Source organism: Uranotaenia lowii, chromosome 3 (genome assembly GCF_029784155.1).
Source record: "Uranotaenia lowii strain MFRU-FL chromosome 3, ASM2978415v1, whole genome shotgun sequence".
NCBI classification, from domain to species: domain Eukaryota; kingdom Metazoa; phylum Arthropoda; class Insecta; order Diptera; family Culicidae; genus Uranotaenia; species Uranotaenia lowii.
Window position 1 is genome coordinate 196,764,379 of NC_073693.1, and position 63,023 is coordinate 196,827,401.

The following is a 63,023-nucleotide window of genomic DNA, read 5'->3' on the forward strand; positions in this document are numbered from 1 at the left end:
GCGTCGGACGATTTCGGGTCGAAAATTCTTCGGGCGGATGCGGGTCGGATCGATTTGATTTCCTTCTAATGGGGAGGACGGTTCCACTTCGAATAATAAAACGAATAATTTACTCAAACAACTTTAACTTCTAATAATAAGAGATACAAAATTGCGATGTGAATCGGATGGAAAATTTTCTCTAAACTGACCGTTAATTTTCACTCGTGTTGCCAGTATTTTTCAACGGTCATTTATGTCGACTTCTTCCGTGCTGGCAGATTGTCAGAAACGGAACATATTCCGGCCGGGAGTGGTGACTTGTTGTCCTCTATTGGTAGGAGCGATATCTTGGTGATAGCACGACGATATGTTGAACCTTCGCTGAAGACATCTACGGCGCGAACCAAATTATCATCGCCAGGGAACACTGCTGTGATGCGGCCAAGTTTCCATTCGAGGGGGGGTCGGTTGTTGTCATGGAGGATAACAATCATGCCAGGTTTGATGTTATCTTGTACGGATGTGTTCTTCTTACGCACCTGAAGAGATGACAAATAGTCCCTGGACCAAGCTCTCCAAAAGTGCTCACGCATAAGTTGAATATGTTGCCATCTATTTAATCGTCCTATTTTCTCATCGCAATAGGTAGGGCCTGATGGTGCCGTCAATGGTCGACCGATAAGAAAATGGGCTGGCGAAATTACCTCCGGATCAGCAGGATCGTTGGAAACCGCATACAAGGGTCTGGAGTTGAGGATGGCTTCGATCTTACACAACAGAGTGGCCATTTCTTCGAAGGACAACAAAGTGGTACCGATGATTCGCTTGAGATGATATTTGGTGCTCTTTACAGCGGCCTCCCAAAGGCCACCAAACTCGGGAGCATTTGGCGGGATGAAATGCCAAGCGATTTCTTTCGACTGGCAATACCTCTCGATTCTGTTGGCTTGTTGCTGCTCCTGGAACTGCTGGTACAATTGATGGAGTTCGTTGCTGGCACCTTTGCATTATCGGAATGCAATTCGGCAACCATTCCTCGGCGGCTGATGAACCTCTCTAGGGCAGCGATGAATGCATCGGTCGTCAAATCTGACACCAATTCCTGATGGATTGCTTTTGTGGCCATGCACACGAACACCGAGACGTAAGCCTTGACCACCTTCGGACGATATTTACCTTGCTTCACTTGGATTGGACCAGCATAATCGACACCGGTGATGTTGAACGGCGAGGAAAACACCACACGCTGCTTTGGCAATTTACCCATCAGTTGCTGGACGTTAGTTGGATTCACACGGAAACACTTGATGCATTGCCGTGTAACATTGCGAACGGTTGAACGGGCGTTAAGCAACCAGAAACGTTGTCTAAGCGCTGAGATGAGCCCGCTCGGACCGACATGGAGAAGCTCAAGGTGCAAAGCTCGGACCAGTAGCTTTGTGATCGGATTGTTGTTTGGTAGGATGAGCTGATGCTTTGATTCGTCGGGCAAGTTGGAATGTCTCAGTCGACCACCAACTCGAAGAAGACCGTCGGATAGGATGGGATTGAGAGCTGCTAATCGTTTACACGGGACACCTTTTTGGACTCGTTTGATTTCTTCGTCAAATTCCAAACGTTGAATGACACGAACGATGACCAACATGGAATTTCGAAGCTCGTCGATAGTCAAATGCGGATGCAACACACGTTCCTCTTTCGGCTTGCGGCGGTTGTTCAGATACCTCAACACCCAGGCGATAATTCGTTGCAGCCTTCGGAAACAGCTCACATCGGTGAAAACGTCCAACGGTTTTTGATTGGTTGCCAGAGTAGTCACCAAGTTGACTTTTAACTCCGGCAATTCATCATCGGGGATGTCTTCTGGGCGCTCTTCGATGAAAGTTGCTTCGGTCAGGAATTGTGGACCTTCCCACCACGTCGTATTTTGGCTCAGCGGGAACGGCAGTTGGCCTCTCGACACAATATCGGCTGGATTGAACTGCGATGGAACGTAATGCCACTGTTCTTGTTGGGTGTGAAGGTTGATTTCAGCAATTCGATTGCGCACAAAGATCTCAAGTCGGTCGGGGTGTTTTTTGATCCAAAGTCCAAAGTAGAACTTGGCGAAAATTTATGTCAATAAAGGAAACAATCTTTGTCACCAATTTGACTAGAAGTACTGCAGCACACAATTCTTTCCTTGGGATGGACAATTCGTAGAGGGGGGCGACTTTCGATTTGCTACGAACCTTACAGGAACCATCGGGGAAAATGCTTCGTATGTAGACACATGCACCATATGCTACCATAGAAGCGTCGGCGAAGCCATGCAGCTCATAAGCCACAACGTTGCTGAATGTCACTTGGCGGGGGATAACGATTTCGTTGAGGTGAGAAAGTGACTCTCGGAGCTCGTTCCAATTCTTGAGGCTTTCGTTGTCGAGATGATCGTCCCAATCCAACTTCTTTCGTCAAAGTTGTTGAACCAGGAGTTTGGCGATGACGATGGTTGGCGATATCAATCCCAATGGATCGAACAATTTGGCGATTTCGGAACACACAATTCGTTTCGTGGTGGGCTGCTTTTCGTTAACCGTCGGGGAAGTACATCGGGCAATTAAAAGCTGATCAGTACTAGGCACCCACAGAACGCCTAGGACCTTAATCGCTTCGTTGATGTCGAATTCGTCATATCGTTTGGTGGTTTCTTGCTCATTCACCGGGATGTGCTCGAGCAATTGTGTTGAGTTGGAGCACCATTTGTGGACAGGAAAACCACCCTTCAGTAGAATGGCCTTCAGCTGTCGTTGAATTTCAATGACGTCGTCGATGTTGTCGGAACCAGACATGATGTCGTCAACATAACAATCATGTCTCAGAATGTTAGCAGCTTTGGGAAACTTGTCTCCCTCGTCGTCGGCGAGTTGTATCAAGCACCTGGTTGCTTGAAACGGAGCTGATGCGGTCCCATAGGTGACGGTTGTCAACTCTAGAACCTGCAGGGGGTGTTTCGGGTTTTCTCTCCAGAAAATGCGTTGATAGCCAGTGTCGTCGGGATGCACTCGCACTTGTCGGTACATTTTGGCGATGTCAGCCGTAAAGACGTATCGATGTTTGCGGAACCTTAGCATTATGCTGAATAAATCGTTTTGAACCACTGGGCCGACGATGAGGACGTTGTTCAGGGAAAGACCAGACGGGGATGATTTGGCGCTTCCGTCGAACATCACTCTGCACTTTGTGGTGGTGCTGCTGGGGCGAAGTACAGCGTGATGTGGAAGATAATATTTTCCACGCTGGGGCGGGTCGTCGGCTTCGTTGATTGTTTGGCAGTGACCAAGCAGTTGATATTCACGAATGAATTCAACATACTGTGACCACAGTTCGGGATTTCGTTGCAAACGATTTTCCAGCATAAAAAATCTTTTCAATGCTAGATTTCGGCAGCTGTCCAGCTTGTCGGCATTTGGTTTCAGCGGCAATCGGACGGTGTACCTACCGGAAACATCACGAGTGTGGGTGGCAGCAAAATGTTCCTCACATTGCTGCTCTTCGGCTGTCATTTTCGGAGCGGTTGGTACTTCCTCAAGTTCCCAGAATCTGGTGATGGAATTTTCGATGGATTCCACCGAGGCTAGTTGGGCATATTGGATGGGCTCATAGTTGGATTTCGTTGTCAGGGTACCAGTCACAAGCCAACCAAGGTGTGACTCTCGGAGTTCAGGTAAATAGGGATCCAGTATGAGATGGCCGGTCTTGAGGATGTTGAAAAAGAGCGCTGCTCCAATCAGTAGATCGATTTTGTCGGGCTTGAAGAAGTTTGGATCTGCTAATTGGACACCATGGGGGAAATGCCACTCAGTGATGTCGATGTTGGTTGATGGGATCGGACCAGTCACCTTCGGGATGACTAGACATTCTAGCTCGGTGCGGAAATCACTACAGCGTGATTGGAGGTGAACCTTGATGAGGTGGCGGGCGACAGTTTTAATTTCGTTGATGCCACCAATTGGAACTTCGACCTTTCGTTTCTCGAGACGCAGCGTGTTGGCCAACTGATCGGTGATGAAATTTACCTGGGAACCACTGTCTAGGAGAACTCGGCAAGTTTGGGGTTGGTTGTCGTTATCCAGGACGTGAACGACAGCGGTGAGCAACAACACTGTTTTGGGAGAAGCAGTGTAATTGCATGGCATGGACGAAACGGTTGGTTGTTGTCAGGGACCGAAAACAGCACGAACACAGTAAGTGCAACACAATTTGATGACACAGCACTTCCGAAACGAAACTGTGCTGTGTCTGTGTCAATCTACTTTTGTTGCGTGTCGGCCGCAACACAGCACAGTATGCGACACAGTTGACGACACAGTGTGTTCGTGTGCCGGTCCCGATACGATTATCATTGTTGCTCCTGCAGGTAGCTTTTTTTCAATTCGTCGCCTACTTGCTTGCGGCCGAACTGGATAATTTCTTTTCTTTTGCTTTTGCTCAACACAATGTGAGTGAAGAGCTTCGCCATTGAAAATAAGGAGAAATGCTGTCCAGTCAAGTGCGACGGGTGAAAAAATAGCCTTGCTCGTAACAACACTGTGCTGCGTGTTGTGTTATCCTCGACACGACACAACTGGGAACTGTGTCGTGTTGATTTGATGCAACACAACACAATTAAAGTGCTGTGCCAAACCAAAGTGTCGCACACAAAAATTTATGTGTCAGCACTCCAGGATTTGTGTTGCACGTTATGTACTGTGTTGTGTTTGTGTTTTTTGTCGGTCTCTGGTTGTTGTGCGGCTTGAGAAGGGACATCGATTTGGGTGGTGGGTGTAGCCATCGGTTTCGGTTGTTGTTGTTGTTGTTGTTGATCTTCGTGGAGCTGAGTGTGGTGTCGCTTACCACACTTCTGGCAGTTCTTGGTTGATGGACAATCCTTCGAGCGATGACCCTTGGTTAGGCAGTTGTAGCACACTCCGGAAGCTCGAACCTTTTCCATTCTTTCGGCACTGGGTAGAATGGACAGCTTGTTGCATTGGAAATTCCGGTGCGGGCCATCACAAAACGCACATTGGATGGACGGTTTGTCGAACGCTGCGGTTGCTGCATACGACCGCTGATTGGGGACCTTCGGTTGAGTTTGTTTGGTTGTAGATGGTTTCGGAATTGGGATCGGGCAAACGGATTCGCATCGTTCCAACACTTGGCACTGGCCTTTCAGGAATGCTATCGTTGTTCGGTACTTCGGCAACTCTCCGGAATTGAGTGATTGTTCCCACACCTTTCGCGTCGATGGATCCAACGCTGACGTCAGCAAGAAAACGATCACCAATTCGGACACTCCGGTCAGTTCTTGCTGCAAATATTCCAGACACTCCACATGCTTGGTGCACTCGTCGAGAAGGTTCCTTAATTCCTTGTAGGATTCGGATGTCATCTTTTTCAGCGACAGCAAGCCACGGATGTGCGTCTCGACGATGATGCGATGATTTTCGAATCTCTCGGTGAGGATTCTCCATGCGTGTGCGTAGTTCCCATCGTTGATCGTTTTTGCGTCCAGAACGCCAGCGGCTGCTCCGATGAGCGCTTTGTCCAGGTGGTACAGCTTTATCGCATCGGAATCTCGCGACTGAGCCATCAAATCCTGAAACATCGCTTTAAATTTGGGCCAATTGGTGTACTCACCGTCGAATGTCGGGAATGGCGCTTTTAGCGGCTGTTGGTGCACGATGACTTGCGGATGTGGTGGAGGATGTTGATGATCGATGATTTGGGCTTCGATGCTGGCGGATGTCCAATCGTAAAACTGCTCGAAGCGGATGTAGTTTTCCTCTTGTGAGGTTAGGTCTTCGGCGGGTAACAGGGCGACTATTTGGCTGTGGAAATTTGAGAATTCACCGTATGCTGCTTCCAGTTTTCGGGTGTAAACTTTCAGCTGCGGTAAACCCAGGAGCATTCCCTTCACTGCGCTGTGGATTCGGGCTACCTTTTGGTACACTTGATTGCGTTGGCGGAACAATGAAGAAAGCTGCTTCATCGTTTCGGCGTCGACAGCAGCGACCGGCTGCTCGGAAGATTCAAGCGGTACCATCGGATTCGGGAACAGTGTTTGAGTTTGATCACGTGGGGACTCGGAACCGTCGCTTTGGAGGTTATGTTCGTTCGGATTCGGAAAACCTAGGAAGTCGTTCGTTTCGTCGGGATCTGTTCTGGCGGAACCTTTCGGGGGCGTTCTGTTGAGCGGCATCTTTCCTTCGGTTCAAATCCGGTTCGAAACAGGACCAATGTTCGGGCGGTGAACAAATTGCGGGTGGACTGTATAAGGTTGGATTAGCGTGGGCGTCGGACGATTTCGGGTCGAAAATTCTTCGGGCGGATGCGGGTCGGATCGATTTGATTTCCTTCTAATGGGGAGGACGGTTCCACTTCGAATAATAAAACGAATAATTTACTCAAACAACTTTAACTTCTAATAATAAGAGATACAAAATTGCGATGTGAATCGGATGGAAAATTTTCTCTAAACTGACCGTTAATTTTCACTCGTGTTGCCAGTATTTTTCAACGGTCATTTATGTCGACTTCTTCCGTGCTGGCAGATTGTCAGAAACGGAACAATATTCACCAACAAAATTCCACAGAACATAAGCATAAAAATAGAAAACAAAAGGATAAATTTAACAGAAAATCACAAATTTTTAGGAGTTTTACTCGACCACAAGCTGAACTTTAGAGCACATATCCAAGAAGTCAAAAATAGAATTAATCGTAAGGCAAATATTCTTAAAATGATAAGTAGAAAGAAGAGTGGTGCTCACCCAAAACAAATGATCAGAATAACAAAAGCAATAATCAAACCTATTATAGATTACGGGATAACTGTATACGCTGCAGCAGCTCGAACAACATTCAAAAAAATTGAACCACCTTACCTAGCGGCATCGATGCGGCACTTAAAGACAACTCCGAATCAGGTAGTTTTAGCCCAGACAGGGGAAATCCCATTGATATTAAGAGCAGAATGGTTAGCACTTAAAGAGGCAACCAAAACTTTATATTATCAAAATAGCCCAATCCTAGAAAACTTAAAAGAACTAATGTCCACAAACTCGCAACCTAAACACATAACATTTTTGGAAAAAATAGCTTCCGAAAACAACTATCTATTCACCCAGTTAAGTCCCAAAATCGAAGAAATAACGTGTAAAAAATCGAAATAAAAGACAAGATACCAGACGTCAATAAAAATGAAACATCACAGGCAAAACAAAAAATTATCGTCACAGAACTGGCAAATAGTCGATATAAAGATATTTACAAAATATATACAGACGGATCAATAATAAATAGTAACGTTGGGTACGGATACTACGACCCACAAGAAAAAATTTCTTACAGCGGACGACTGAAATCGGAATTCTCAATCATGAACGCGGAATTAATCGCAATACAACAAGCAGTTAAGTATATTGATACTAAGAACGTTAAAGAAGCAGTCATAATGACTGATTCTCAAAGTGCCTGCGCATTGTTAAAAAGAAAAGACACAAACAATTACATAGCGGCTACAATCAAAAATATAACACATAATAGTAACATTAACAAATTAATCATCCAATGGATCCCAGGCCACTCAGGCCACTTAGGGAATGAAAGAGCAGATTATGCTGCGAAGCTAGGAACCACACGTGGGAGCATCGAGCACTTTCATCTAACACAGGACGACCTTCTAATAACATTTAAAAATAATATTATGACCGAATGGCAATCCATTTATCAGACTATTTCTCAGGAAAAAGGTACCTTTCACTTTGAACACACCGGAACAGTAACTTTTAAACCCTGGTAGAATAACGTGGAACTTAGTACATTAGATACAATCATACTGAACAGGATTAAAACAGGACACACCGCTACAAAAGAAAGACTTTTTAAATGGAAATTAATAGATACAAACCTATGCGATACATGTGGAACTGAGGAAAACATCAACCATATACTATACGACTGCACCATTTTTGATCAATTGAGAACAAATTACAGTGTTTTAAATGACAACAAACCATTGATTGAAATCCTTAAAAACGAGGATATCTCTGAGTATGAGGAGCTTTCCGATTTTTTGAGAAAGACAAAGAAGAACATCTGAAAATACAATAAATCAAACACACGACTACACAACATTATACACAACTCGCTAAACTAAAAAAAAAAAGACCACTAACCCCACGAAATGGGAATGAACGGTCGATTCAAATAAACACGCGAACTGTTGACAAACAAAATAAAAACAGTATAATCCACAAGACTTGGCATTTCTGGACCGATAGGTCTGGCCAAAAAAGAGAGGAAAAGAAAGAAAGATTACTGGAACCTGGTGGGGTGCTCATCCACAGGACCTCATCAGGTTATACCAAACAACGATACTGTCGGTCATAGAATACGGAAGCTTTTGCTTTGGGTCCGCCGCGCAAACCCATTTGATTAAACTAGAACGAATACAGTATCGTTGTTTGCGTATTGCCATGGGTTGTATGCAGTCGACACATACGATGGGTCTCGAAGTACTGGCGGGAGTAATGCCGTTGAAAAACCGGTTCTTCGATTTATCGCTACGTTTCCTAATTCGAAGTGAAACTATGAATCCTTTGGTGATAGAAAATTTGGAAAGGCTTATGAATATTAATCCGCAAGTAAAATATGTCAATAATTATAATACTTTTAGGCAATTAGAAATAAATCCTTCTTTATTAAATTCGGACACGAGTCACTTTTACCCGATTAGCAGTTCCTTAATAAAATTCGATCTGTCCATTACCGCTGACATCCGTGGAATACCAGATCACGTCCGATCCAACATCATTCCTTCAATCTTTGCTTCAAAGGTTTAGCCGCAGCCCGTGGCGTAGAGGATAGCCTTCCAGTCTTCTAAGCCAACGGTCATGAGATCAAATCCCGGTCACGGCATACATTGTACACTTTCTGTGGGTTGGTGGTTTTAGCATTTGTAAGATGCTAGCCATCATATCCTCGAAAGATGTACGCTTAGAGTTAAGTGAAAGGAATCTCTTCGAGGAAATATTAAGTTTCATTGAGATCCTGTATGTGTTTGTGTTCTAAAGGTACGTGAAATTGATCCTTCAAAAATGTTCTTTACTGATGGTTCTAGAATCGACAACGCGACTGGCTTCGCAGTGTATAGGGGGAAGTCGTCTACTACCGGACACTTAAGGTTTTTAAGCAATAACTTCAAAAATAGATTTTTGTAAATTTTGGTTCCTCTACTGATTTGAAGAGTATCAATATAATGATCCCTTAACTATACTAGAAAAAAATTAATTTACAACATATTCATGTGGTAAGAGAAATCATTTCATGTTAGTTTTCACTCATTTCCAAAAGTGTTCTCTATGGCCGGACACTACGAATTACTTCACCAAAGTTGTCACCAATGGCACAAAAACGTAGCAAAATGACAGAAATCACTTGCACAGGTCTTGTATGTATGTGTTTGCCAATACTGAACGTTCTATGAGGCCAGTGATAAAAGTTTTTTTTCACAAACCAGAATGAAACATTTGTTTCGAAAAAACTAGAGAAAAATTGTCTATGACCGGACAGCAAAATCTTAAGTTTCTCAGAGGACCAAAATAGTTTCGTTATTGAATTCATATCTTCTGCTAACCATTTGAGGGTGCTATAGAGATGAAAAAGTGAAAGTTTTAAAGTGAAATCATCTATAAATTTTAATATTTTCTTGTCCGATCATAGACAACAACTTGGTGTCCGGTCATAGACAAATCGCATTTTTTTAAATTTTCCTAATATTTCGTTTGAACTTCCGTTTTATTATCTTATATCTACTGTAGTCGAAAGATAACCAATCAACGATGTCGTTCATGTGCAGTTCAAATTTTACAAGCCAAAAAAACTTACCACAATACAAATGCAAAGTTTAGGCGATCCTCTCCGCACTACTAGGCAAAAGCTTCAGATGTCTATCATTGGTTTACCTTTTCAGATTGGATTACCATATTTCTAACACCATATCAGGCTACAATTTACTTTATTTTCATGGCGTTAAAACATTATTAGGATATTGTGTTTTCGAAAAATCTATGTTGTCCGGCCATAGGCGATGTCCGGCCATAGACGACTTCCCCCTAATGAGGGCTTTGAAGCTTCGTTTAAGCTTCGAGAGCCATGCTCCGTTTACACTGCTGAGCTAGCCGCTATTTACTGCACCTTGGAACACATTCGCACTCTGCCCGCAGACCACTATTTCATCTATTCGGATAGTCTCAGCTCCGTTGAGGCAATTCGATCGATGAAACTGATGAAGCGCTCTTCCCATTTCTTGCTGGAAATTTCAGGGGTATTGAGCGCTTTGATCGAAAATTCGTATAGGATTACCTTAGCCTGGATCCCGTTGTCTTATACAAGGCAATGAGAAGGCGGACTCATTGGCTAAGGTGGGCGCGTTACAAGGTGAAATCTTTGAGAGGATAATAACTTACAATGAATATTTTTCAAAACCTCGCACTTTAGCGATTAACGGCAGTCTAGCTGGGAGAATGGCACAAAGGGACGTTGGCTCCATACGATTATCCCTAAGGTTCCGACGAAGGCATGGTTTAAGCATTTTAACATGAGTCGTGATTTCATTCGCGTGGTTTCTCGGCTCATGTCAAATCACTGCCGGCTTGACGCGCATTTGTTTCGTATACAACTAGCTACAAGCAATGTTTGTGTTTGTGGGGATGGCTACCACGACATTGATCATGTTGTGTGGACGTGTGAACGGTTTGATCGATCGAGGGCTTGGCTATTGGATACCCTTAGGGCCCGACGTAAACCACCTGGTGTTCCAATTCGAGACATCTTGGCAAAACTTGATCTTGAATATTTGTACCCTATCTACAAATATCTTAAAATGTCTGACTCGGTCGTTTAGTCCTCTTACCTTCACATCTTTCCCCCTGTATATGTACCCTATTAATCTTGGATTCGTTTAATTAATAGAGTAACCTCTCAAGCGATGGGTCCGACAAACTCTACCAGAAGGCTGGCCAGGAAGACGATCACCTGGAGTAGCTATCGGAACCTCAGCTACAGGAAGCCCAGCGTACCCAGATGGAAAATTTTTATAGTGAACCCTAGACGTTCGCCTTCCCTCTCCTAAATTAAATTATAATCTAACAGTTGAGTCGTCGCGACTATTACGGCTCCCCCTTCAACTAACATAGATAAGTTAAGTGATACACTCGGCAAAATGAAACTTTATAAGTAAAATGCCTTAATAAACAAACCTTTGATTAAAAAAAAAAAAAAGAATAATATCATTTTGGTATAACCAAAAATATTCGGAAAGCAATTGATGAAACATGTTAATGCTTAGAAATTATAGTTTAAAAATCATCAGTTAAACATACCTCAAATGTTCCGTTGTTGATGGATTTCGATGTACTTAAGTTTCCAGTAACTGTTGCCTTGATCCACATTTGCTTATTTTGTGCTTTATCTTTTTTCCCCTGTTTATTTAGTAAATAAATTTACTTTCCATAGTATCCCTTCGCTATTTTTTATTTTTTTCCAACAAATATGTTTTTATCACTTAATCCTTCATCAATTATGAAAGTTTCTGCAAATGAAACAACGGTTATTTCGTTGGAAGGAACCCTAAAATGGGTTCCGGGAGATGTTGAATCCCGGAATCTTAAGGCAGTCAGCCTCTCAAAAACCACTATGCAAATAATTTTGTTTCAAAATTTTACGCGTTGTGAAAATTGTTACTTCCGGATTGTGGTAACAATAAAGCTCAATTTCCGAATTTTTAACACACCTTTATTCGTTCGAAGTTCGGCGAGTTTTAAATTCCTACGGTACAAATTTAATTAGATTCCAATCTTATCTGGATTACCTTTTCTAGCTTACGTTTAGTGGCCTTTTCCTTTCTAGCTCCTGTCTAGATTCTTGTTGTAGCCTCCGCTAGTCACTTCACCTTCAATTATTTTCTAATAAATTAACAATTCTTAACTTTCTCATTACTTTCTCACCTCTGATAAGCTACAGCAATGTAGCATTCGTGTACTTCCAAGGGAACTGTGCCTCCACTATCCGATTGCGCAATTTGTCTAAGATTTGATATCTTCGGTTAAATATGTACATACTTCATTAAATTACACTGGCCTACCTTACTAAATTCAGAACAAACTCTTAGCATCAATCAAAACAATCCGCTATTGTACAGAGAACTTCCTAAGCTGCAATCCGCTTTGAAAACAATTGATATTTTGTTTACGTTCTACTATTCTCCCGCCTATTCGATAATTCTCACTTTTCACGCCTTCTCACGCCTAGCAGTATCTCGATGCGAGAACTGTCATCAAAACCGAAGTGTGTTCAATGCCGTCGGTACTGTAGGCTCGTTCAGTGACACTCCCCCCCAGTTTGTTGACTCCGTCTCTGAGCCTGCAAACTCTTCCTTAATTTGCTCATCTAGCGCCACAAGCTTATCAACTGATTTCGCGTACACGCCTTCACCCATCGTGATTGTTTCGGTGCACACCTGCCCTTCTCGAATAGCACGTCCATTTGGCCAGCAGTTCTTTGGAAGCTGGAAATTGACGATCGTCATATCGGGTTCGGTCAATAGCTTAAACCCGTCGGAACTGCTCAACAACCAGTGGTTTGGTTTGAGCGTAGGTACGGCATCGTTCTCGATCGGAACATTGGTGAGCGGCCATGAATTTGTGTTGACTTCGACCTCGACCAAGACATTCCTGAATTCTTCCATCTTCGGGCGATGTGGTACCTGTAACTCCGCTAAGATGCGCTTGATGGATTGCAGAGATTGTTTCCGGCTCCCCCCCATATGGGGAGCTGCCGGAGGACTGAAACACCAGGCGGTGGTCGCTGATACACATTCTTCAGCCATCTTGTGGTCATCGATGATAACCAAGTTGGTTTCCCTATTGCTGTAGCTGTATAAGTTTGAAGTTAAAGAGCCAGCTAATTTTTTGTAGACCCCACGGATAGGACATACCAGAGGACCCCCCTTACTCTTCTCAACTCTACCCCCTATAGCCACTTCCATTTTTTTCAAATAATCGGTACCGGCATGTGCGAACGGTCGGGCCAATGTGGCTGGTTGATAGATCGGTGCGACATTTATAGCGGAAGGCGGACAGGCGGTTGTCATCGATTCACCATTCGGCAATTGCACGACACGATCAAGCTCCTCTTCAGGGTCCCTCACTGTTTTGTGGTCGCAGGAGGCAATGTGATACGTGTAGTGTACCATACTTAGCGATTCTTCCGTCGACGCCCCGCCGTAGATCGTCCATCCTAAATCAGTCTTAACGGCGATCGGCTGACCAGGCTTGCCTTCTCGACTTTCCCTCACAAGCGTCATATTTGCATGTTGCACACCAATCAGTAGACGAGGCTGGACATTGTTGTACGACTCCAGGGGAATCCCTTGCAGATAGGAGTTTTCTGCCTGGAGTTGTTTCGCGTCGAGGGTCTGAGACGGTAATTGAAGTCCGCTCACTGTTCGAACGTCCGCTAGATGGATTCGCTCTCCCTTTAGGCTGGAAACTCCGAAGCTGACACTCTGGCTGTTATCTTCGATACGATGTGTGCCTCCAGTCCACTTGAGACTCAAAGGACGTGATTCTCCTGTCAGGTTCAATTCATCCGCAAGATCTTGGTCTATAAGTGTCACCGAAGACCCGTCATCCAAGAAGGCATAGCACTGGATCACAATCCCGTTCCCATATACCACGACCGGAACGTAACGGAAAAGACTTGTGCTGGACCTCGACCGATGAGTGTTGCATGACCGCTCTTCCCGTGGCGCGGGGACAGGCATCTGGATCACAGTCGACTCTGCGTTCAGCTCTTTGTGTAACAACGGGTGGTGTATGAAGGTGCATCCGTTGACTCCGCAGTTCTGGGATCGACATCCTCCTCTATGATGCTTTAGGCAATTTTGACACACGTTAGCTTCACGTATCGTCGCCCACCGTCCATCATACGACAGCTCCTGGAATCGCTTGCATTTTGCAAGAGTTGCGCAAGTTCCCATGCAGACAATGCACGCTGCGATATAAGGTTTTCTCACGCCAGTTGTCGATGTTCTGCTACATTCAGCGTGAGCATTCACGAAAGCGGCTCTCCTGCGCGGCTCCTGGGTCGGATGCAGTTCTTTGGTTTGACGCGGCCTCGAAACCAAGCAAGCATCTTCTCCGATGCTGTAGATCCATTCGCTGAAGGTCACCAAGTTGACCTTGCGAAGACTTCTGGTATGTCTCGCCCACTGTAGTTGCATTGGTCCGGGAAGTTTGCCAACTAGATCGTTCAGCAACGAAGAATCTCGCTTCAGCTCTTTCTGTCCACAAGCGTCGATGGTTACGGTTAGATTCTGCACCTCAAGAGCGAAGTCGACGATTTTGTTCATCGATTCAGAGTCGATAGCAGGTATGGAAAGAACCTGATCCTTCAGCGATTGAATTATGAATCGCGGCTGTCCAAATTTCAACTTTAACGCCTCGATAGCCCTATTCACTGTCCTTGGGTGTAAAAGGAAACTTCGTACAGCGGCAAACGCAGCTCCCTTCAAACAGCTTCTAAGTCGCAGCATATTCTCGTCTTCTGTGTATCCGCACATCCGAGTCGTGCTCTCGTACGTGGAGAAAAACATCGGCCATTCTTGGGGATTCCCTGAAAATATGGGCAGGTCCTTCGCGACGACGTGGCGGGCGGCGAGTTGATTGCGCGTCAGGCTACGGTTAGACCGGTTGCTGGTGGCATTCTTCCGTTTGCTTTCACCTTTCTTCGCTAGCGAAGAACGCCCTTTGAGGTTGAACGTGGGATCGTTGTTTCCTTCTTTTTCATCTTCAGTAGAGTCATCGCTGCTGTCCACTTCCGTTTCCTTTTCGGAGCCATCGCTGTAATCTTCTCCATCTACTTCCTCTTTTTCGTCATCGGAGCACTCTTCTTCTTCATCCGCACTAGAATCTTCTTCATCTTCTTGGAGCCTTCTGCCAGCGGCGCCTAACCAGTTTTGCACCTTGGTGTCTGCGTCCACTTCTCCTTCATCAGCTTCTTCTTCGTCCTCCAGATCAACCAACTCTTCGAGAATGCTAAAGTGTTTCTCCATCAACTTCTTTTTCTCTTCTAGCAATTCCTGCTCTTCTTCAAGTTTCTGTAATTGCAGCTCCAGATGTGCTTTCGCTGACCTTCTCGATCCTGCTGACGCCACTGATGCTGCTTTCGATGGTTTAGTGGTACTAACTGTTTTTCTCGGCTGAGGATCTTCCATCTGTTTCATCGTAGATGAAGCCTTGGCCTTCTTTCCGTCGCTGGTTTTCTCCGGTATCGACTTTTCGACCTTCCTTCCTTCTCTCCTGCCAGCCTTCGTAGCACCCGTCTTCTTCTTTTTCTTCGCCTGGCACTGTTCACAGTTCCACTTTCTATTCTCCACACTTTGGTCCACACCCACACAGCTAAAGTGGTTCCATCCATCACAATCGTCGCACTGAACCATCCGGCTACTATCGACCGACTTACAGGTCCGACAACTGTGACCGACATTCACGACCGTTTTCGCGGAGGAAGTATGGCTAATATCATTGGAAGTTATTTTGTTGGCTATAGGGTAATGTTTTTCGGAAGAGGGATTCTTTTTATTTTTGGTCGTACCTGGTTTCGGATTGCCGTTCTCCGAATTAGGGCCAAGAGCAACGGACTTGAGTTGAGAAGGGGTATCACTTTTCGCCTTAGGGGTACTACTAGCTAAGCTCTTACCTTTTTGGGCAGCGGTGGCTGCGGTGCTGGCTGAATCAGACATCTCCGTAAACGAATTTAAAATGTGAAAATTGTTACTTCCGGATTGTGGTAACAATAAAGCTCAATTTCCGAATTTTTAACACACCTTTATTCGTTCGAAGTTCGGCGAGTTTTAAATTCCTACGGTACAAATTTAATTAGATTCCAATCTTATCTGGATTACCTTTTCTAGCTTACGTTTAGTGGCCTTTTCCTTTCTAGCTCCTGTCTAGATTCTTGTTGTAGCCTCCGCTAGTCACTTCACCTTCAATTATTTTCTAATAAATTAACAATTCTTAACTTTCTCATTACTTTCTCACCTCTGATAAGCTACAGCAATGTAGCATTCGTGTACTTCCAAGGGAACTGTGCCTCCACTATCCGATTGCGCAATTTGTCTAAGATTTGATATCTTCGGTTAAATATGTACATACTTCATTAAATTACACTGGCCTACCTTACTAAATTCAGAACAAACTCTTAGCATCAATCAAAACAATCCGCTATTGTACAGAGAACTTCCTAAGCTGCAATCCGCTTTGAAAACAATTGATATTTTGTTTACGTTCTACTATTCTCCCGCCTATTCGATAATTCTCACTTTTCACGCCTTCTCACGCCTAGCAGTATCTCGATGCGAGAACTGTCATCAAAACCGAAGTGTGTTCAATGCCGTCGGTACTGTAGGCTCGTTCAGTGACACGCGTTTCTCGCTGATATTAACAAACAAAAGGTAAAATTTAAATTAGGATTCAGAAATTGATTGGGACCCTAAATCTATCTTTAGAACTATAGTTTATGTTACAATCAAACCCGGTATTCAATTTTAGAAGTTAACCTCTTGAATAAAATTTGAAATTAAAATCGCTGATAAATAATAAACCCGCGATTTTTCATCATGAAGTGAAGTCCTTATAAAGCTTATAAAGGCTTTCGGATGCACAAAATACTACTTTGTTCAGATCTTCAAACTGCATTAGAACACTTCTTTCTGTGCACATGTAGCAACGAGATGTTCCGGAAACAATTTCCGCAATCAATACATTTGTACGGCTTTTCTTTGGTATGTCTTCGTATATGATCCTTCAAATCACCCGCTTGGCGGAAGGCTCTATCACACTGATCACATTTATATGGCAACTCACCTGAAAAAAAACGAGAGAACAAGAATTATTTCTTAAGTTATCAAAAACAAATTTATAATGGTCAAACCTGTATGTATCATCAAGTGGCGAGTAAGGTTTTTCCGAGCAGTAAACTGTTTTTGGCACACATGACAGGTATGGAACTTTTGTTGCGGAACGTGGATCATTTCGTGCTTCCGCAGGTTTTCGTTCGTCGTCGCACATTGACCGCAATAGCTACACTGATATCTTTTAGATTTCAGCCGTTCTGCATAGCCATCAATATTTTGTTTTATTTTTACTTTCATCCGATGAATTTTCCGCTCATGGGTCAGACTGTTTTCTCTGGTGAAGAATCGCAATTCACAAATTCGGCACTTGTGTGGCCGTTCATCCTCGTCGTGTAAAGCCAAATGTTTACTGGCTTGCCGCACAGATTTGATAACGAGGTTGTCGCATTTGTCGCATGTTAGAGGTACTTCTCCGAAATGAACATGAAGATGTTCAGTGAACATAATTTCTGTATCGAAAACAGTTTTGCAAAAATAACATTTATATTTGGGTGCAATTTCATGATTCTGTTTATTTCTGCTAGCATTACATGGTAGCTCAGCTGTATGTTCCGGTTCGTTTTCTGTTTTATGAATACGAATATCTTTATATTTAGTTTCATGTTCAAGCTCCACGTTCTCGTAGCTATTGGTGACCATTTCTTGAGAATCCGAACATTCATCTAGTATGAAATCTACAGTTGGGATTGCCTCAGCTTCAAGTTTGATTGGCACACCTTTTGTATTAGTATTCTCTTTACAATCAGATATTTTATTGTCATCGGTTTGCAAAGTGTCAATTTCTACTAGAACTACGGTTTGAGATTCTTGACCAAAATTTTGCAGCATTCCTCTAAGCTGTTCGTTGCTGTGAACAAAATGATCATAAATTTTCTGCACTGTACATATCCGATCGACACATTCAAGACAGATGTTTAACAGCTGATCTTCATTAGTTAGCTGTAAAAAGTAATATGAAAACATTAAATCTTGAACATGGATTTTAACCATTGATGACCGTTGAAAACCCTTGATCGTTATAATTTGCGTATATTAAACAGCAAATAGGTATTTATAGAAAAACAATAAAGTTTGAGCGTCGATTAAAGATAATTTAACGAAAGTAGCTTAATTTCTACAGAATAAAGTTGAATTTACATTTATGAGATAGGTATTATACTATAATAGTACTCCCCCCAAAATATTACACCTTACCGTAATGGAAAACAACTCCTCAACCGTATCTCTCAATACTTTTCCCTTAACGGTATCAAATATTGAAAACGTGAGAGCTTCGTCGCTAGGTATCGAGAGGCACAATCTGCAGCTCATCAAATTTATGGTATCCATTATACTTATAGTTTTGGAGTTAATTAATAAGAAAAACCCGATGAATTAAAGCGGTTTCTTGCGGGATAAATTTAATGTTTTCAACTTTTCGCAAAAATATCAACGCGTTACTGAGCGTTAGGAAACAGTAAGCGTTATGAGTTATCCCTTACACATTGAAGTGAAAGTATCCTAACTTGGGTGATCGAAACAAGCAATAATTTAAATCAGCACGGTCGGCATGCCGGCAGTCACTTTGGTGAATTTGAACTCCTTTGTAATGTAAACTAGACAACGTGTAAACAGCCGGTTCCACTGCAGCTGCGAGTGTTGCGATTTTGGTTTTAAAAATCATTAACAATATAATTTTCCAGTGCTAATCTACACCTTCTGCCCCGTTTTTTGAACTATTTCAAGTATTGAACATAAATGTCGTCAAAAGAATTGAAGGCCGCCTTGAAAGAGGCTCGGGAGGCTATAAAAATTAAAAAGTTCTCCGAAGCAATCAAACTATGCAATGTAATCTATTTATTTATTCAGTGTTTCTCAACCCGGAGCTAGTAAATATAGGAGTTGTTTTTTGCAGAAAATTCTAAAGGAAGATGCCCAAAACTATATGGCTTTGCTGCTGATGGGAGCCTCCTATCAGGACATGGATAGGAAAGAGGCAGCAGTCTATCTGAAGCGGGCGCTTGATTGTGGCAATGATCCGACGGTGGCCCTGCAGGGTTTGTTAAACTGTGTCGAAGATAAGGAACTGCCGGACGTTTGTGGGAAACTCTTGAACCTCACGCCGTAAGTATTTGATAGCGAACGACTTAAATTCAAAATTTGAATTAAGATTTAATCTTCTGAATATCTACCGACAAAGACTAGATATTACAATTAAGCCATTTGAATCCATTTCAGGGACAAATACAGCGATCTTCATGGAAAACTACTGGCAGTGGCCTTGCGCGGAGAATGCCTAGATGGTGCATTGAAAATATTGGAGTCGGAAATCAACTTACCCAGGGATAATGAAATGCGCATCACCTCCGCATATAATTGTTTATCGAAAATTCTGCTTCCAAATGCAGCACTGGAAACTTCTTATGAATCTTTAGTTCAGCGAACTCTAGAGCACGATATCCAAAACAGAGAAGATCCTTTTTTGCATGAGAAAATGCGGCGATACTTAAAGCTTCTGCAACGATTGAAACAATACGAAACTTTAGCGGAAGCCTCTCTATTAATGTACGACAGGTTCCAAAACGATATTTACCCTCTGGAATGGATTTGCAAAGTATTTGTCGAGAAACTAGTAGATGAAAGTTGGTTGAAACAAACCTTGCATGATAATATAGAACTTTACGTTGATGCTGCCTTGGCAATTAAAGGGGATTCTGTTCTGGCTCTGGTAGCCAAAGGAATGTTGCACTACGAAAATCAAAACTTCAAACAGGCAGAAGAAGTTCTCAAAAAAGCATATGCCCTCCAGCCTAATTGGAGTATATGCGTCAAAACCCTGGTAGAAGTATACATGCAGATGCGGTTGTACGGTTTGGCGGAATGTTTATTAAGGCAGTCAAAAATAACTGACAGTAATTTTTTCATAACTCTCGTAGAAGATGGAAATTTGGAAAAACTAGAAGAAGCCAACGCTGTATACAAAGAATTGAAACCAGAAACGGAAATATTATATTATTATGCAAAACTCAAGTTATTATTGAAAGATACGGATCAGTTTGAAAGCCACATGGAAAATTTGAAAAATGTCAATTTTCCTGTAGATGCATTGGACGTATTAAACGCTCTCTACAATTTAGCTCAGAATAATACATTGAAAGCTGTAGAGATACTAAAGCAACATGAAAACAGTTGCACGTGTCTTCTCGAGCTTGTAAAATTGTACTACGATGTTCAAGATTTTGAAAATAGTTTCCTGTGTGCTCTTAAAGCAACAAAACTAGAGCCCAACAATTCCAAGTGCTTCTTTTGGCTTGGCAAATTGTACCAACAAAATTCAGACTCAGCCAGAGCAAGAAAATGTTTTGAAAAATGCATCGCATTGAATCCGTCCAACAAGGATGCCATCATTCTTCTTAGTTCGATTTACCGAAAACAAAACGAATGGGAAGCCAATTCGAAGCTGCTTCAAAATTCGGTGAGTGCTGTGAACGGATCCAGTTCAGCGTGGGCTCAGCTTCAGCTAGGATTGCACCATTTGGGCCAGCAGAACTACGACGAAGCCATCGCCGCGTTTCGGACAGTGCTGCGATACGACATCAATAACATTACCAGCTGGGAAGGGCTGGCCGATGCTTACATGAACCGAGGCTCTTATGTTTCGGCGATTAGGGTATTCGAAAAAATAAACGAACTTCAACCGGACAATCCATACCCAAAGCTTCAGCAGGCCACCATTAAAAACGTAAGTATCCAGTAATTAAAAGACCAATATAAGCAACCATACCTAATTTGTAGGCTCTATTCAGGTAAATTGATTTATCAAGTTGGTTGTTATCATATCTTGTGATTTCTCATAATTTAAGAGACGTAACTGATACCAATAGAAAATGGTTTTTGTCTTTTTAAGATTTTGAAACATCACAAAGATGCACTGCTGCTGTTTGAGGAGCTTCTGGAAAAAGACGCCAAATACTTTCCTGCCATTAAAGGGATAGCTGAATCGCATTTCGGTCTCTGTTATTATCGTCTTGACCAAAGACAGGTCGGCAGGAGTCGTGACCATGCACAACTAGCCGTAGATTATTTCAGCAGGTATGCTAATACAACTTATACAATTATTTGAATTCGATAAACATTTTTTTTTCTTACAGAGCACTGAAATTGAAGCCTACATTTGTATGCCTTTGGAAACAAATGGGTAACATTTTAGATACTGTAGCAAGTTTTCCTGAATCGAAATCACATCTTCTACTAGAGGGTAGCTTAGCAGGTGTTAATCATCGAAGCCAAGCTTGCATTGAAGGGGAAAAGCTTTTTGAATTGGCTGGCCGTTTTTATAGTAGAGCATTAAAACTGAACATGGACGATAACTTCCTCTGGTACGAGCTAGCAACGAATAACTATCGACGCGCTTTGAAGTATGTCAAGGATAAAGAGGGCCGCCGAAAATTGCTGACAACTGCAAGTGAGGCTGCTAAACAGGCCATAAAACTGGATCCTATCAGGTGGCAGAACTGGAACCTTTTGGGGGTCATTAGTGCTACCGATGAAATTAACAATTTAGCTTTAGCGCAACACTGTTTCATCGAAGCTGTAACGATCGACAAAAAAACATCGGCTGTCAGTTGGTCGAATCTAGGAGTCTTGTATTTACTGGAAGGATCAGTAAATTTCGCTAATAAAGCGTTCAGTCGAGCTCAACAATCAGATACAACTTTTCCCAATGCATGGATTGGACAAGCTTTGATTGCAGAGCAAATTGGACAAGCAGATGAGGCTATGGATCTATTCCGTCATTGTACACAGCTGGGGTATCATTCGGAATCTGCCTTGGGTTATGCCCATTGGGTTTGTTCCATTTTGAACGAAGAGTACCAGAAAAATAAAAGATATCAGTTTAGTATAGAAAACATGCATGCACTACCTCTGTCTCATGATTCGATTTCTTGGCACTGTAATGACAAAGAAAGCGAAGCATCCGTAGAAGCTCTTCATTTTCAGGGTTTCATTAGCATTAAATTAGGTTTGTGGAAAACCGCAGAGCTGGCTCTACGCAAAGCATCCGTCAAAGCTTCCGGGATACAGAGAGACAAAATCCTGTGCGAATTGGGACACTGTTTGATAAAGCAGAAAAAGTTTACTGAAGCTGTTGATTGTTTCGATCGATTGAATGAGACCACCTACCATGCCACGGTAGGTAAAGCCTACGCCTATTTCAAGGCAGGTCAATACCAGGAATCTTACGCCGAATATGAAAGTGCACTAAACTGGTTGGCTACGACAGATCAGGAAAAAGCCTACGCACTCATTGCGATGTCGGCAATGGTTTACGCTTTTCAAGGAGAAGCAGACGCTAAAACAATACTTTTCCAATGGTAATCATAAGCACATTTTCCATTGCTATGTTTTGTTCCTCAACATACTTTTTTTACAGCATAACTTTACCGGAACCTCCGATTGAAGCTTTATTTTCAGCATGCTCTCTTGGTTTACTACACAAAGATTCTGTTTTGACGGACTTGGTCATCAAAGAACTTCGAAAGTACGAAAATGACCCCAAGAATGGACATCATGTTGTTTATCTCGTGTCTCAATATCTTTGGGCTAATGTAAATACTTTTTTCGTAATTTGACCTTAAAAATGTATTTGTTTTAAGCAAGACTATTCTCTATTCACAGAAACAAAAGTCCCAATCGCTCGCTTATCTGGTGTCGCAGGTACATAAATATCCCGCTCGGCCCAAGTTGCGTCAAATTTTGGCCGTATCACTGCTTAAAAATCACCGAACCCCGAAGCAGAATCTTATCGTAGCCAGTAGCATCGCTCAGAGCGCTCTGGTGCTGGACTTGCATGATCAACAAAGTGGAAGTACTCGAGCCGTGGATGCCGCCAAATGGCTGGCAGTTGCAAGCGAAGCTGTGCGCCCTGTAGACGAACGGAAACGTCGAATCCTGGCCCAGAAGGCGGTCCACGTGGATCCCACCTGTAAAGAAGCGTGGAGTGCCCTTATAAGAATTTCTCTTAAAAAGTGAATGATTTTGATGATTGTAAATATTCGTGTTGAAACCGCTTAAATATCATTCGGTTGAAAGCATCAAATTTGTTTCATTACCAATTTAAAATCCTTATTGTTTCTGTGAGCCAAGCTACAAGTATTTTATGTCAGCGCTTCAAAATTATTTTTTAATGAAATCCAGATGCTTGAAAGTTTATACCTAATAAACCAATAAACTGTTTGCAATTGTTGAAACGCTTATTTTATTTGTATATTTGAATTTGAACAAAATTATTCCGGAACTTCATATAGCTTAGAGAATAAAATTTCAAGTTTACTACAATTATTAAAAGATGATGCAGCCATTCAAAAAAAATAAGACTTTTTTCGATTGAACGAATGTCCGTAGCCACACAGTTGATCTTTACAATAGTATCAACAACATCATTCCAGTCAGAGGTTTGTACATAGTCCAGATTTGCAGCTTCATTTTTCAAAGTCTTAATAGAACTACTCATTGCAATATAACATTTAACCGTTCTAACCACCAGTATCTTACAAGAAATAGAAACATGCTCGATCGCCCCACCGTTATTTCTTCTATTGGTGAACGTTCTCTTGCCTTTAGTGGCGTTAAATTTTTCAATTATTTTGAAAACAAATGTGGATCTTTTAATAATAACGTTCAACTGAAAAAGCTTATAAAAGAACATCTTTTGCAACCTCATTTCTTATCAACACTTCTAAAATCTTATAACATCTTTATATTATAATTTCAATTTTACTTTTAATAAAAAAGAGACATCTGAAATATAGTCATTTTTGTTATTTAAGTTTGATAGAATATTAAGATTAGTTGAGGTATAAGTAGTATATGATTTAGGTACTCCTTAAGCGGCTTGACCAGTGGAGTATTAAAGAAATAATGTAAATAGCAAACTTATGAATAAATAAAACATCAAATCAAAAAAAAAAAAAAAAATGTCCTTTTTTTCATAAATATAAAAATGTATTCTCTGGACGAAGGGTCAAAAGTCTGTGTTTTACAGACAAATCTGGGCACCTGGCAACCCAGGCACGTTTCATGGAAGGTTGAATTTTACACTGTTTCAGGTAAGTTTTGTAGAGTGTGTAAAACAACGCGCGCGTTTTGTTTTTATGCGAGACCGCTCATAATCGTTTATCAAAATTTTCAATTACAATTGAAATCCATATGGAATATTGTATTAAACAATGGACAATCACGACAAAAGTACGTCTTCGACAGTGATAGAAGTTTCCGAAAATATTGCGGTTAACGCGGTTCAACCGGTTAGCTTTTCTTTTTTAACATCGCTCCTGCAACTTTAACAGGAAAAGCTTCATTTCAGAATGCGCCACCAGTGACAATGGCCTCGAAGCGTGCAGCCGAAGCGGAACCCGGCTGCCCCAGAAAATTTAAAGCACCGAGGAAGGCATACATCTATGGGAATTACGATAGGTACTATGGCTACCGGAATATGCACGAGACTCCCCGAGAGGATGTGCGATTGCAGGCTTTCATCGAGCAGAAACATCTGATTCAGGCTAAACGTTTACTGGACATTGGATGCAACAACGGTTCGTTGACGCTGGAAATTGCAAGGCATTGCAAACCGACAAGTGTGGTTGGAATCGATATTGACGGAGATTTGATTGGTAAGTTGAAAAAAAAATCCATCTGAATAAGTCCTCGAAGGCCTTGAACAAAATTAAGGGGACTTACAAAATCCAGAAATATCAAATAATATTGATCCTTTTCATTTTTCTTAGGGACTAGCTTTTCGGATTTTAACTGAACCAATTAATTTTTCTTCATATTCCACAGCAAGCGCTAGGCGACATTTAATCCATATGATCAAAACTAGTTCCAAAGAAGAATGCGCTGAAACCGAACATTTATCGTCCGTACAGTTTCGCAAAGCCAATTATGTGTACGAAGATGAGTCGCTTCTGGACAATGAGAAACCGCAATTCGATGTCATTCTGTGCCTATCGGTGACGAAATGGATCCACCTAAACTTTGGTGACAAAGCAATGAAACTAGTATTCCGGCGAGTGTACCGGCAGTTGCACCCTGGGGGTGTTTTCATCCTGGAAGCTCAACCATGGAGCAGCTACAAACGTCGCAAAAAGTTGACCGAGCAAATATTGGCTAACTTCAATCAGATAACTTTCAAACCGGATAACTTCAACGCCTATCTATTGGGCGATGATGTTGGCTTTCGAGAGGTTTCTGAATTGAAAGTATCGGACCACACGGTGAAAGGATTTCGCAGGCCGATTTTCGTGTTCCGAAAGTAAGGTGAGCTCTAGTCTTTTCCTTCCTTATTTTGACACATTAAACTGTGAATAAATATCGAGATTGTTACCCGCTAATCAATACAGCGCGTTTTAAATTAGGTATAAAATATTAGTTTTGATAGTGGTAAGATTTGAATTTTATTTTGAAGAGTTCGAATTAAGTTTTGTTAAGCCACTACCAGATTGGATGGGGAGCAAAATAGATAGGTTGATATGAATAGGTAACTAAATTAAACTGAACATGTGATGAAAGACTCGAGACCCGAAATGAACCTTATGGGCTTGGTATCTAACTATATATCAATTAAGTAATACAAACCACAAAACATGAGCCTTTATCGGCTAATGGTCACATTTGGATCGAATTTCAACAATTTGTATTTCCTTCGAAATGATATCACAAAATCCTTCATGATTAATAAGATTAAGAAGAATGGAAACTACAGATTGTGTTTTAAGTCTTGTATATTTCGATTGATATTTTTCTCTTTTCATACAGTATTGAACTTCTTTTGAATCACAATAATGGCCATGTGTTTAAAAATCACTGATAAAAAGCATCAGCAATCGTTCCTTTTGATGCGCGCGAACAAGCATCAAATGATATGCACATAAATTCGCTACATATTTGTTTTTTTTTTTCAATATTATTTCGCTCTCATAATCTAAACTCTTTTTTTTTCTAGCAGTTAAAATTTAATATGAACAATCTGAGATTCGTTGTGCTGTGTCCAGGATCTAATAGAGTTTAGTTTCGCAAATATTCAATTTGAGATGAACGCTATTGCTAACTGAGTTATGTTCACTAATTAAGGTGGTTCTGTGTGCGCGTGAGAATTGTTATAAGTTGTACATTTTAGGTTCTGTAGAATGATCACAGAATGTAAGTTAACGATTTTCCTTTTTTTCTCGTAACTGCATTGAGCGAGTGTGCTAATTTAACGAAGCACACGGTGCGTGCATTCACGTCTAAAAGCGTAATAAAAATGATCGTATAGTGTAGATTTTATTGGCAAAGCTTTGTTTTTTTTTTGCATTCAAGGCAACGTTTTGTGCGAAGCTGGTCATTGATCCGAAAAACTTTTTAGGGCTAAACTAAAACGAGTTCTAACAATTTTGATTGGCTTTTGAGAAATAACTAGTTACATATCGATGGTAAATTTGAAAGCTAAAACACCATAAAATAGAATTTTAAACTAGCTAAGCTTAACTGGCGTGTGCGATGATAAGATACATTTTATGTGGACACATAACATTGTAGCAGTCTGTCAAACAGAAGCATTCTTCAGTTGGGCTAAATTAAAGTCCTAGATAATGCGACCTTTTAGGCATTAGACGCCTTGCGAGCATTCAATTATTCTCCGGATTGTGGCGTTGCAGCACGCTATTGATTTTCAGCCTCAACGGTGATAAGTCTATTTTGGCGAAACGAGGCAGCGAACCGAATCGTTTACTACCTCCCAGTGCCGGTTGTTCACCTTTTTTGGCAGAGTTCTTTTCCAGATATTTGCCGGTGGATGGAGAAATGCTGCGCGCTATTGTTGCGTACTTTTGATAGAAGGTGGGTATGGGTGGATCGTTTTCGCTGTTTTTTGCCGGCGATGCGTCACTCACAGTTACGGCCACTACTGTGTGGGATGATGAATCGCGTCTTTCAGAGCTTATACTACGAGCGCTGGTTTTGGTCTTGCTAGCGGAGGGTTTCTGAGCTGACTTGCTTAAGCGAGGCAGCGTCGTTATATGTTGAGGCGTACCTTTCCGACGTGGGGAGGACACATAATGATTTTCCGTTCGTTTTTGTGAAGATTTTTTCCCACTGCGTTCTTTTGTATTTACTTGTACCGGTACATTTGTGTCAGGCTTTTTCGGCGTTCGGAAATCTTCGTTAGGATAGTAGGAAGGAATTTTATCGTCTACTGAATTCCGCTGCTTGCCGTTATTGTTGCTGCTCACACTACTTCGATTACTGTATATACTACTTACACCACTACTCGTGGAGCTAGAACGACTAGTTTCATCCTTTACGAATTCTTTACCATTCATGTTCATGTAAATGGAATCTTCTTTAGGTACATATTCTTCCACTACATCGCTTTTATTGCGTATTTCAGTTCCTTCAATCTTTGCTTTATTGAATCCTGTCCCCGGTGCACCCATCTCACAGTAACCTCCGGGATTTGATGGTACAGAAGGCAGCGCTGCGGCAGGTCTGATCATTTTGCAACTAGGGCCTACCAGATTCACTGTTGATGTATTATGGGAAATGTTGAAGTTGGGCAAAATCTGCTCCGATACGTTCATTGCTTGGCCCCATTTGCTTTCATCATTTTCCGCCGTTAGCAGCAGATTTGCCAGAGATTCTTCTATAGATGAGCAATGTGACACGTTCAAAAACTCTGAAGATGTGAAGCAATCCTCAGTATAATTGGTTCCACGTTGTATGTAAAACTCCGAGCTACACGAGCCTTCATCAGAGATATTGTCCCCTGCTGAACCCGTTCCTTCTTCTAAGCGCAGAACACTGAGGTCCGGACTGGAAAAACTATTCCGTTTGTTTTCAACTAGTCGCAACTGTCTAACCTTATCGCGGTAGATCACTTTTTCTCGAACCTTGGGTTCTTTTCCCGTAAGATGTTTTTTAGGCGGGGATTTGGTATCATTTGTACTGCCTCCTGGGAGACTCGATGAGCCACTGTTGGTCCGTCGGCGCCCGAAAACGGACTCGAACAGTTGCCAGTGCTTTTTCTTCTTCAATAAATCCGATTCGGGGTTCGTAAAGGAACGCTGCAACTCAAACTCATTGGTATGTGATCTGGGTCGTGGTGGTAGCGGAGGAGCCTCATCCTGTCCATCGGTCTGATTTTCGAAATTTCTGCAATTTAACAATAAAAGATGCTTACTTCATGCTTACTTTCGGCTTTACAACAACTTACCTTTCAATACCTTCTTTGATATCGGGAAGTTTCATTTCTTCGTAAATACCGGACGCAACGGACATTCGTGGACCACTAGTAGTAAGCATCGGTGATCCCCGATCAAAGATTTCCTCATAAATCCCCGAAGCAGTCGAAATCCTTCTTGAATGCTCCGATAAAAATCCGCTCTGATCCGGTACATTAGGCAATGGGCCCAATATATCTCGGACATCTGCCATGTTTTGGGTAAAGTCTAAATTTTGATAAATTCCCAATTCATTGGCGACCGGTTCCGGTTTCATATCTTGCCGTATTTCGTGCATCGGTGTTCTACTAGCTCGTCGAAGTTGCAAAATCTCCTGACGATACAGCTCCAGATTTCGAATGGATTTCTTCATCCAACGAAGGTGTCTCTCGCACAGCAACTGACATGGCAGCGCAAAGTAAGCACAACACCGTTTGCGATTGTTCTTCCAAAAGAGTCCGTAAGAATGGGCCCGCGTGCGTGACGTGGCCATTTGGACGGTTAATCCCGGTATATTGATGCGCACGATCAGATCGGTGCTTTCGTCGGTTTGGGATTTGAAGAACGAGATTTTAATGTAGCAGGGAAAACATTTTACTGCTTCCACTCGCACGAAGTACCGCGTCCACGACTGGAACGATAACAAAACAGTAAAGATGATAAATATGTAAGTCGGTACGAAATCAATGCGTCATCAGGTTCATGCTGTTCTTAAAATAGGATCGGGACCGTGTCGATAAAACTAGTTTCTTGATAGCATCTTGTTGTAATAGGGACGTCAAACTTAGGAACGGTAGTTGTTTCTACTGCTTAGCTCAATACGGAAGTTAAACTAGAGGAAATTTTGGAATATTCTGTTGATGAGAAATTGTATGTTTTTAAAAGAGTTCTATAAGTTCTATTCTTCAGTATAATCCTGGACATTTCTTGATTTGTCGTAAGAAACTATTAAATTAAGATTTTAAAAAATTATTAGGGTAAGAAAAATAAATTTAAAAAAATAAAATTTTACATTCTTGTAACAAAAAAATCCTCCCGAACAGACTTTGATGCCCAAAACAATAGCCATCTTATGCCAAAATAAGATGTCAACAGCAAACTGATAGCTGGATAGGTGTTCGCTTTCCCACCACAGTAAAACCAGGCATCATTGAATTGAAATTTCATTAAATTCCCTTTGATAGCTAACTGAAACTAGAATGAGTAAGCAATAGCAAACTGATTGCAGTTTTGGGCGTAAAATCTAACCCGATATCAAAATTAGGCATTAATAAGCTTTCTACATTTCGGAAATTTGATCCGAACACCAAAATGAGAGCATAATTTGAAATTGATACTGTATAAAACTGATTTGTTTATTTCGTCTTGGCTTCCAGAATGGGTCCATAAGAAAGTGATGATGCAAAATTGAATTCTGTATTAATTAGAGGTCTCAAAACAAAAAAATGTTTTTGAAACTTCCATTAGTGTCAAATTGACACTCTAGTCCGGATGTAATTTATCGATGCACCACAATTTTTAAGTCGTTATCCGATGCTAAACCTAGTTTAAGTAATGGCAGCGATCCAACGGTAAAAACAACCACCGGATATATCTATGATAATTTATGGTGTTTCCAATAGCTTACCTTGAGGTGAGAGAACTCCAGCTTCCGTTCTCGTATATCCAGTTTCACGTCCATAAACATGCTAATAATATTTTCCTCCATTGTCGAAACGGTTTCTCCAAGGTGAGATGTAACGTAGCTTTGGCTTTTATTATCTTTTTTTGAGGAACCTAGAAAAATCACAACGAATTCTATTATTCAAACTCTAGAAAACACACTTCCACAATGTTCCGAGCAGGTAAATGTTTTATCGATCGATCCTATAACAGGTATTTATTAATAGCTTTTATGCGACCGATCTTTTGGCACGGATTAGCAAAGTTTATAGAAATGTGCGCTCCAGTGAGTTTAGCTGAGCTGAACAATCTCACTGGTTTCGATCATAGTTGAATTCCACTGCAAATGCGACAATAACGATCGCAGTGATAAAGGGCTAAAAAAATATTTACCTATTGACGCCAATGGAAACGATTACAGGTCTTTTTTGTATGTGTTAAACGTGATTCCTTTTGCATATCTGTCGGAGCGAAGCTTGTCGAGATTCGTAACGAGACGATATTGGTAAAATTAACAGAATTTAGTGGAGCTTTGCTCCACAATTTATCGAACTTTACACAATCGATGTTCCACTATCTTATTGCAACACAAACTTATGGATTTTAATTCAGAAATACGCGCTTTACACAACTGAAAATAACTTTTCCACCATGCACAACCACCACACCCGATGGGGCAAAAGAAAATAAAATGCTTATATGAAATGCGCCTGCTCGGGCACTTGGGTACAGAAACTGAACCAGGAAAGCAAAAACTATTCATCCCGAAGGAATTTGAAAAGGCTAAAATAAGCGTCTCAATCAGACGTTACGTGCATCAGGTACAAAAAAAGGACAATGCCCGCCCGCGGATTCAAAAAAAAGGAAGACTGGAAAGCTGCCAGTTTTGGAAATATAGATAAAGCGGGCCATAGACTACACAAATAGCTTGTGCAAACTCGATGATTCCAGGACGATTGTTTGATTCTACATGCTCGCCCATATTTAGCGCGAACACAAACGATTGCTGGTGAAAACAGCAAAATCAAAAAACCACCTCCACCTCGGCTGGGGTTGAGTAAACAGCCTGAATTTTGTCAAACAGCACCATAATACCAGGAATGAGCAACACGCGGCCCTCGAGACATGTTTGTGCGGTTCGCGAAGATCTCACATTAAATTTATTTTACGATTTTTTGTCTATAATAGATTGTAAATTATCATAAAATAGCAGTCTCTACTAATTTAAAAAAAAAAAATCTCAATAACTTGATATGCAAGACATTTGTTTGCAGTTGCATTGATCCATTGAATCATCCAGGTTGTTGACATTTTTGTAGGATTTCAGCTTTTTATTGAGTTCTTTAAAAGGCATAGATGCAATATTATTTTTTGGAAAAACGTAATATAGGAGTTAGTTAAGTCATTATTTTTCGTTTCAAGCAAAGTTAAAATTGTTTGATGAAGTGAAATATTTTTGTTCTTCATTAACCCGCTCCAGGTTTCGTTACCCTTATCAGACTTAGGAGCGTCAATTTGACACTCCAAGCTAAAATGGCTTTTCATACCTAACCGAGTACAACGAAACTTATATCACTAGAAATCTTGTAATGTCAGTAAAATAAGTTTGGAACATTATATACAGCTAAAGCTTAGTTTTCTCGTTACTCAGCAGGAAAGAACAAAAAAATCCGAAAAACATGCCTCAGAAAAATTATTACAGCTCATGCATTATATACTCAAAAAATATTCATCTTATGCATATGAAAGCTTAAGTTATGGTCTACATAATGAAGTTAAGAAATATTTATTTATTTATTTTTTGATGAAAGGGTCACAGAAAGTTCACAAAAGTGGTCTGAGAAACCTTACTTTTCATTCGATTGCTTGTAAAGACTGTTTGAGGGGTGGTAATAAAGTTTTTAAAAGAATATAACGTGATATAACTACAAAATTTGGTTGTATACTGTTTACCGGAATTCCATTTACCGGAATGCTATTTACCGGAAATTCATTTACCGGAATGAACCATTTACCGGATTGACATTAACCGGAATGTACTATTTACCGGAATGCCATTTACCGGAATAAGAGTCTTTTAAGAACAAATCTATTATTTATCCCGTTTACCCGTGAACTTTTGTCCAGAATGATTTTTGGTCAAGATTTGGGTACTTTAATTGACTTCATGATATCCAGTGTGGCTTTTAAAAATCGTTTTTGTTTTGTTACCGATTCAATACAGTCTTAAACAAAAAAAATCGGAAACAATTGATTACACTAGTTTACAGCATTTTTGAACTCAGTAAACTGAAGGTCATTTCCAATGTGAAATCGAGCGCTGAATCCGAAAATGAAATTCAAAAAAATCTCAGTAGAACCGTTTTTGAGTTATGCTCCAAATATGAAATTTCGGAAAAATTAAAAAAGTTCTTGTACTTAGATTGGAATATCTCAGACGGCATAACAGTAATTTGGAATCCCTCTTTTGCATATTGAAGGTGAATAAATTTTCTATCGATCATCTGAACACTGTTTTTGCGTTTGACCAACAGTATTGTTGATATTAGTGATTGTATGAGAAAAAAAATTATAAAAAATGCATTTTTTTAGAGAAAATTTTGTTTCAACAAATGTTTTAGACTCGATGGTAGCATTTAAAAAATCTGATTTTCTTTTACGAAAAAATGTCAATTTAAAACAAAGATTTCAAGCGGCTATTTATCAAAATCGGTTGAAAATTGAAGAAGTTATGGCTACTTTACCATACTAGTATTTTTTTGTAGATTTTCATAATTTAACGAACCGCAGTACACTTATCATAGTATAGGAAGAATAAAACATGAAAAATCTCACTTGCTCCAAGTCAAAACTATTTATTAGCTTACCAGAAGGTCACATGCCAAGTTTCAGGAAGATCTGACCATAGGGAGGGGTTGCTTGAGTCTCAAACGTGAATAAAATTTTGAGGTATTTTGTCCGGAAGGAACGAAAAATACTGGTTTTTCATCAATAACTTTTTTCATCACAAACTGATTGTTTTTTATGGTTGATTTTCTTAAAGCCTAAGTTGAGACAAATATTTCATCCGAAGACTGGAACTCGATTGGATTTGAAACAGAAAAGTTATTGTGGTTCAAAGATTGTATTTTGGTCGAAAAATGTCGTATAAAACGCAATGCGTAAAAAGTACTCATTGAGTGTTGGACAAAATTTGCGGTCTTTGAATCGCAATAACTTTTCTGTTTCAAATCCAATCGAGTTACAGTCTTGGGATGAAATATTTGTCTCAACTTAGGCTTTCAGAAAATCAACAATAAAAAACAATCAGCTAGTGATGAAAAAAGTTATTGATGAAAAACCAGTATTTTTCGTTCCTTCCGGACAAAATACCTCAAAATTTTATTCACGTTTTATACTCAAGCAACCCCTCCCTATGGTCAGATCTTCCTGAAACTTGGCATGTGACCTTTTGGTAAGCTAATAAATAGTTTTGACTTGGAGCGAGTGAGATTTTTCATGTTTCAGTCTTCCTATACTATGATAAGTGTACTGCGGTTCGTTAAATTATTAAAAACTCCAAAAATTTCAGTTATGGTAAAGTAGCCATAGCTTCTTCAATTTTCAACCGATTTTGATAAATAACCACTTGAAATCTTTGTTTTAAATTGACATTTTTGCGCAAAAGAAAATCAGATTTTTTAAATGCTACCATCGAGTCAAAACTTTCGTTAAAACAAAATTTTCTCTAAAAAAAATGCGTTTTTTATAATTTTTTTCTCATAAAGTCACTAATATCAACAATAATGTTGGTCAAACGCAAAAACAGTGTTCAGATGATCGATAGAAAATTTATTCACCTTCAATATGCAAAAGAGGGATTCCAAATTACTGTTATGCCGTCCGAGATATTTCAATCTAAGTATAAGAATTTTTTTAATTTTTCCGAAATTTCATATTTGGAGCATAACTCAAAAACGGTTCTACTGAGATTTTTTTGAATTTCATATTCGGATTCAGCGCTCGATTTTACATTAAAAATGTTGGTCAGTTAATCAAGTTCACGATTTTTTTAAAATTTTGTAAACTAGTGTTATTAAATTCAAATATTTGTTCGCGGTTAGTTTTTTTTTTATTAAATTTTGTTTGCATAATTATAATGGCTCACTTAGTCTACATTTGATTCTGTCAAGTAAACTGTTATACACTTTATTTAACAAGCCTAATGTTGAGATATCGGCAGTTATACCAGCTGTCCACTAGTTTCGACCACTTCTTACCGGAACTACTCAAATGCTAGAGAGCACGGCTAAGAGAGTAAATTGAACTTGAGAAAAAGGGTTCTTCGTACATGCGATGCCTAAGCGACTTTCACTGTTGTCGGGACTCGGAAGTAGAACGCATGTATATTGCTGTGTGCTGAACAAAAAGAGTGTGAAGTGTACGGCTTAGAGTGCCGTTGTGAAGGGAACGAAGCATCCCCAACCGTTCCGAAAAGCGCTCCGTTGCTTCCAGGCGCTTTGTCGGATTTTTTTTTCATCCCGGCCACACTCGCTAGAAACTCGCCAAAAGGTTTCTGAGGAATTCCATACGACACCTCTGGAGTCCTTCCCACGTGGTATTATTACCGGTTCAGTCAGAACCACATTGAACGTTCCCGGACTGTGGGCCACATTCCTGCTACCATCGTACCGATTTCGACGTCAACAAGAAATTGGCTGAACGAACCCCTGGTGGAACGAGTTGCGATTGTCATACCTGGAAATCAACACCTTGGCAATTTCGGCAATCGGTGATCCTGAACTCCGGCGATTTTGAACCGTGATCATCTGAGGTCCTCCATCAGCTTGGCCGGCTGCACCACTACCAAAGGCCCGGACAAATTTACTTAGATGAAACTCTCTCATGGAATCGTCACATTGAACACTTGGAAAAAAAAATTACTCCTCTTTGCGGTGTTCTTTGGAAACTGAGAAATTTTGTTCCACAACATGTTCTCTTTAAATTTTATTTTGCGTTTATCCACTCTCAATTGAACTACCTTATTATGATATGGGGAAGAGCCTCCTTGTCCCACTTACAGAAACTTCAAACGCTCCAGAATAGATGCTTGAAAAACATCTTAAAGCTCCCTTTGTTATTCCCTACCCTTCAGCTTTACTCTTTAAGAACGCATAACGTTCTTCCAATATCTGAACTCTGTGATTTGCAAACTGTTGTATATGTCTATGATAATCTACACTCAATTGAAAATATTCAAAACCTCCATTTTACTACGGGGTTGCGAACTCATAACACTCGCCAGTCAGATTTCTTGCAACGAAGCCGATCCACAACATCATTAGGGCAAAAAAGAATTTCATTTATTGGACCTACTAAATACAACACCTTACCAACGGATATTAAAAACATAACCAATCGTTCCATGTTCAAAACCAAAGTGATACAGCTTTTGAAAGAAAAATTGAACCATTAAAACAGTCGATCATCAACCAGTCTTTGTTTTGTTTACCTTTTGTACTTTTGTAGCGTTAATATCTAATATTATTTTTCTTAAAAATCTTGTAGTTTGTATTTTATCTTATAAAATTATTGAACATAACATAATAAAATTAGCAATAAATAAATAGTATATTAGTAAATATCGAATAATGAATCTCTTCAAAGGAAATTATTTTCCATTGAGATTTCATATTGTAGTCAATTTAGTTAAATAATACATTTCCTCGCACGACATTATAAATATTTGTGTTCTCAGCATGATTAAAATTTGCTCGCGTTTACTCTTATTATCATTTTGCTGCCAGACATGCTGAGAAAAAAAAAAAAAAAAAAAAAAAAAAAAAAAAAAAAAAAAAAAATGGTATCCCAACAAAACGGCAAGTTAAATAAACCTAAAATGACCCGTATGTAATAGTATTAATAATTGTTAAGTGAGCCCCTTGTTTGTCTTTGGTGATCGTATTTTTCCACCCTGTTGAGATCAGCTATTGGTCGTTCCAGTCCTCCCCGAGATCATAGAGACGACCCTGAGAGAACGTAAGTACCCTTGAGCTAGCTGGTAGTTACGGCCAAAACCTTAACTTTCAATTGGCGATCCTTCGGAAAGGAGAAATATTCTAGTCTTTGACTAGTCACTGACTAGAATATTTTAGCGTATCTCAGGGAGACTCAAGACCATCAGTGGCTTGTCTTGAATGTTCAACTTTTATTTCAGCTTGCTTCATATTCTGAGTCACTTCCGCAAAAAAAGAAAGCCAAAAAAAGACAAGAGGGCAAGCGGGTTCAGGCGTGTTGGGAGCCCTAATTTCAGCTATTTCTTTTCGGTTGTTCTTTTGCGTCGCCTTGTTGTTTCCTATCATCAGGATAACGAAATCTGACCTATTTACTCGTTGCTTTTGGTATTACAATAATTTATTTATACAGTTTTTTAATTTTGCTTCAAAATGGGGCATACTGTTAAAGAACTGCGACAGAGATTCGAAAAACGGTATTTAGACATGCGCCCAGATCTATTAGATAGCGCCGATATAGATACGGAACTAGAAATGAGGAAATTTGTGGTAACCGGCGATAGATCAATAAGCCGTAGGCGACGAATATTGAGAGACCTGTTGAGACAAGAGAAAGAAGAAGGTTTACCGGAAATGATTGTCCCAGGGATACCCGAGCAGGAATTAATTGTTTGCCGCAATAGAGTACTACAATTTCATACAGTGCTAGTTACTAGCAATGTGGCGCCTAAATATATGTATGCTCTGTTGCATTTAGCGAATCGCTTAGCTGTGTTAGGTAGCATTTCGGATTTTCCAGGAAAAATGGAAGCGATAGATTTATTGAAGAATGTATGTGAGAAACTAGAGATTTACTTTAAAGTGGATTTGGCCGATCCGAATCCAGATCAAGAAATTGTCGACAATCTATTTGATAAGGCAGAGGGAGGAGAAGTAGGAGGCTCGGATGCCGAACAGGAAGCTATTGAGTGTTTAAAACGAATGGGAGTTATCTCGGGAGGGCTTGACAGACCGAACGCTAACGTTTTCCGCGACTCATTGATAGCCTTGGAAAAAGAGCTTACCGTGTTGAGAAACAGACAGTATTCCCCTGACTCTGCTCATACTGCTACACGCGCTGGAGAGACCTCTAACGTGGTTACGTCGACTAGCGAAACCTACACCGGAACTATTCCGAAGACGTCAGAAGGTTCTAGCAATTGTGTGATAGTTACAAGTCAATATTCGAGACCCGTAACCACCCCCATGGTAACAGCATCTATTTACACATCTAATTACTTACCGCTCCATACCAGAAATCAAAATACGACCCCGTACCCGCATACGTTACCATTCTATCCCAGTTACAGTCAAGTTGATCGTTTAGTAGCTTTTCCCCCTGCGGTGCTGGACAATTCAGCTTTGGCTAATCATTACTCGCGTCAGATAACACCATATATGAACCCTAACTCACACATGGCTCAAAGCGCTGCACCATTTTCAGACTTGCTCACATCGCACGTGCCGCCCCCTATTAAACCGCCCCAATCAATTGAACAACCGTTTCAGACCACATGCGTATCTGTTCCCTATTCATCTGTTTCTGCGCCTCAACCCTCATTTGCGTTCCCAGCTTCGAGTGCAATTCCAGCAGTTTCATTCGCGAACCCTTACGCCTCAAATAACACTTCACCTTACGCGTATCCGCCAGAAAGAAACACCGCGGTTTCTCACAGATCACTTCCCGTCTCACTGTGGAAAATTGAGAAATATAACGGCACAGATCGTGGGGTTAAACTCAACGAATTTCTCGCGTTGGTGGAACAGTTAGCCCAGTCTGAAAGGATGTCTGAACATGAGCTGTTCGACTCCGCTTTCCATCTGTTTGACGGCCCCGCGAAAAGTTGGTACATGTCCATGCGACACCCGCATCCGGGACGATTATTTAACTGGCAGCATCTAATCTCGGAGCTAAAGCGTAACTTTGCTCATCCGGAACTTGACATACTTCTACGTTGCCAAATTTACCAACGACGACAGCAAAGAAACGAGACCTTCCAGGAGTATTACTTTGCTATGGATAAACTTTTCCGTAGTATGATGACTCCGATGGAAGACCGCGAAAAACTGGAAATAATGAAACGAAATCTGCGCAATGACTATAAAAAATCCCTTTTATGGCAACCGATTCACGATCTACCTCAACTAATTCATGCTGGCCACGTTATCGATTCGTCAAACTTTTCGATGTACAATCAAATATTCGGTCAGGACCGAACGGTAAATGTTGTAACCCCGAATAATAACCCTACGCACAACTCTGATAACGCGCGTTCAACTCGATCAAACCGAAATCAAAATGATAACTGGAAGAATCATGCTAGAAAACCCCCTAATGATAACCCACGCCCTACGAATAACTATCGAGATTCTAGAAACGTCTCCGAACCTAAATCGGTCCCACCAAGAGAACCGGAACCGGGACCATCTCAGTCTCGTCGCCCGATTGACTATCTTGTGGCAGGGTACAAGCCGCCACCAGCAAACGTTTGCCTTAACTGCCGCCAACCCGACCATCAGGTACAAAATTGTAGATCTATAAATGGTCTTCTTTGTTATATTTGTGGGTACAAAGGATACGAAACATCACGTTGTCCATATTGCCAAAAAAACGGCAGGCCGACAACCGAAAACCGCCGAGCGTCGGAAGAATCCGCGTAAAAGTTCCTGGTTTTGAACTGAGCTCTCCGGACTATGAGCCCGTTCAATCTGTTTGGTATTCGGATCGCGCGAATACTAATCCACCCGAAGTTTTGCAAATAACCCTACCAAATAAGTTTGATAACAGACCATACGCCTGGGTCTACGTCCATGACCTACGCGTCAAAGGATTGCTAGACTCAGGTAGCAATCGAACGCTTATCAGTGATAAGCTGTTTTCGCGTTTTCGTGGAGTTAATTAAAACCTCTACCATTAAATTTAGATTTGAAATCCGCAGACGGCGGAAATTTGTCAATATTAGGAGAAATACTTGTTCCATACAACTTCGAAAATAAAACAAAGGTTATCCCTACGCTAGTTATTAAGGAATTACTTGTCGATTGTTTATTAGGAATGACCTTCTGGTCCAAATTTAAAATCTACCCCCAGATTCGTCAATGTGCCCTTCAACAAGAAGAGAGTGACATTGAATCAATAACTCCCGAATGTATACTTACTTCTTCAGAAACACAGGACCTAGAAAAGGTAAAACACATGTTTCAAGTCGCTAAACCGGGATACTTACCCACGACACATGTTACCCAACACATAATTGAGATTGCAGAAGAGTGGAAATCAAAACCGCCAGTTAGACAATATCCCTACACTATGTCGCCCAAAACACGCGAGAAGGTGGTAGCGGAACTTGACCGAATGCTGAAAGTGGGTATCATTGAGCGCTGTCAGTCAGATTGGTCGCTCCCGGTGGTACCCGTGATCAAGCCTTCGGGTAAGGTCCGCCTCTGCCTGGACGCACGAAAGCTAAACGAACGCACCGTTCGCGATGCGTATCCACTCCCCCATCCGGGCCGAATTCTGGGACAGCTACCCAAAGCGCGTTACCTGAGCACGATCGATCTGTCAGAGGCGTTCCTGCAAATCCCTTTAGAGGAACGGTCGCGAAACTACACGGCTTTCAGCATCCAGGGTTCCGGGATGTTTCGATTCACACGTTGTCCTTATGGCTTAGCCAACAGTCCAAGCCGCCTGGCCAGGACGATGGATTTAGTTCTAGGTAATGGAGAGTTAGAACCCTTTGTCTTCGTCTACCTCGACGACATAGTTGTAGTTAGTGAAACTTTCGTACACCACCTACAACTACTAGCTGAGGTAGCCAAGAGATTACGGGATGCTAATCTCTCCATCAACCTAGACAAATCCCACTTCGGAGTAAACGAACTGCCATTCCTAGGATACATTCTATCAACCAACGGTCTACGCGCAAACCCTGAGAAAATAAAGCCAATCGTCGAGTACGAACGCCCAACAACTGTGACCAAATTGCGCCGGTTCCTAGGAATGGTAAATTATTATCGCCGATTTATCAAGGACTTCAGTGGAACTACGGCTCCTCTGACTGACCTCCTGAAAACCAAGGGCAAAACTATCACCTGGACCGACCAGGCTGAAGATGCGTTCTGCATGATTAAAGAAATGCTAATAAGCTCCCCAATCCTTGTAAGTCCCGATTTTACGAAAGAATTTACGATTCAAACGGACGCCAGTGATGTAGCAGTCGCTGGTGTCCTTACGCAAGTCCACGATGAACAAGAAAGGGTTATTGCGTATTTTTCTCACAAGCTTAGTACTCCCCAAAGGAACTACCATGCTTGTGAGAAAGAAACGCTGGCCGCAATCTTGTCCATCGAGGCCTCCCGTGGATATATTGAAGGCTCGCACTTCATACTGGTGACAGATTCTTCTGCCCTAACCCATATTCTTAGGACCAAGTGGAAGACATCGTCCCGCTGCAGTAGGTGGAGCCTTTCTCTACAGCAATATAACCTGACAATACGGCATAGGAAAGGAAAGGATAACGTAGTAGCCGATGCCTTGTCACGTTGTGTTGCTGTGGTAACGGCGAATCCTGCATCAGAATGGTACGATGATCTCATCAAAAAGGTAACAGAACAACCAGACAACTACATAGATTTCCAAGTAATGGATGGCGCCCTCTACAAATTTGTGTCAACTCCCATTCAGCCATATGACCATAGGTTTGAATGGAAGCTTGTAATTCCCCCTGAGAGACGAAATGCAATTCTTAGAGAATGCCATGACGATTCGATGCATATTGGCACCGACAAGGCTATTGCTAAATTAAAACTTAGGTATTACTGGCCCAAAATGGCCAAGGATATAAAAGAGTATATCCAAGCATGCTCGGTTTGCAAGGAAACAAAACCGGCCTGTATTCCTGTAGTGCCTGCCATGGGCGAACAAAGAATGGTGACACATCCTTGGCAAATAATAGCCGTTGACTATATCGGCCCATTACCGCGTAGCAAAAATGGTAATCAACACCTTTTAGTCGTCACAGACTTATTTAGCAAATGGTGCTTACTCGTCCCTGTGAAAAGAATAACTAGTACTTCATTGTGTACTCCCTGTGTACCCCATTGTGTACTACCTGCGGGATCAATGGTTCTTCCGGTTTTCCACCCCTGAATCATTGATTTCCGATAACGCGTCAGTCTTCTTGTCCCGTGAGTTCAAAAATTTTCTCGAACAGTTTGGAGTGCGCCATTGGTTGAGCTCGAAATACCATTCTCAAGCCAATCCGGTTGAGAGGGTAAATCGAACAATCAATGCTGTGATACGCACCTATGTTCGAGAAGATCAGAGGCTCTGGGACAGTAGGACTTCTGAAATCGAAACTATGTTGAACACTACCAAACACTCCGCGACCGAATTCACTCCATATTTTGTGATACATGGCCACGAAGCCTTCGCGAAAGGGTCCGACCATCAGTGGTTCGGATCGAACGACAAAACTATTTCGGAACGGAGAACCGAACATCAACAACATTTGTTTGGCAAAATATACGATCTGGTAAGATCAAACCTGACTAAAGCGCATGAAGCCGGAAGGCATCGTTATAACCTTCGCCACCGACGGAGTTCCAAGCCATTTGAGGTGGGTCAATTAGTGTACAGGCGTAACACAAAACAATCCAGTGCCGCCGAAGCGTATAACGCGAAATATGGACCCGTATATCTGCCTGCAAGAGTCACTAGACGCATCGGTACCAACTCCTATGAATTGGAGGGGACCAATGGAAAATCCCTGGGGGTGTGGCCAGCCGCCCACCTGAAACCAGGGTAGTTTATTACGAAAATCCTAGCCAGCACTTTTCCTCCGAATTGCCCAATTTCATCTTCGTTTTCCAATTCTTTTTTTTTTGCGACCTGGTGGATTGTTCGTTCTGTTTTCCTTTTTTTTCCGGTGCGGTTCCATGTCGGTTTACACTGGCCACCTATGCTTTAGGAATACCATACTCAGCTCCAACTTCGGGCAATACATCGCAGAATACTGTCTGTAGAAGAAACATCCTACCCGTCAGAAAACAAAAAAAAAAAACAAATAATGGCTAAAAACATACCCAATTATGTCAAGAAGTAGTGTTTCGCAGATGCATAAATCCTCAGTAACCAGGGTTGAACTATCCGGTTATTCTTCCACGACTTCTTCCGGAACGGAACCTTAAAAGGCAGCATCTTGTCTTTCGGTCATCTTTTGCTCTCTGGAAAAAAGTGAGGCTCAAAACCCTCCATAACATTTCAGTTTTTCTCACTTACCTTCGATAGAAAATACACCAGAATCAGCTCTTTGTACTTCTCCCGAAATCCCATATCGTCGTTAACCCAGCGCCTGTTCGGATGGTAGCAGAAATTTCAAAATTGCCGTCCAAAATCCGTAATTATTGATAATTTAAATTACCTGCAACCAGAAAGCTTTTGCGATACTCATTAGAATAACATCGTTTGTTTTCATGACAGCTCCAAAACCGGTTACAGTTCGTGTCATTTAGACGTGGCTCATTGAAGCCCCTGTAGCGCTTTTCGTTATTTGGAGAGTGCGTTTAGTAGTCCGCTCGTTCGCTATAGGAAATTATTTCGAACAGAGGCGGGCGAAAAGTTGAAGAAAGGAAACTTTCATTGAAAAAATATTCAATGGTTAAGTATTGATTAATGGATGGAGTCGAGGTGTGCCAGTTTTCGATTGTTTGCTTTGTTTCTAATGGACGTTGCGCTGGAGACCGGAGTCATCGCGACGCTGATGGTCAGTACCCGGTGGCTCGATACTGAGCCATGCGCTAAATTTGAGCGGAGTTGGAAACAACGTTGATGCCCTATGACCCCGCATCTGTCCTGGATTCAAATGACAAGTCAGTTACAAGCTTGGCAAGGCGCTAGAGCCTTTAGATAGAAAATTCTGAGAGTCAGAAATAAATTATTGTCTCTAGAAATAGATTAATGAACTAATAAGAGAATTTGGTGATGAATGATTGTGTGAATGAGTATGAATGAATGTGATGGGGGACGCGTCCATTGAAAGGGGAATGAATGTGTGAATAGTGTGCAAATGGTTAAAATATTAGGTGTTTCTCGGTCTTAAATGGAGAAGTGTAATACCATAAGCAACGTTTACGTAGAGTAAAGGCGTGTCCTGAGGGTGTACAACGCGAAGGGGATACAACCTAAGAAAAGGGTGTCTATGGAAACACATAGGAGGGAACGTTGAGAAAAAGCTGATTTTGGTGGAACAAACCGATTGAATAGGAAAAAAAAATTGTCCAAGGGGCGACGGTATGAAGCAACGCTGCGAGGGAGTTGAACACCAAAATATTGCACGAAAAATTTCACTTGAAAAAATGAAATTTTTCTGGTCGAACTGGGGGAGGATTGTTACCGATTCAATACAGTCTTAAACAAAAAAAATCGGAAACAATTGATTATTAAATTCAAATATTTGTTCGCGGTTAGTTTTTTTTATTAAATTTTGTTTGCATAATTATAATGGCTCACTTAGTCTACATTTGATTCTGTCAAGTAAACTGTTATACACTTTATTTAACAAGCCTAATGTTGAGATATCGGCAGTTATACCAGCTGTCCACTAGTTTCGACCACTTCTTACCGGAACTACTCAAATGCTAGAGAGCACGGCTAAGAGAGTAAATTGAACTTGAGAAAAAGGGTTCTTCGTACATGCGATGCCTAAGCGACTTTCACTGTTGTCGGGACTCGGAAGTAGAACGCATGTATATTGCTGTGTGCTGAACAAAAAGAGTGTGAAGTGTACGGCTTAGAGTGCCGTTGTGAAGGGAACGAAGCATCCCCAACCGTTCCGAAAAGCGCTCCGTTGCTTCCAGGCGCTTTGTCGGATTTTTTTTTCATCCCGGCCACACTCGCTAGAAACTCGCCAAAAGGTTTCTGAGGAATTCCATACGACACCTCTGGAGTCCTTCCCACGTGGTATTATTACCGGTTCAGTCAGAACCACATTGAACGTTCCCGGACTGTGGGCCACATTCCTGCTACCATCGTACCGATTTCGACGTCAACAAGAAATTGGCTGAACGAACCCCTGGTGGAACGAGTTGCGATTGTCATACCTGGAAATCAACACCTTGGCAATTTCGGCAATCGGTGATCCTGAACTCCGGCGATTTTGAACCGTGATCATCTGAGGTCCTCCATCAGCTTGGCCGGCTGCACCACTACCAAAGGCCCGGACAAATGGTATCCCAACAAAACGGCAAGTTAAATAAACCTAAAATGACCCGTATGTAATAGTATTAATAATTGTTAAGTGAGCCCCTTGTTTGTCTTTGGTGATCGTATTTTTCCACCCTGTTGAGATCAGCTATTGGTCGTTCCAGTCCTCCCCGAGATCATAGAGACGACCCTGAGAGAACGTAAGTACCCTTGAGCTAGCTGGTAGTTACGGCCAAAACCTTAACTTTCAGTTTTTAGTATCCAACTCCTCACGCTGCGCGTTCGAACTTGAAAGACATACTGTCCTTCACGCTGCGCGTGGCGGACGGGGCTAAGGAACCACCCCTAGCTTTCACGCAGACCTATGAAGCCCCGACAGACCTAGACAAATGTAATAGGACCGCCGCTTCCGACGGCGGGTCGGCGGCCCCCCTTCATCCTCGTTGGTTGCGGCTTTGCCGCAAAGAATAATATTTTTAAAACCCTTTTTTTTAGAAACAAGTTTTTTTTCCGGATTCCAGTTTGTATAAAAATATTCAATACTAGTCAATACTGGAAATGGTCCTTCTGGCGATTTTTTTTTAGAAATGGTAAATTCTGGCGAAAATTTTCGGGGAAATGGGGTACAACTCTAATTTATACGTATTTCATCTCTTTTTTAGTTCAGCGTTAGGTTGCACCCGGATTTTCAGTGCTTTTACTTTGTTTGGACCAATCAAAAGTATATTCATTGGAAAGGAAATTTAATCTACATTCCAATAAGGTGCAACGATTTACGCTGTGACATTTCACAAAAATATGAAAATTATGAACGTAAAATCATTCCTGAATGGCTAGAACCACAATCAGAACGCGTCCAGCAGAACGTGTTTGTTTGCTCTCCGAGAAGGTACGGTGAGAGGCGATTTGGGCAAAGAGCCAAGCCGAGAGCCGAAATAATGATGCGTGTCGTGACTGTGACTAGCAAACGCGAACTACAGTCAATAGAATATTTCCAACCAAAAACGCACGACACGCATCACTATTTCGTGCATTTTGCTCTGCTCTCTACCTAAATCACCTCCCACCGTAGGACTAGGAGCGCAAACAAACACGTTCTGCTTGTGGTTCTAGACATTCAGGAATGATTTTACGTTTATAATTTTCATTTTTTTGTGGAGTCTCACAGCGTAAACTGTTGGACCTTATTAGAATGTAGATTAAATTTCCTTTCCAATGAATATACCAACAAACCACGCGGCGAGACGGCAGTTGCTCCTGCTGCTGGGTCGAGTGGTAGATTTGGTGAGCGACAAAAAGAGAGCTAAAGGATTTGTTTCTCCCGCGGCTACGTGAGGGGTGCAAGATTTGTACACCAACCTGCTGAAAATGTTGGCCAAACTGGTTGAAAACTGACGGCTTTCAGTAAATTCGAAAAACGTTGCTACAAATTTTCAAAACACTACATCAAAGTATGTCAATCGAAAGAGAAGGTTCTAATGAATCTCTAGGTATATAAAAGTGACCAATTTGAGTTCAAATTTTAGTGAAAACACGCTACCAAAATCCCATAAACCCACCGACACGAGGGGGAGTTTGAAAAATGACAAAAAAGACGTGAGTTTCATCACAATATACTGAAGAACTGAGATATTTGAGGAACCAACTATGTTCTACTAAAATAATAATAAAGTAAACGAAAAAAAAACTAAAATTTGAATTTAAAGAATCGGTCCATTGGTAAACGAGATACACTTACTTACTTACTTAATGATCCCGCGCCGATCCTCCGGTGCATAGGGCCGTGGTAAAAGACCTCCACTGTTGACGATCCGGAGCCAGCGACTTCACCTGGTCCCAGTCAAGATTCTCGTCGACAGTTCGGATTTCAGCGGCTAGGCTTCGCCGCCACGAGTTTCTGGGCCTGCCCCTTCTTCGATGACCTTCTGGATTCCAGTCAAGCGCCTCTCTGCAAATCTCGTTTTCATCTTTTCGCAGCGTGTGCCCAATCCATCTCCACTTACGTTCCCGAATCTCGATTTCTAGCGCCCTTTGATGACACCGGCGATGTAGTTCCTCATTCGAGATCCAGTTGCCAGGCCACCAAGCGCGGATGATGTTCCGCAGGCAGCGGTTTACAAATACTTGCAGTTTTCGCGTCGTCACCGCATATGTGCACCAAGTTTCGCACCCGTACAGCAATACGGATTTGACGTTTGAGTTGAAGATTCGGATTTTTGTTCGTAGAGAGATCTGACGTGACCGCCAGATGTTTCGAAGACTCGCAAACGCAAATCGGGCCTTTCTGATCCGGGTTTCGATGTCTTTCCTGGTACCACCATCAGGCGTTATCTGGCTACCAAGATACTGGAAGCACTCCACTTTCTCAACTTGTTGCCCAGCTACCATGAAACTGCACGCAGAAAAATTTAATTTAGAAACAATAAGATTTCGACCGAAAATAATAAAAATTTTGGTTGGGAAAAAGCACAAATATATTTTTGGTAGCACTGACAAGAAATATCGATTTGCTTTAAATTTATCGTTTCATTGAAAATGAAATACACCCTTTTTTAAAAGTGATCCATAATTGATTTCAAAATAATAAAAATTATGCGTGAAGATTATAACAAACATTTGGTTAAAAAATAAAGAAATATTGATATTCAAAATCAATTTTTTTTTCAATTTAAAATGAAACAAAGGTATGTCTGTTAATACGGTACTTGCATTTCGGATTATTAGAATTTTAAAAAGATTTATCGCATCCTAAAAGGATTTTTATTGAAATTTTTCACAAGTATACAAAGTCACTAAATTTCACTCAATGTTGATTCAGGGGCGGCATGGATCTGAATCGGCATCCGTTCGAAGGCAGCTGCGTCTTAATTATGTACCCCAACACCGAGGACTGAACCGCGAGCATCCTAGCGGCTGTCATCGGGTGGTCGGTCTATTCTTAGCTTTCCTGGTGATGATGTTCACCGTGAACCAAATGCGCAGAGGACGAAGGTAGCTATATCCTGAACAAGCCGAAGCGTTCCCCGACGGCCAACACCTACGCACAAGAAGGCCAACAGGAAGCCAATTGCTCGACCGACTCCAGCGGCTCGATTACATCCAGTTGAGCAGCAGTGAGCTGAAAGGGCAGCCGGCGCGCTTTGGGTCGAAGCAACTGGAAAAGAAATAAAAAGTTGACAAAAAAAAATGGTATAAGAAATGATGTTCTCTCTACCGGTTTTGAGCATTTTTCGGGCTTTTGTTTAGAAATTTTTGAACCTACCTTTAATTCTGCTTTCCATTTTTTTTTCGTGTCCTTGCCGGGCCTTCTCGACAGGTTTTCCCGCTGCAGCTGTTGAGTTTCTGATGCTGAAAACTTTTCATTTTGTTTTCTTTTTTCGACTTATCGTTTGTGAGTTACACGTTGATCGATTAAACCTAACATTGCCTTTAAAATAAACCAAATTAAAATTTGAGGCAATAAAAAATGAGCGTGTAAAAATAACAAAATTTTCCGTTTATCTATATTCCAAATTTTTTTGGAAGCTATCCAACAATCTGTTTTTAAAATACAAAATATAATAACAAAACGTTTTGTTGAAACCAATGAAACAGGTTGAGCACCACTGACTTTCAGTGTGTGCTGCTCGGCTAACTTTTACCCAAAACACAAACACTCAAAACCCAAATCTGTAGCAATTATAATTATTTACTTACACACGACATTTTAAAAACTTAAGCTAGCTTACATAATAACTACTCACGGGCCCGTTTCCTACCATAGTTCACAAACTTTACATCCCAAACGCACAACAGTCATATCACAGCTATCGGACGACACAGGTTTATCACAGCTGATGATCACGGGAATATCTGGCAACACTGGCTGGTTGCTCGGCTCCACGGGCACGCACCACTGCCCGGAGCACCTCCGTAGACTGCTTCCGGCTGGATCCAAATCGTTGGAGTTTCACGGCGTCGGGAATTCCGTTCTCAAAAACGAGACTCGAAAAAGCCAGAAATGGCACAAAAACGAGTCTCGAAAAAAGAGAATTCAGTTCTCCAAAAACGACCCTGTCGATCATGAACCACCTATTAGCATTGCTTTCTCCCGCACAATCAATAAACCACTCACCCGATTGGGGCCGTCTTTCCTGCACAATTTATCGTTCCGACCGTCTGTCGAATGGTCTTCTCGGATGCCGCTGGCCTTCGCACTGGGCTCTACAAAGTTTTATGCATGACGGAACTGGTTGGCATATGGATCAATAAAATGGTTCACTCACCCTTTTGTTGTGTTTGCTGTTGCTGCGTTTTTTCTTTTCGCCTTCTATTACTCGCTCTTGACGCTGCGGTGATCTATGGTGAAAGCAACTTGCTTGAAATGACCATTTGGGGAAATATTTCTGTTTTTACCTTCGGTTTTACTCGGCTTGCTCCTTGATCCACTTGGATGTTGTTGTCGCGATTGAACCGTACACCTTGGCTATCTGTTTTGTAAATACCAATGTATTTTGCTGTTCCTCAAAATAATTTCAGCCTAGTCTCACCTTTAAGCGATACCGCTAAAGCGCTCGTTCTCTGATGGCTCTGTTTTGGATTATATAACTTTAGCTGAGCCACCCTACCGATATCAACGGGAAGTAAATTCTCTCCTAAGAACTCATTCTCCATGGCACGATCGACTATCGATCGTGCTAACAGAAACAGCTGATAAGATAGGAGTAATAAATCAGTCCAATGCAAATTCCAACCGAGCAACATCGCCTCCTTAATTTGTACCCCGTCGGTCGATCGATTAAGGGAATAAAAGTTAAGTTTCCCCCGGAACCATTCGAGTGTTATTAGAAGAAGAAATACCCCGTTCTAGTGAGACTATCACCGGGATCAATCCTCCAGAAAAGTGATAGTGTTGTGGCGGCCGTAATCGCCCTCTTTTCCCCCCCAGTGTGTGGACAATTAAGTGTTCTGTTTCGATCGTCAGTGTTTAATACAGTCCACTGAACTTAGCTTGAGACGATCCGGAATATTTGGTCTATTCGAGCCAGATAGAGCTAAGGCTGTTTTGGTGACCGACGGGTGATCCGTGTTGTTTTTGGATTTGTGGGCATCAAGCCGTTTGCAGCATCACTGGGTCGCCATCGCGCAATCCTGCGCCATTTCGCTGCACCTAAGAGACCTTCCCCAAAAGGTTGGACGCAGGACTAAAGGATTTAAGTCGGATTACAGGGAAGTAGAAGTGCGCATGGTTTACTTGAATTGAATAAAAATCGAATTGAAGTAATTGGATTTTCTGGTGGTATTTGGGGTGATTTAAATGTGCACTCCCTGTTGAATTAAGGTCCTTCTTCGCTGTTATTTTGGTTCACCTTGGCAGTCAATTTTCCGTTTGATTCCCCCAGTCAATCGAGCGCGCTAGTTTTGTGGAACGTTGAGTTGAGTAATTCAATCATGCGTATTGAATAAGGGCAACTAATAAGTGAGTACAGTGAACATAATTGCATTTCCATTCAGTTTTGAGTCAGGGAATTCGTCAGATTTTGTCAGTGATCTGGGTGGTCAGTGTCAGATTTATTTTTACCTATAGCTGCGAAAGCTAGTGCGTGTCGAATGAGTAAATTAATTGTCTTCAATTAATTCACGAAGTGTTTTGAGGAAAGGTGTTTGGTGTTGGCAGCTGATGCATCACGATCAATTACACCGTGTCGATGCCGAGCTTATATTGAAAATATTATTAGCAAACCTGTCCATTATTTTGAGTCAGTTTATTGTGTCAGATTTTAGTCAGTTTTTTTTTTGGTAAAACGTGATGGCCAGTGAAGATATTGACTTCAGCGAGTTGAAGGAGCAGGACCGCCAATTGAGAAGGACCATCAAATCAATTGCCGAATTTGTGAAAGATTTCCAAAGAGGGCTACATGAAGTCGAGATTGAAGTTCGCTTGGATACCTTGGATAGTACTATGCGCAAATTCTACGAGGTGCAGAGGAAGATGAAGGTGATTCTCGATGACGAAGATTTGGAAAGAAGGCCGGATACGGAAGAGTCGGAAGCGCAACGAAAACGACGAGTTAAAACGCAAGCTGCTCGTCGTGAAGCTGAGTTTGATGAAGTAGCCTCCGAAGTTGAGAAGCTGTACTACCCCTCAAAGGCTGCGTTGATCAACCTTCGGCCTAAGATTAGAGAACCAATTGAAATAGAGGATGACCCTGGGAGCGAAAACTCGGCTATGTCTCGAGTTAAGCTTCCCGATATTCAACTACCCAGATTTGGAGGAAAGATCCGAGAGTGGGTTACCTTTCGTGATATGTTTACCAGTCTAATCAACAACAACAGCCAACTTTCTCAAATTGATAAGTTTTCCTACTTGCGATCGTCTGTTACCGATGAAGCCCTCCAGGAGATTAGCTCTATCGAAATGACCGCAGCCAACTATCAAGTCGCATGGAATGCACTCGAAAGGAGATACGAGAATAGAAAACTTATTGTAAAAGCCCATTTAGATGCGCTCTTCGCCATTGAGCCGATGCGAAGAGAAAACTGTGAGTCGCTAAATCGGTTAATAAGTGATTTTGACAAGAACTTGCAAATGTTGAGTAAGGTTGGTGAGCTAACGGAAAATTGGTCAACGATACTTGCTCACATGGTGTGTATGCGTCTGGATGCAGTTACCCTTCGCCATTGGGAGACGCATCACAACTCGAAGGAGGTTCCTACGTTCGTCAAAATAATGGATTTCTTGCGTGATCAGTGTCTCGTTCTCCAATCCCTCCTACCTACCAATGCACCGGAGTCAGGGTTCAACGAATCAAATGCTACAATCATCCGTGTATTGTCGCACCCTAGGGGACGTTGTATGTTCTGCGGTGAAGCTTTCCACAAAGTATTTCAATGTCGTGAATTTCAGAGTTGGACTATAGAGAAGCGTGTGTCAGAAGCTAACAAACACCGGCTTTGCACGAACTGTTTTTCCCCTGGACATATTCCAAGGTTTTGTTCTAAAGGTCCCTGCCATTACTGCCAAAAGAAACACCATTCACTTCTGCACTACGGGACACCTCTCAGTTACTCACAATCATACTCCTCCTCCATTCCACAAACGCGTCGTAGGCTAAGTTCTGTTAGACAACAACCGGTGAACCATTTTATGCCAAGTACACAACATCAACCAATATCTTTCAGTCAACAACAGGTGAACCAGTTCAGACATAGCTCACAGGACACACAGCGCACACAAAACCAAGTGCCTCCTCCATCTACCAATTCCTACCCAGTGATTCAATCAACTAATCCACAACAATGTCAACAATTTGCCACCAATAATTCGTTATCGCACACTTTTGGTCCCACTCAAAGATGGAGTGAGGGCGTTCCTTTAAATGCTGCCGTCGATAGACCATACCATTGCTAGATCGTTACTCATTCGTGTTTTTTGAATCCTTTTTGCAATTACAGTTTTTCAGTGTCACGTTAACTCTGCAAGATTAGTGGAAAATCGCCTTTAAGTTTGAGTTGCCAAATTATCATTAATCGCTCTGCCATGTATTGTCTTTTTTTGCGGATTAAAAGCGCAACACAAAGGTCAGATTCTTCAAGATTGTATTCGAAAATGGTTTGAGAAACATTCAGAGTTATGTGTCAGTTTAAAGGGGCCTGATCACTGTGGATCAGGTACGCCTTGAATTCGTCAGAAGAACATTCAGAATTAAGTCAGTCAGAGAGACCTGATCAAGTGGATCAGGAGAGCCTCGCTTGAGTCAGAATTTGTCAGTAAATGAAGTAGACCAATTGCTTAATGAGTGAGTCAATAAAAAGTTCGACTGGTCAAAAATTTGAATAATGCGTTCATACCACTCGCTAAACCATTCAATGCTAAAACTGAACATCAGAACCACAAGGCTATACATGTAGCTTTCGATGAAGTGCAACACCTCAACCGGAATTTTATCTAATAACGGATTGATGGTGGGCCTAGCCAGTAGAATGCAGCTGCAGTCCTACATCTTACACTTCTCTTTGTAACACTACGACAGTTGTTCAACGCAGAGAGGTACACGCAGAGTTCAGTAAAGCATTGAACGCATTCACCAGTGATTGAATTGGTTATCTGATCAAAGATGTCTGCCTAGAATTACCATAAAATCAGAATGTTTAAGTCGGAATGATCGTTAATTTGTTCTTTCAAAAATAGTCCTCCCCAGAAATCGCAGTTGGTTGAGTTGACATAACGCGATCATTGTAACACCAGAATTGAAACACATTCAGAAAAAGATTTTGTCGGATCCCCAATTGTCAGAAACATTTATGTCAGAAAATCATCGTTTGTAAATCCGTTAGAAATAACTTCAGTAAGAATGAGTCAGTAAAAATCGTCAGTTTTGAGTCTGCATGCTAATGTTTTGTCAGTAGAATGTCAGAATGAGTCTGATGAATTTATGCAATGGAGCATGTTGTAATATCATTTAAATAGAACTAAAGTTCTTCCGAACATTCTTATATTCCATGCACCATTCAACGTTTTCCATCGGTTCACCAATCCACCTTCCGGTACTTCCGATCAACGAGAGCATCCCAATCACCAACGAGAAGAGTCCATTCCGGAAAAATCATCCATTTCCACCACCACAACAGTCGCCCTGGTTTCTAAAGTACAGCATAAACCCACGCACCGAAAGAATCATCAAGAAAACATCGAGCCTTCAACGCATATCCACCGACAAAATATTATTTATTTTCCAAGTTCAGAAAGTGTGCGATAAATATTTGTGAGATGAATCGACACGTCCTAATGTCTCAGTCAGCAGCAGCAACGGGTGGAATTGTGTCCCAGCTAATCTCAATTTCACATCACCAGCAGAAGATTCGGTTGATGATGATCACCACCAAACGGAAAGAGTCCAGCCACTATCAGCCGTATATCTCTCATGCATACGCAAAGCAGGCCAAATTGTTGCCTTTGTTGTAACTACATACGATAATCAACTGGAGATTTTGGCTGCAAGCAAACGGCATTGTTTTCATCATTACCACTGGCTGTATGGGCTATAGGTTTCGGCAAGCGATCACCACCACACAACGTATGGAGCGAGTGCGAGAAATTGAAATTGATCGCATCGATGCGAAATTATGTGTCGGTTACACGAGCGAATCGTTTGACAAAAATTAAGTGAAATTATTTTAGTTTTTATTTTTTATTTACTCTTATAACTTGAATTGTATAATGTAAGTTTGCTAGTGATGAATTCAAAGTTAGAGTTAGAATTATTTGCAACACTTTTGTTGAAATCCGGCTGGTTTCAAGGGGGCCGGCATGTTTTGGATTATATAACTTTAGCTGAGCCACCCTACCGATATCAACGGGAAGTAAATTCTCTCCTAAGAACTCATTCTCCATGGCACGATCGACTATCGATCGTGCTAACAGAAACAGCTGATAAGATAGGAGCAGCGATGCCACACATACCGATTTTTCGGTATTTATACCGATTTTTAAGCAAAATTTTTACCAAGAATCGGTATATACCGATTACCGATTTTTGGCAAAACATACCGATTTCATACCGATTTTTAAGATTTGAACTCAAACTTCATTCCACTTCCACATTCCCACTTAATTCAAGCTATCCTCGTAAATATCCTGTAGAAAGGAGACAAAGTGCGGTAGCTGTCATGGCGTAACTTTGATCTGTTCTACTTTTAAAGTATCCCGCAAAGATCTCCACAGCTCACTCTCATAATTCGTTCAGATATTATTATTATTTATTTTATTTGTGACTTTTTTTTAACACTTATGTAGTGTTCATTCGAGTCTAGAGTTGGTTAAGTTGTTCGCGCTGTTTTTTCCTATGGTCTATTAATTGATGCACTATTATGGTGCTCAACCTCAAAGTCAATGGACTCAGCTCAAGGCTGATATTTGACCCTCTGCAACTGCCAGTCGAAGTGGTAGAAGTTTCTAAAGATCAATCCCAATTGACAACGCCCTTGTCTCCTGAGATGCTAACTCTTCATGGGAAAATATACACCGTTTGAATATAATCCTTGTTCGGCTTGTCGCCAGATGTGGTAGGTCTGTCAAGATTTGAAGTGCAATCAGATACACGATTTGTCATATCATCGGTATAATCTTTAATCCTTCTTCATCTTGTTAGCCAAATAAATGATATCACATGTATGCAGAGATCGCCAGGCCACGCCAGGCAAAATGGGTATTTTCAGTTTTAGAAAAGCTATGTGTTTTTAAATCTTTTTTCGAGGAACACCTTCTTGTAGAACACGTTTCTAATTTATATTCGCGTATATAATACTTGGGTTTTCATATGAATAAAGCGTGATTTTTCAAAAAATAAAATTATTTTTCCATTGGCTGAAGCAACAACTCTCTCAACTTTCTGCAATAATTTCTTTTTTTAATCGCTAGAACTCATATCTAATACTAAAAGCTTAGAAAGCTGAAATGGCCAGTTTTGCAGAAAAAAAACATTAACCAAACGAAGAACATCAACTTGGGCCCATATTTACCTCAACCTTCACTTGTTGATTTGGTATCCACGGTAGCATAAATCGATGCCTACTGTGGTAACAATTAAAGTATCAAGTTTTTAATCAATTTAATGCCTAAACCACGTGTAACCTGAAGATGCTCGCCATGCCCTTATTTTTCTTAGCAAATGGTAACTTTTAAACTAAATTTCAATTCAATTATGAGTACTGGAAAGAAATACTAAATTCGGATTCTCTGCTGAACTTTCATTTGTGATTTTTGCTTTTCCTCAGCAAAAACAGATAGTTTATAAATTAAATAAAATTATATAAGTCGTAACAAACATAAAGTTTTGTTAAAATTTCAAAACCGTTTTTTAATGTACCTAGAACCACTGCTAGAACCAAGTAACGGAAAAAATGGAATAATATATGCTAAAACACACTAAGTCAGCTAATTTAAAACTAACATTCATCAGAGTTCTAAAACATGCTTCCAGTTAAAGAAAAATACGTTAGGAAGTTGAAAATGTAAGCATTTTTGAATATCCACCTCAAATACCGATTTTCATACCGATTTTTTGGATTTCCATACCGATAAAAGATTTTTTTGGGTTCCAAAATACCGATAAAAATGTGGCATCACTGGATAGGAGTAATAAATCAGTCCAATGCAAATTCCAACCGAGCAACATCGCCTCCTTAATTTGTACCCCGTCGGTCGATCGATTAAGGGAATAAAAGTTAAGTTTCCCCCGGAACCATTCGAGTGTTATTAGAAGAAGAAATACCCCGTTCTAGTGAGACTATCACCGGGATCAATCCTCCAGAAAAGTGATAGTGTTGTGGCGGCCGTAATCGCCCTCTTTTCCCCCCCAGTGTGTGGACAATTAATAGTGTTTTCGTTTATTGGCGTGGCAACCTAGTTACCCACGAGTTTTGCCCTAACTGCTGTTATTATGTTCGGTTAGTAATTCAGAAGTCCACTAGTTTTGCCCGAGATTTGAACCTCAAGCAGGCGGTTGCGCCCCGTAAAAGTTGTCAGTGTTGGGGGTAAGCATAAGGGTGAGTATAGCAACCATATATTTGCATCGTCCCGGGTAACGAATCTGTTTGTTTATTCAGAAAAAGTTTTGCCCGCGCGAGTGGAGATAAACGAAAACGGCATAAGTGTTCTGTTTCGATCGTCAGTGTTTAATACAGTCCACTGAACTTAGCTTGAGACGATCCGGAACAGGCTCCGTTTCCACGATTCAGACGAATGACGGGATACTTTTGCCGACGAAACTATCGCGAAATGCAATGGCGAACACAACTGCTGAAACGTTTTCGACGATGCTGTTTTCTTTTCGTTTATCCTTGTTTACGTTTTTGTCCCGCGTGTGCGTTTGACGTATACACTCTAAACTCTAAACACTCATTCTTTGGTTTTTGATAACCCTAATGGTAGGACACACTCAGAAATAAATAGCTACACGAACTTAATTATAATGCTACATACACTACCGCAACGGAAGAATTTTTCATGAATCGGAGATAGCCGATTCATGAAAAATTCAAAAACCTCTTTCTAGGCAACGATCAGAGACGTCGGTCTGGTCACCCTAAGGCAACCACGGTACTCTGCAAGCCGCGACTATGCTTGCCAGATCAAAATTCTAAAGCCACAAATCCAATACTTAACTCCAGCGATTTCTGGAAGATTTGACCGAACGCCAACGAGTCTTGGCAAAGTGTCTCTGAATCGTTCCTATACCAGCTTCTAAATTCCCGCCTCCGCTACGGTTACGAACACAACACAGTAGCTTAACTTAAAACATTTGCTCAAAAACACAAAACATTGAACAAATTAAAAAATTAAAAAAAAAGAGGTTAAAACTATGGTGATAAAAGTAAGGAAGGAGAAGCAGCAAATCCGTGGAAAGGGAGAATTTAATTCCCTGATCGCCAAGAGCCCGAATGGAGGTTTTACCGCGCCTCCAAATCGCGTTGCTTTTGAATGGAGGGTTTTCTTGGCGACCCCGTTTATGCCACTTTCCTTAAAGTTATGATAAGTTCAGCATATTGTTCGACACTGGCTTCACTTAGTATGCTAGCGACACCATTCCAGTTAAGTGCGGTTCGTTGTTTGGTTCCATGACTGTGTTTTGGTGGAGGGGTTCTCTTGGTAGCTGGTGTAGCTCATAGCTGGTTTGCTGGTGTTTAAGTCGTGATTTGTTATTCACCGAGGCTCGATTTATCCCGATCGGCAAACGGTTTGTTTGGGTTTCGGGTATTGGCTGGTTTGTCACGGTCCAGTAACGGCGTGGCGGCGCAAGACCTTTCCACGGTCAGTTTCTCTCGCCCTGACTAACGGTTATACGCTCCAAGAAGCGTTTTGCTGGTTTGTCACGTCCCAGTAACGGCGTGTTTGCTACATGCATGAACACGGTCAGTTTCTCTCGCCCTGACTAACGGCTTGCCTGCAAAAGGCATATGGTGGCACATTGTTGTCGAAATCGGTGGCCGATGAGTTCACAACTGTGCACCGTTGCGACTCAACGACGATGCTTGGCGAAGTGTCGCCGTAGTGGACTTGATTGGTACTATGGAATGTGTTGTCCGAATTTTGACCTCCTTTTATTGAGGAGCCTGTCCCAGTTGCTTCTGCCTCCACCTTCTGCTTCCGGATTTCTCCTACGTTGTCTTAAGTCTCCGTGCTGCGTTGACTCTCGTTGAGATGTTTGGCAGCGATATTAGCGTATTCCCGCGACGGGCAGGCCTCACCCATTCTGCGGAGACGCTCTCAGTTGCTCGAATCCGGTTAAGTGTCATGTTAGGCGTTCTGTATGTAGGTTTCCGCAGTGCGTATTTTGATGAAGATCGTCCTTCATTGTTGATTCCCCATGGTTATGGACATAGCTAAATAGTCGTCAAGCGAGGAGGTAAAGATAGGTTTTGTTGCTCGCTGCGCTTGACGATGGCTCGATTTGTCCCGCTCGGCCACGGTGTTTTCGGCGATAGCGCAGTCGTTCACAGGCCTAGCCTGTCTTCATAGCTGTGATGTTTCGAGGAGATAGCGATCGACGACTCTGCTAACTGCCCTCGATGGTGGCACGATTTCTCCCGATCGGCTAACGGTGTTTTAAGCGCCTTGAGCGTAGTGGTACACAGACGGTGGTTCGTCTGTGTCATAGCTGGAACATGGCGGTATCGGTAGTTTGCGGCAGAGAGTCGATATGGTAGTAGCGGCCGCCATGATGTCTACTCCGCACAACTTCTGCGCAAAACTATAATCCGCGGGGTTTTTGAGGTTGTCCTGACAATCCCTTTGACTGCAGCGACGTGGTGTTTGGAGCTACTGTACTTTCCAGGATTTCCGGCATTCCAATATCCCAAGCGCAATTCAACGCTGGTTCGGCGTCAGGAACGTGTTGTTGTGGTCCGATAGGATTGGAGGCGAGGTTTCAATGTGTGTATGTAGGTCCATCAGCCGTCTCAATGTCGTGTTTTGTGTGTGTGTTGTCAGCAACTGCTTACATAGCTTGAATCCTATTAGTCGGCTTTCATGTCTTTGGCATGATACCGACCCTGCTTTCCTGATTGGACAACTTCCAATTCGTAGAGGTTGGTGCCCAAAATTTTCCTAACCATCGCCGGAACAAATTTGGGGTCCAATTTTCTATTGATGTGGTCCGCCTTCGATGAGAGGGTGAAGTTGCGACGCCACACCAAGTCACCCACAAGAAATGTAGCTGGTTTCTTATTGACGTCGTATCGTTGCTTTGATTTTGTGTGGTTGTTTTTAATACGTTGCTGGATGAATTCGTGTATACGGCGGATTGATGACAAACGTACTTCCTGAGCTACTTTGGGATCTTTCGGTGTATTGATTGCCTGTTGTGTGTACAGATCCGTGTGAAGCACTAAGTCTCTACCAAAATTTGCATGGTGAGGACTTATTCCCGTAACTTCATGTTTAGCGCTATTTATAGCTGCAGTGATGGCCGCTAGGTTGGCGTCCCAGTCCCGATGGTCTTCTTCGATTAACGCCCTGATGCAAGTTATGAGAACCCGGTTAACCCGCTCAGCATTGTTCACCATCGGACAGTAGTAGGCTGTTGTCATGTGTGTGATATGGTGTTTTGCCAACAGAGTTTTAAACGCTGACGACAAAAATTGTTTCCCGTTGTCCGATAAGATGATTCGTGGCCTCGAGAACTTCAGGAATACCTGCTTTTCCAAAAAATCCACCATTTTGACCGAGTCTGCCGCGCGCATGGGATGGACTATTATGTACTTGGTCACCCAGTCTACTACGACCAACATCACTGTGTTTCCTGCTTTTGATCTGGTTAAGGGGCCGACAAAATCGACCGAGATTAATTCCCAAGGAAGTCTTGCAGGTTTCGCCGCTCCCATGGTTGGCATCATCGCAGTGTTCGATGCTTTGCACGCCTTACAAATATCGCATGTCCTGATGTATGCTGCTACATCCTCAGCCATCTTAGGCCAGTAGTAGAAGGTCTGTATTTTATGGAGAGTTTTCATGAGACCCAAGTGCGCTGACGATGTCGAGTCATGGAACCTTCGGATCATATCCAACCGCTCGTTCTTCGGAACAATTTTCTTCCATCTATGCGTAACCGTTCCCAACTCATCTTTGCACTTGCAGTTTTTGTATAATTCTTTGTCGATCAGCTTGAAGTCCGGAAAATCGCTAGCCTTTTGCTTGACTTGCTCCTTCAACCGCGTGTACCAGGAATCTGCTTCTGTAGTTACTGCAAGAACGCTATCTGGAACAATTCTGGATAGTGCATCGGGGACGACGTTCACTGTACCTTTGCGGTATTTGATGTTGAAATCAAACGCGTTCAAGCGGAGTAGCCAACGACTCATGAGTGCGGTAGGATTCTTCAGGGACCTAAGATAACTTAGTGCTGCATGATCACAATACACTGTGAACTTAATCCCCTCTATGAACCCTCTGAACTTTTCAATGGCTCTAATAACGGCTAAACATTCTCTTTCTGTTACCGAATATTTACGTTCCGATGACGACAGTTTTTGAGAAAAGTAACAAATCGGGTGCTCTTGTCCCTCGAACTCCTGCGTAAGGACCGCTCCTATTGCAATATCACTTGCATCACAGGCTATCGCAAACGGCTTGTTATAGTTTGGCATTGCTAAGACAGGTGCAGAAGTAAGGGCTTTTTTTAGTTTTTCGAATGCTTGCTCCGCTCCAGTGTTCCATCTAAATTTTGCCTTAGTTTTGGTGAGCTCAGTTAACGGTGCTGCTATTTCCGAGAAGTTCTCAATAAAACGGCGATACCAGTTGCTTAAGCCAAGGAAACGTTGTAGTTCTTTTCTTGTTGTGGGGGTTGGAAAACTTATAATGCAGCTGATTTTCTCTGGATCTACGTTCCATCCTTTCTCGTTCAGGACGAAGCCAAGGTATTTTAATTCAGCTCTACAAAACTTGGACTTTTCTTTTGAAATGGTCAAATTTGCCCTTTTTAAACGGTTTGATACCTCGGTTAGTAACTGAAGATGTTCTTCGAACGTTTGGGAGCATATTATGATATCGTCCAGATAACAAAATACTTGTGGTTCCAGATCTGCAAAAAGGTGTGTCATTACCCTCGATAATGCCTGACTCGCTGTGCATAGTCCAAAAGGAACAACTTTGAACTGATAATGTCCCCGTTGAGGTACAGTAAAGGCAGTCAGCGGACGAGAACTTTTTTCTAGAGGTAGCTGCCAGAACGCATCTTTCAGGTCGATTGAAGTAATGTAACTGCAATTGCCTAGATTGTTGATTATGGCTGAGATCTGCGGTATGGGGTACCCTTCATTAACCATAATAGAATTAAGGTAACGAGCGTCCAGGCATACCCTGTAGTTCCCGGTTTTCTTCTTTACCGCCACCAGAGGATTGTTCCACGGAGAGAATTGTGCCTCTTCTATAACATCTAACGAAAGCATTCTGTCAATTTCTTTATTGATTTCATCTAGAACGTATGGTGACATCGTGTAGTAGCGTTGTTTTCGTGGTATTGCTCCTCCCACATCAATCTTGTGGACATATAAAGTGGTTCTTCCTAAATGCCCTTCTGTTGCCACTGGAAATTTTGATATTACGGCATCTAGTTGCACTTTCTCTTCAGGCGACAGTTGCTTCATTGGTTCGTCGTTTTTGCTGTCAACTATATGTTCGGCCATGCAGCAAATGGCTTTAACTCCAAACTTTTCCCAAAAATTCATTCCGAGAATTATACAATCAGGAATGCTTGGTATAATCAAAAGAGGTAAATTGCTTTTCCGATTATTGTATTCAATAGGCAGTCTTACGAAACCCTTCACGGCATGTTTTGTTCCATCTGCAGTACGAATTCCTCCATTTATAGTTTCTTCCGGCAAGTTCAGTTCTTCAACTAATCTTGTCATTTTTCCTCCTAGCAGTGAGCAGGTAGCTCCACTATCCAAAAGTGCAGTGAATTCTTTTTCATGGATTTTAATTTTTGCGTGTGGTCGATTATCGACTCCCGTGTTAATGATGATTGAGTGAAGGAAATGGAAATCAAAGATGGTTGAGGGATATACAAGAGACGAAGAATGGCTTCCCTCTATTGGCGATTCTCCGCTGCCAAGTTTCCCGAATCTGTGCGACAAGTAAAGCAACTACGTAGCGAATAGCCCTTTCTACCGCAGCGATAGCAAAATAATATGGCCTGTGGTCTCGGACAGTCTGTGAAGCGATGGCCTTCCTCGTCGCAATTCCAACAAACTTTCAATAGACTTCCCGAGGCTGCTTGGTGTTGTTGGAGCTGCTGCTCCGAAGCGTTTCGTTGACTATCTTGCGGTATTGCTTCTTGAAAGTGTTGCGATCTTGCAGAGAGTTGCGGCTGTGGGTTTGATGCTTGTCTCACCGTCTCATGAGAGTACGTCTGAGCAACTGGGTTTCCTAACCATTGCGAAGAAGCTTGTTGAAGTTCTGGTTGTCTGCGGGGAAGATGAAACTGTTGGTCTGGCTGTCGTTGGAAAGATTTCATCTGTTCTTGGCTTCTCACACCCATTGGTCTTCCTTCTCCTCGTTGCTTATTGAGCTGCATCTTGAAAGCACATACTTGCTGTTCCAGTTCCTCGATTTTCGCTTGCAATTCCTCGTGTTCCGATTGCCGCGTTGCATCGGAAGAAAACGTGGGCTCTTCTTCTTCTATTGTGTTCACTCGGCTGAAGCGTTGATTGGTCGGTGGGACATTCGACCGCTGTTGTTGAACCGGGGTTGCAAAGTTTGGCTCCAGCAAGCTGCTGTGTGGGAGTGGAATTTTGCGTTGACAATTCAATAGCCTGCGTGTGTCGTCGTAACTGGAGCATATTCTCACCAACTCATTCACTGTTGTCGGGTTTGCTGCTGCAACGATGATGGCGTAATCTACACACATGTTTTTCTTAATAATAAAGATCTTGTCCTCCTCTGACATCGGCGGCGTAATGAAGCGAAACAGCATTGAAATAGCACGATGAAACTCTGCAAACGATTCGTTTTGCCCTTGAAAACGATAAGAGGCTTCCAGGCGAAGAATTTGAGAGTAACTACTCGGCAGAAACTCCCTGCGTATTTCTCTCTTAAACTCCTCCCATGACGTCAATCGGCCTTCGAAAAATGCATGGGTGTACCAATCTTGAGCCGATTTTTCCAGTAGGTGTTTCACGTTGGCTAGTAAAGTTCCTTCGTCCACATTCTCTGAAGATGCATACGCCTCCACTCTGTCCAAAAAAACATTCAAAGAGGTTGTATCATGCTGGCCCCGGAATCTGAATGGCCAATTGTGAATACCCTTAGGTATGCGACGAACTACTTCCTCTTGGTGTGATGGTTGCTGTTGTTGTCGATTATTTTGTCTCTGCAACAGTCGATTTGCCTGCTCTAATTGCTGATTTCTGTTTTGCAGCTGCCGTATCAATTGTTGTTGTTGCTCCACCAAATCTAGTTGCTGTTGTTGTTGAAATGCCGATGCAACAACTTGTGTTGCCTGTGCCTGCCTGTACCGGTTGATCTCCTGCTGTTGCTGCTTCAAATCTTCAAAATTTTTTAGCTCTGTATTTATCTGCTCGCGTTGCTGATCCAGTACTGCATGAAGCTGCTGATGCTGGAAAGGCTCTCCAGCTGTTGGCTGTCTTAGATGTTGCTGGGGTCTCTCTTGATGCTGCTGTTCTGGCTCTCTGACGTGGAAACCTGGTGGAGTGGGTGTTTTCTCCGATCTTGCTGACAACGCTGAATTTTGACCACCTTCTGCTTCATTCGAACAAGTCTCCTCATTTACCGTACTCACTCCACTTGTTTGCACTGGTAGCACTGGATTTATCACAAGATCAATATCCGCTAGCAACATATCTACTAGAATACTAAGTGACGACAAGGTTTCCATAAGAAAATCTGGTGGCGCAATGATGGCCAATCGCGA

General features: G+C 41.8%; 5 protein-coding genes across 7 annotated transcripts; 2 read left to right on the forward strand and 3 right to left on the reverse strand.

Annotated features, from left to right (window-relative positions):
- Positions 1-829: 829 nt before the first annotated feature.
- On the reverse strand, positions 830-4,160 carry LOC129752988 (uncharacterized). Its single transcript, XM_055748781.1, has 2 exons — positions 2,451-4,160; positions 830-2,083 (listed from the first exon to the last, which is right to left on the reverse strand). Exons 1-2 carry the CDS (start codon positions 4,158-4,160, stop codon positions 830-832), a joined length of 2,964 nt encoding a protein of 987 aa, XP_055604756.1.
- A 12,592-nt stretch (positions 4,161-16,752) lies between these two features.
- LOC129756082 (zinc finger protein 92-like) lies at positions 16,753-18,411 on the reverse strand. The gene is made up of 3 exons (XM_055752832.1): positions 18,176-18,411; positions 16,999-17,920; positions 16,753-16,931 (listed from the first exon to the last, which is right to left on the reverse strand). Exons 1-3 carry the CDS (start codon positions 18,308-18,310, stop codon positions 16,753-16,755), a joined length of 1,236 nt encoding a protein of 411 aa, XP_055608807.1. The 5' UTR covers positions 18,311-18,411.
- A 134-nt stretch (positions 18,412-18,545) lies between these two features.
- LOC129751626 (tetratricopeptide repeat protein 37) lies at positions 18,546-23,182 on the forward strand. The gene is made up of 7 exons (XM_055747231.1): positions 18,546-18,808; positions 18,876-19,084; positions 19,199-20,702; positions 20,868-21,052; positions 21,112-22,335; positions 22,395-22,569; positions 22,640-23,182. The coding sequence occupies exons 1-7, from the start codon at positions 18,719-18,721 to the stop codon at positions 22,991-22,993; spliced, it is 3,741 nt and encodes a 1,246-aa protein (XP_055603206.1). The 5' UTR covers positions 18,546-18,718; the 3' UTR covers positions 22,994-23,182.
- An 876-nt stretch (positions 23,183-24,058) lies between these two features.
- On the forward strand, positions 24,059-25,652 carry LOC129756492 (probable RNA methyltransferase CG1239). The gene is made up of 3 exons (XM_055753393.1): positions 24,059-24,267; positions 24,327-24,633; positions 24,803-25,652. Exons 1-3 carry the CDS (start codon positions 24,190-24,192, stop codon positions 25,276-25,278), a joined length of 861 nt encoding a protein of 286 aa, XP_055609368.1. The 5' UTR covers positions 24,059-24,189; the 3' UTR covers positions 25,279-25,652.
- An 85-nt stretch (positions 25,653-25,737) lies between these two features.
- On the reverse strand, positions 25,738-49,115 carry LOC129754867 (uncharacterized). 3 transcript variants are annotated; one of them, XM_055751107.1, is made up of 8 exons: positions 48,645-49,115; positions 48,511-48,584; positions 48,381-48,453; positions 48,230-48,318; positions 47,859-48,168; positions 29,846-29,994; positions 28,212-28,849; positions 25,738-28,150 (listed from the first exon to the last, which is right to left on the reverse strand). In XM_055751107.1, exons 6-8 carry the CDS (start codon positions 29,924-29,926, stop codon positions 26,629-26,631), a joined length of 2,241 nt encoding a protein of 746 aa, XP_055607082.1. In that variant the 5' UTR covers positions 29,927-29,994; positions 47,859-48,168; positions 48,230-48,318; positions 48,381-48,453; positions 48,511-48,584; positions 48,645-49,115; the 3' UTR covers positions 25,738-26,628. The 3 variants fall into 3 exon arrangements, with proteins under 3 accessions (XP_055607082.1, XP_055607083.1, XP_055607081.1); XM_055751108.1 differs by lacking the exon at positions 48,645-49,115 and having other exon boundaries at positions 47,859-48,587; XM_055751106.1 differs by lacking the exons at positions 47,859-48,168; positions 48,230-48,318; positions 48,381-48,453; positions 48,511-48,584; positions 48,645-49,115 and adding an exon at positions 30,274-31,542.
- Positions 49,116-63,023: the final 13,908 nt, after the last annotated feature.

Bases quoted from the DNA above. Each gene is read 5' to 3' on its own strand.
- LOC129752988 (XM_055748781.1), bottom strand. From the start codon at position 4,160: ATGCCATGCAATTACACTGCTTCTCCCAAAACAGTGTTGTTGCTCACC. The intron at 2,084-2,450 runs GTTCAACAACTT...ATTTTCGCCAAG, and splicing joins TCGTCATCGCCAAACTCCTG to TTCTACTTTGGACTTTGGAT.
- LOC129756082 (XM_055752832.1), bottom strand. From the start codon at position 18,310: ATGGATACCATAAATTTGATGAGCTGCAGATTGTGCCTCTCGATACCT. The intron at 17,921-18,175 runs GTAAGGTGTAAT...TACTTTTTACAG, and splicing joins AGGAGTTGTTTTCCATTACG to CTAACTAATGAAGATCAGCT. The intron at 16,932-16,998 runs GTTTGACCATTA...GTTTTTTTTCAG, and splicing joins CCACTTGATGATACATACAG to GTGAGTTGCCATATAAATGT.
- LOC129751626 (XM_055747231.1), top strand. From the start codon at position 18,719: ATGTCGTCAAAAGAATTGAAGGCCGCCTTGAAAGAGGCTCGGGAGGCT. The intron at 20,703-20,867 runs GTAAGTATCCAG...TGTCTTTTTAAG, and splicing joins AGCAGGCCACCATTAAAAAC to ATTTTGAAACATCACAAAGA. The intron at 21,053-21,111 runs GTATGCTAATAC...TTTTTCTTACAG, and splicing joins GCCGTAGATTATTTCAGCAG to AGCACTGAAATTGAAGCCTA.
- LOC129756492 (XM_055753393.1), top strand. From the start codon at position 24,190: ATGGACAATCACGACAAAAGTACGTCTTCGACAGTGATAGAAGTTTCC. The intron at 24,268-24,326 runs GTTAGCTTTTCT...GCTTCATTTCAG, and splicing joins CGGTTAACGCGGTTCAACCG to AATGCGCCACCAGTGACAAT. The intron at 24,634-24,802 runs GTAAGTTGAAAA...CATATTCCACAG, and splicing joins TATTGACGGAGATTTGATTG to CAAGCGCTAGGCGACATTTA.
- LOC129754867 (XM_055751107.1), bottom strand. From the start codon at position 29,926: ATGGAGGAAAATATTATTAGCATGTTTATGGACGTGAAACTGGATATA. The intron at 28,850-29,845 runs GTAAGCTATTGG...TTATCGTTCCAG, and splicing joins TGGAGTTCTCTCACCTCAAG to TCGTGGACGCGGTACTTCGT. The intron at 28,151-28,211 runs GTAAGTTGTTGT...GTTAAATTGCAG, and splicing joins ATCAAAGAAGGTATTGAAAG to AAATTTCGAAAATCAGACCG.